Raw genomic sequence first — 72,089 nt, forward strand, 5'->3', positions numbered from 1 at the left:
GAAATGGGCCATTCAGTCTCTCCGCCACCATTCAATGGCTGATCTGTTTGTGTTTCAAGTTCTACATTCCCATCTACTCCCTGATAACCTTTTATTCCCTTGCTTCACAAGAATCTATCCACCTCTGCCTTAAAAATATTTAGTGACCCCCGCCTCCACTGCCTACTGAAGAAGAGAGTGCCAAAGTCGCATGACCCTCTGAGAGAAAATAATTCGCCTCATCTCTGCCCGAAAAAGGTAGGCCTTATTTTTAAAACAATGCCCCCTTTGTTCTGGACTCACCCGCCAGGGGTAACATTGGGAACGATTCTCCATTAGCACAGCAGGCCGGGAGAATCACACATCATCCGATTGGTGGGATTCCCGCGTTCGTGCTGCGTTTGCCTCTCCCAGGCCCAGATTTCCATTGGCATCTGCGCAGTGCCAGAAATTGGCTAGGAGGCGGAGCTAGCATTTAAATAGTGTTTTGCATACTATTTAAATGCTATTAGCGGCCCAGGACTGAATTCTCTGGGCCCACTAGCATTTCCCACCTCGCCAGAGCGTTTCACTCCAGTGGGGATTACTATAGCTCCCCACTTTTGGGGAACTAGCAGGATGACCCGCTGGGGTGAAGGGGGGGGGGCAATTGGGGTCCCCCAGGGAGTGAGGCGGTGTGGGGTGGTGCCACCTGGGTATGGGCACCATGGCAGTGCCAGCCTGTGTCCCCTGGCACTGCCCAAGGGGCAAAGTTCCAATGCCCAGGGGGCACCTTAGCACTGCCCACCGGGCATGGGGCAGTGCCAAGGGGGTGGGGCCTATTGGGGTGGGGCCTCGGGGGTGATTGGTTGGGGTGAGGGGTCCCGCTGTCACTCTGCATTGGGATCCAGTCGTGGCTGCATGGAGGCCAGCGATCAGGGCGTGCTGGGTGGGGTGGGTGGTTAGCCGGGTGGGTCAGTGGGGGGGGCACTGCCGGTGGGGGGGGGGGGGCACTGCTGGGGGGGGTCTGCCTGCGTGGGGTGGGGGTGTTCTGCCTGCTTGGGGGGGTGGGTTCTGCCTGCTTGGGAGAGGGTGGGGGTGATCGTCAGTGCTTGGGGGGGGGGCTGGAGATCGGGGCAGGCCAGATGGGGCGGGGAAGTTTCGGGGCTAGCCCATGAATGGATGGGAGACCGCGATCAGGCCATGGGGGGCTGGAGGGGTAGCGGTGCAGGGGTCCCAGCTGGCCAGCGATTGAGCTGGCCAGCAAAGCAGAGGCTGACACTTCAGGGCCAATGCGTATGCGCAGAGGTCCACTGATTTCAGCCTCTGCATAGGGTAGCCTCTGCAGTGCACAGGCTGTGGGAGATTCTTCTCTGAACTCCCACAGCTTGAATTACTCCAGTTTTACCGCAAAATCAACACTTGGAATTTTTTGGGGAGAATCGTCCCCATCCTTTCTACATCAACCTTTTCAAGACCATTCAGGATCTTATAGACTTCAATCGAGTCACCCCTCACTCTTCTAAACTCCAGTGGAAACAAGCACAGTCTGTCCAACTTTTCCTCATAAAACAACCCACTCATTCCAGATCTCAATCCAGCAAACCTTCTGCGAACCACCTCCAATGCACCCCCTTCCCCTAAATAACAAGCCCAAAACTGAACAGGAGACCATTTGCCTTGTGCAGTATGGATCACCAGGGAACTCTCTCATTTTTTGCCACCTGCCATCAGCCATAATGAAAAGATTTACAAGCTAATGATCAAACTGTTTGGTCACGTGGTGAATGTCCCTTCCATGGCCGACGAGTCCTGAAGCCGGGTTTTTTTCTCTTTATTCATTTGTCGGACATCAGTGTCGCTGGCTGGGCCAGCATTTATTGCCCGTCCCTAGTTGTCCGAGAGTCAACCACATTGCTGTGGCTCTGGCTCCCATGTAGGCCAGACCAGGTAAGGACGGCAGATTTCTTCCCTGAAAAACATTAGTGAACCAGATGGGTTTTTCCGACAATGGTCATCAGTAAATGCTTAATACCAGATGTTTTTAATTGAATTCAAAGATGTCCAGGTTACGTGGATTGGCCATGCTAAATTGACCCAGTGTCAGGGGACTAGCAGGGTAAATATGTAGGGTTATGAGAATAGGGCCTGAGTAGGATTGTGGTCGGTGCAGACTCGATGGGCTGAATGGTCTCTTCCTGCACTTATAGGGATTCTATGAAATTCCACTATCTGCCATGGTGGGATTCAAACCCAGGTCCTCAGAGCATTAGCTGAATTTCTGGATGAATAGTCTAGTGATAATACCACCTCCTCCTATGCTGCTGGAGATACAGGCTGTACCATCGCACCACAAGACCTCCCTTTACTCAATTAATAATTTTAAATCTGGGACCTATAGATTTTTGCTAGTCAGGAGTATTAAAAGATATGGAGGCAAGATGGAATTTAGGATACAGATCAGCCTCATTGAATCTGGGAACAATTGAGGCCGAGAGCTCCCACTCCTAATTCTCTTGCTCCTATGTTGCTATATCATTGAATTAGTGTCCGAAGGAGGTGATTTGGAATAAAGTAAGTGAACTGGGGATGGTTTTCTCCCAGAGAGACATAGCTCAGAAGGAAGGGAACTCGCACTGAGAGGGAAGGGGAAAGAACTGATTTTGAGTTGATGTGATTTGATTTATTATTGTCACATGTATTGGGATACAGTGAAAAGTATTGTTTCTTGCCTGCTATACAGACAAAGCATACCGTTCATCGAGTACATTGGGGAGTAGGAAAGGAGAGTGTGCAGAAAAAGAAGGTGGCACAATGGTTAACACTGCTACCTCACAGCGTCAGGTGCCCAGGTTGGGTCACTGTCTGTGTCGAGTTTGCCTGTTCTCCCCATGTCTGCGTGGGTTTCCTCCGGGTGCTCTGGTTTCCTCCCACAGTCCAAAAGACATGCTGATTAGGTGCATTGGCCATGCTAAATTCTCCCTCAGTGTACCTGAACAGGTGCTAGAGTGTGGCGATTTTCACAGTAACTTCATTGCACTGTTAATGTAAGCCTACTTATGACACTAATAAATAACTTAAAATAAAATAAATAAGATAATGTTACAGTCGCAGCAAGGGTGTAGAGAAAGATCAACTTAATATGTGGTAGGCCCATTCAAATGTCTGATAGCAGCAGGGAAGAAGCTGTTCTTGAGTCAGTTGGTACGTGATCTCAGACTTTTGTATCTTTTTCCCGAAGGAAGAAGGTGAAGGAGAGTATGTCTGGGGTACGTAGGGTCCTTGATTATGCTGCTTTTCTGAGCTGGCAGGAAGTTTAGACAGAGTTAATGGTTGGGTGGCTGGTTTGCGTGATGGACTGGGCTTCATTCACAATCCCTTGTGATTTCTTGTGGTCTTGGTCAGAGCAGGAGCCATGCCAAGCTGTGATACCTGAAGATGCGATGATGAAGGGAGAGCGAGAGTAAGGGAGATGAAGAGGTGTATTGGGCTCTGGAACACAGTTACAGGAATACCCTCAGCAAGTGGGAACATCAGCCATTTGGAAACGCGATGCAGCAAGTCTTGGTTGGAGGAGGAAAGTGGGATTTCCCCCAGTTCTGGGTCATTCTGTTGTTGTTGACAGGAATTCCACGTCTATGGTTCCGGGAGGGATAAAACTGGAGTCGACATGGACACCATACCAAAAAGAAAATCAGATTTCATTTGAAAGTGGCTGTTATTTAGCAGCAAGTATGTAGACAGAGCTTAGCAACTGGGTAACCAAGGGCAACAGGACACTGCTCAGTCCCAGTTTGCTGTCAAGTCCACACTTACTCGTGAGCTGAAGGAGGCCACATCAGTGAAGGTGTCCTGAACTTCTGACGCCACCATCCACCCTGCCCCCCCACACCTCTCAACCCCCCCACTCACCCCCCCGCCCCCCCCCCCCCCCCCCCCCCCCCCGCCCCGCCCACCCGCCCCAACAACTGCCCATCCAACTCCTGGATTTTGAATAAATATCCTGACAGCTTTCGAGCTTACCCTACGCGCTGTTAGACTTGGAGGAGACCTTCAAAGCTGTTTCATATTAACGACTAAAAGCAATCTTACTTTTGTATTACTGTGCAAATAAAATAGGCGAAAGATCGACACCGACTGGTGTTGGGCTGAAGAGAAGAGGTTGTGAGGGATGATCCAAATATTGGGCAAATGTGAGCTCAAAGGATGTTTTACAAGGGACACAGCAAGTTGGAGAGTTGGCTGAGGGAAATTCCAGGATGGCTGAAGACAGAGCTACTGATAGAGTGGCAAAGGGAATGAGTGGAGGGAATGGGGGAATGCACAGGATGACAGGAGTGTGCTTGGAATTGATGATTTCTCAAGAAACAAGAACACGCCGCATAACTCAGCTATAACCCTTGGGGGGAGGGGCATGATGTCATGGGCGGGGGGGCGGGGGGGTCAGAAATGACGGCTGAGCAAGGGCTCCCACAATGTGTAAGTCAGCTACTGTCCATGATACAGCATTGGCGGGCGGCACGATGGCACAGTGGTTAGCACTGCTGCCTCACAGCGCCAGGGACCTGGGCTTGATTCCCGGTTTGAATCACTGTCTGTACAGAGCCTGCACGTTCTCCCGTGTCGAGTAGCCTGGCAAACTCCAGGCTCCCTCGTCGCCATTTGGGTAAATGGGTATTGGGCTGTAAACACAGGAGACTCTCTGATATCTGTGCAAGTCAACACCTTTGGCAGAAAGAGGGGCAATAAATGGTGAAAATAAAATCTAGCAGTGTTACCACATTCATATTCACTGAAAAGCTGCTCCAGAACATTCACTGAAAAGCAATCTTGTTTCAATTATTTATCAAATCCAAATGAAAGCACAAATGGAGGTGTGAGTCTGGAGTTAACATGACAACTTCTACTCAATGGATTTCACCACACACACTAATCAACACTAGACTCTGCTCTGGGTCAGGGTCTCACTTGGCGAGAGTGTGAGGTATGGAAATTGATACAGAAATGTCAAATGGTCATGTTGGAGTTTTATAGTTGGTGAGGCCACAGCTGGAGCACTGTGTGCTGTTCTGGTCACCACATTACAGGAAGGATGTAATTGCACTGGAGAGGGTGCAGAGAAGATTCACTAGGATGCTGCCTGGGATGGAACATTTAAGTTATAAGGAGGGGTTGGGTAGGCTTGGGTTTTTTCCTCTGGAGCAGAGAAGATTGAGGAGTGACCTGATTGAGGTGTTCAAGATTAAGAGGGGCATGGACAGGGTGGATAAGGGGCAGCTGTTCCCTTCACTTGAAGGGTCAGTTACGAGGGGACACAAGATAAAAGTGAGGGGTGGGAGTTTTAGGGGGGATGTGAGGAAAAACCTTTTTACCCAGAGGGTGGTGACGGTCTGGAATGCGCTGCCTGAGAGGGTGGTGGAGGCGGGATGCCTCACATCCTTTAAAAAGTACTTGGATGAGCACTTGGCTCACCATAACATTCAAGATTGTGGGCCAAGTGCTGGCAAGTGGGATTGGATGGGCAGGTCAGGGCCTTTCATAAATCAGTGCAGACTCGGTGGGCCGAAGGGCCTCTTCTGCACTGTAGTATTCTGTGATTCTGTGCTTCTACAAAATTTACGTCACCCACCTACGGCCACCCGCCCCCCCCCCGCACCTCCCCCCCGCCCACCTCCCCCCCCGCGTCCTCCCCCCCTCAACCCCCCCACCCCCTCCCCCACTGTCAGGTGTGTTGACCTCTGCACCCTTTCTATTATAAGTTTTGAAAGTTTATTTATTAGTGTCACAAGTAGGCTTACATTAACACTGCAATGAAGTTACTGTGAAAATCCCCCAGTCGCCACACTCTGGCTCCTGTTCGGGTACACTGAGGGAGAATTTAGCACGGCCAATGCACCCTAGCCAGCACGTCTTTCGGACTGTGAGAGGAAACCGGAGAACCCGGAGGAAACCCACGCAGACACGGGGAGAATGTTCAGACTCCGCACAGTCAGTGACTCAGGCTGGGAATTGAACCTGGGTCCCTGGCGCTGTGAGGCAGCAGAGCTAACCACCGTGCCACCGTGCCGCCCTCCAATGCTGTGCTGACGGAAAGTGGCTGACTTACACTCAGCCTTCATTCCTGCCCCACCCCGGCCCATGACACCATTCCCCTCCCTCCAAGGGTTGTAACTGAGTAATGTGGCATGTTCTTGTTTCCTTTCATGAGTTAAATTGACCCGAGTGTCAGGGGGATTAGCAGGGTAAATATGTGGGGTTACGGGGATTGGGCCTGGGTGGGATTGTGGTCGGTGCAGACTCGATGGGCCGAATGGCCTCCTTCAGCTCTGTAGGGATTCTCTGATTCTAAGTTGGTTTCAGGTGAAATAAACAGTTTATGAGTCAATACAGTTCACAGCTTTCTACAACATAGGTTTTTCGCTTAAATGTGTACAGGGATGTTGGCTCAGATGTGCACGTTGCCCAGGAGGTCAGAGAGAGTTCAGCTATTACAGCTCTAAGAAGCTGACGCCACTCACAGGCTCTACACAGGCACCCACTGACAGGAAAAAGCCCCAGTCACACACCAAAGCTCACAGGCAGAGCAGCAAGATCCAGACGGAAATTGGGTTCACTCTTTACCTCATTTCCCCGTTTAAATTAACATTTCTCATTTTATCTTTGATATTTGTACACGTAAATGTCTATTTAAAAATCGTAAAAGACCGTAAAATCCCGCCCGAGGCCAATGGAGATTTCCATTGGTAGGTGATAGGTTTTAGGGGTCGGAGTTTGTGTGTCTGAGTCTGTGTGTGTGAGATTTTGGGTGGGATCATAGAAATCATCATAGAATCATAGAAACCCTATAGTACAGAAAGAGGCCATTCGGCCCATCGAGTCTGCACTGACCACAATCCCACCCAGGCCCTACCCCCATATCCCTACATATTTACCCACTAATCCCTCTAACCTACGCATCTCAGGACACTAAGGGCAATGTTTTTTTTAGCATGGCCAATCAACCTAACCCGCACAGTGGGAGGAAACCGGAGCACCCGGAGGAAACCCACGCAGACACGAGGAGAATGTGCAAACTCCACACAGACAGTGACCCAAGCCGGGAATCGAACCCGGGACCCTGGAGCTGTGAAGCAGCAGTGCTAACCACTGTGCTACCGTGCCGCCCGTGCCGGGATGTTATGGCCTCACTGCACCTGAGACCAGAAAATCCCACCCAAGGTCAACAGACCTTCCCATTGTCCACCCCTCGCCCACTCTGGTTCCTGCATGCGTGTGTGTGTGTGCGTGTGTGTGTGCGTGTGTGTGTGTGAATCTTTATGAATGAGCCAACAATGAGAGTGTACGAGTGTGTGAAAGTGTGTGTGAGTGTGTGTGATAACCCTGAGACTGGGAATGAGCTGGACACAAAAGCCTATCCATAAAGCTAACCAGGAGAGGAGAAAAATGCAGGCTGAAAGGCAGCCTGCTTCCGACCCGCACTGGCCAGCACAGAGCATACACCAACAGAGGTGAATACAACGCCAGTCTTAATTAAACCCAACTCCTTAGCTCAACCCTGCTCCCCCCCCCCCCCCACCCCCCCGCCCTCCCTCCAGCCCCGTTCCTTGGACCCTCATCTGTCTTTCTACCTCTACGTCCGAAGTGGAAAAACAAAAACAGTTTATTGATCAGTTCTGCTGCTTGGCACCTTTTAAGTGTGATATTTTATTAATTAATGTATTTTTTAAAATTATCAATTTATTGCTTTGGCATTGATTTTTTTTAAATTCATGTTTAATTTTGTTCTTTAGTGGATAGTCAGAAGCTTTCTCCCAGGGTTTAAGAGTCAATTACTAGGGGGCAGAGGTTTAAGGTGTGAGGGGCAAGGTTTAAAGGAGATGTACGAGACAAGTTTTTTACACAGAGGGTGGTGGGTGCCTGGAACTCGCTGCTGGGGGAGGTAGTGGAAGCAGATATGATAGTGACTTTTAAGGGGCTTCTGGACAAATACATGAATAGGATGGGGATAGAGAGATATGGTCCCCGGAAGGGTAGGGGGTTTTAGTTCAGTCGGGCAGCATGGTCGGTGCAGGTTTAGAGGGCTGTTCCTGTGCTGTAATTTTCTTTGTTCTTTGTTCTAATTTTGTGCCAGATCTTATCTTTTCCTAATTTGAGATGTGGCCTTTCACACAGAAAGGTTGGAAAACCCTGAGATAAAAGTTCAGCCAGATTAAAATTCCTTCCACTTAGAATTGTACCAGGAATAACAGACTTCACTTACGTGGAAAAACTAAAGTTGTTTGTTCTCCCCAGAGCAGAGAAGGTTAATGGGAGATTTGATCGAGGTGTTCAAAATCAATGAAGGATGTTAATAGATGATATGAAGAGGAACTGTTTTTTGTGGCAGAAAGGGTGGTAACTGAAGAATATAATTTAACGTAATTGGTGAAAGAACCAGAGGCAAGATAAAGGAAGAAAAAATCTACATATTGTTACAACAGGAACACAATGCCTGAAAGGCATTGGCAGCATCTTCTGGAGTAAAAGGGAATTTGATCAATACTTGAAAAGGAATTCTTTCCAGGAAGGTGGGGAAATAGAATGGATTGAACAGTTCTTTCCCAGAACTGGCACAGGCAAAAATGGCCTGAATGGCCTCCTTCTGTGCCTCCTCATTCCATCATTCCATGTCTCTTTTCATCAGAACTTGCACTCCGTGCGGCCGACGTCATTTTTTTCTCGCCTCAGTTCCATGTCCTCTATGAATAAGACCAACCAGCTTCATGACTGTTCAACATAAGCGATGGTCCATTTTGTCTCCTTAGCAACTGGGCCGAGTCTGCCCACCTTTGTTTCTGGGCCAGTCGTTGAGCATGGAGGGCACAGTTCTCCAAATACCTCTTGAGTTCGGAAGGTGGAATCACACTCGCGTTTCCAGGACAGGTTACGATTGGCATTGTGATTTGAACATTTGATTTGATTTATTATTGTCACATTTATTAACATACAGTGAGAAATATTGTTTCTTGCGCGCTATACAGACAAAACATACCGTTCACAGAGAAGGAAACGAGAGAGTGCAGAATGTAGTGTTACAGCCATAGCTAGGGTGTAGAGAAAGATCAACTTAATGTGGGGTAGGTCCATTCAAAAGTCTGACAGCAGCACGGAAGAAGCTGTTCTTGAGTCGGTTGGTACATGACCTCAGATTTTTGTATCTTTTTCCCGACGGGGGAAAGTGTAAAAGAGTATACCGGGGTGTGTGGAGTCCTTAATTATGCTGGCTGCTTTGCCGAGGCAGCAGGAAGTGTAGACAGAGTCAATGGATGGGAGGCCGGTTTGCATGATGGATTGATGTAGTGTTGGGCAGGGCAGGAGCCACACCAAGCTGTGATACAGCCAGAAAGAATGCTTTCTATGGTGCGTCTGTAAAAGTTGGTGAGATTCATAGCTGACATGCCAAATTTCCTTAGTCTGAATTTCCTTAGTCCTTCGAACATGTCTGATTGGGGATACCTGGCATCACAACACAGGCGCACAAAATAATTCATTATTTTCCTGACATTAATATTCATTTCAGTACTCGTGGTGAAGAAGAGATTGTGCGATGAACTACGAAACATCAGATGGATGATTTAATTGTGCCGTTAGCCGAGAGAAAATGTATCATCAAGAGAAATGAGAGGTGACCTTATTGAGACAAATCGGTGCAATTCTCCCAAAAACATTTTGTGTCGAATTCGTGTAAAAACTGGAGTAAATCACACTGTTTTTTCAGCGGGAGTTTCAAAATGAATCTCCCACACTCTGTGCACTGCTGAATGCTCCAGTGTGAATCAGTCCAAAAATCAGAGGGCAGGGTCTATTCCTGCTGGAGAGGCCGGCAGCATAGCGCTGAGCGGGCCACTGCACATGCGTCGGTCTGTCAGTGCATGCGCAGCACAGTGGCCCCTGTCTGTCAGCCTCCCAATCACTGGCCAACTCGAACGCTGGCCAGCCCTACAACCCCTGCATCACCGGCCATGCGACCTCTCCCACAGCCCGATCACTGGCCCCTTGAACATGCCTGGGCCATTCTCAACAGCAACCCCCCACTGCTCCCCACAGCCCCAATCTCCCAATCTCCCCACCCTGATCCCCCCACTGGCAGTCCTGGAGCCTCCCCCAGCTGGCTGCCACCCCTCCACCCTGATGGCCAGCTCTGATCACTGGCCACCCTCCCTCTGTCACTCAACCCAAAGCACAGTGTGGTAATGGGACCCCCGCGCCCCCACCGATCGCGCCCAGAGGGCCTGTCCCCATCAGGCCCTGCTCTCTATTAAGTCCTGCCCCCTTGGCACCACCCGGTGCCCAGTGGGCAGTGCCAAGATGCCTCTGGGCATTGGCACTTTGGCCCTGGACATTGCCACTTTGGCAGTGCCAGGGAGCCCAGGCTGGCATTGCCAAAGTGGCAATGTCCAGGGGGCACCCCATGACACCCAACCCTCTGGGGGGCCTTGATTGCCCCCTTCACTCCAGTGGGGAACTATACTAAACCCCGCTTGAGTGAATTAGTCCTGGCGCGGGGGGAGAGGCTAGCGGGCCCAGAGATTTCCGTCCGGGGCCCACGAATGACATTTAAATTATATTAAAATAATGGCTTGCATATATTATGCAGCTCAGTGCCGAAGAAGACGGCACCGGAAATCTGGGTGCCAGAGATGTGTGGAGGCCATGGTGCCCAGCTGGGAGCCCGCAAAATGGCCTCCGCTGGAGTCTCCCAGCCCATTGTGCTCAAAAAGCAGCACAGCAGGCTGGAGAATCCAATGGATTCTCAGGGAGTTCGGTAGGGTAGATGCTGAGAGGTTGTTTCCCCCTGTGAGAGAGTCTAAGACCAGGAGGCATAACCTCAGAGTAAGGGGGTCACCTATTGAAGACAAGATGAGGAGGAATTTCTTCTCTCGGAGGGGAGAGAATCTGTGGAATTCTTTATCTTAGAAGATTCTGGAAGCTCTTTTTTATTCATTCATGGGACATGGGTGTCACTGGCTGGCCAGCATTTATTGCCCATCCCTAGTTGCCCTTGAGAAGGTGGTGGTGAGCTGCCTTCTTGAATCGCTGCAGTCCACGTTCTGTGAGTTGACCCACAATGCCGTTAGGAAGGGAATTCCAGGATTTTGACCAAGCGACTGCGAAGGAACGGCCGATATATTTTCAAGTCAGGATGATGAGTGGCTTGGAGGGGAACTTGCAGGTGGTGGTGTTTCCATGTATCTGCTGGCCTTGTCCTTCTAGATGGAAGTGGTCATGGGTTTGGAGGGTGCTATCGAAAGTCCTTTGGTGAATTGATTTATACTTTGTAAAAGTTATATTTGATAGTAATGAGGAGCAGGAAATAAAGGCACTAGAGAACTGGATATAATCTGAAACAGAACATCTTTCAAAAGTTTAACTTAAAGGGGTAAGATAAACAGGAGAGCTCCAAGCCATGGTCTGCTCTTCATGCTCCATGTGGGAGGCTGGGAACATTTCCAGTGTCCTGGGGCCAGCATGTGTACAGGAAGTTGTCTCCACCTGCAGCTCTAGAAGCCCGCGTTTCAGAACTGGAGCGGCAGCTGGGGACAAGGTAGAGCATCCACGATGTGGAGAATATCATGGATAGCACGTATAGAGAGGTGGTCACACCGCAGGCTCAGACTCCACAGGCAGGAAGGGAATGGGTAACCACTAGGCAGAGCAAGAGAGATAGGCAGGCAGTGCAGGAATCTCCTGTGGCTATTCCCCTACTAAACAGATATACCGCTTTGGATACTGTTGAGGAGAATGACCTTTTAGGGGAAAATAGCAGCAGACAAACTCTTTGCTCCACGGTTGATTCTGCTGCAGAGGAGAGGAGAAAGATGTGTGAGAATGCAATAGTTATAGGGGATTCAATTTTAAGGGGAATAGACAGGCGTTTCTGTGGCCGCAAATGAGACTCCAGGATGGCCTGTTATCTCCCTGGTGCTCGGGTCAAGGATGTCTCGGAGCGACTGCAGGACATTCTGAAGGGGGAAGGTGAATAGCCAGTGGTCGCAGTAAACATTGACACAAACGACATAGCTATAAAAGGAGATGAGGTCCTAAAAGTAGAATATAAGGAGCTCGGAAGCAAACTGAAAAGTAGGACCTCAAAGGAAGTGATCTCAGGATAACTACCTGTGCCACCTGATAGTCAGAATAAAAACAGCAGGATGCATAGGGTGAATACGTGGCTGAGAAGATGGTGTGAGGGGAGGGTTTCAGATTCCTAGGGCATTGAGACCAATTCTGGGGGAAGTGGGAGATACACAAACTGCACGGGTTACACCTGGGCAGAACCGGGACTGGTGTCCTTTGGGAATACTTGCTAGAGTGGTTGGGGAGGGTTTAAACTAATATGGCAGGGGGATGGGAACCTTTGCAAGGATTCAGAACAGGGGGAATTAAGGGCAAGAGGAAAAGACAGTAAGGAGAATAAGGAAAGTGAGAGGCAGAAAAATCGAGGGCCAGAGTCAGATAAGGACCGAGTAAAAAATAGTAGGAAAGGGAAAATACATGTTAAAAGTGCCCACCCTAAGGTCTTGTACCTGAATGCTCGGAGCATTCGAAACAAAATGGATGAATTAGTTGCACAGATAGATGTAAAGGGCTATGATGTAGTTGGCATTACGAAGACGTGGCTCCAAGGTGAGCAAGGATGGGAACTAAACATTGAGGGTTATTCAGTGTTTAGGAAGGACAGACAGAAAGGAAAAGGTGGTCGACTTGCATTGTTGATTAAGATGATATTGATACGATATTGAGGAAAGATGTTAACATAGGTGATGTGGAATCTGTATGGGTCAAGTTAAGAAGCAACAAGGGGCAAAAAACATTGGTGGGATGGTATACTGTCGTGTTAATGCTGGGAAAAGCATCAGACAGGAAATCAGAAATGCATGTGTTAAAGGAACATCTGTGATTATGGGCGACTTTAATCTGCATATAGATTGGGAGAGTCAAATTAGTCACAGTGCAATAGAGGAGGAATATCTGGCTTGGTTTTCTGGAAAAATACGTTGAGGAACCAACAAGGGAACAGTCCATATTGGACTGGGTGTTGTGCAATGAGAAAGGATTTGTTGGCGATTTAGTTGTGAGAGAACCTTTGGGGACGAGTAACCATAATATGGTGGAATTCTTTGTCAAGGTGGATTGTGATGTAGTTGATTCTGAGACCAGGGTCCTGAATCTCAGCAAGGGTAACTATGATGGTATGAGGCATGAATTGGCCATGATGGACTGGGAAACATTACTGAAAGGAAAGACAGTGGACAGGCAATGGCAGGCATTTAAAGAGCGAATAGGCGACCTCCAGAAGTTGTTTATTCCTGTTTGGTGTAAGAGTGGTAAGGGAATTGTGGCCAAACCATGGCTTACAAGGGAAATTAGAGATAGTATCAGATTCAAAGAAGAAGCATACAAATTGGCAAGAAAAAGCAATAGTCCTGAGGATTGGGAGCAGTTTAAAATTCAGCAAAGGAGGACCAAGGGATTGATTAAGATGGGAAAAATGGAGTATGAAAGTAAGCTGGCGGGGAACATAAAACTGCTTGCAAAAGTTTCTATAGGTATATAAAGAGAAAAAGATTGACAAAAATGAATGCAGGCCCTTTACAGTCTGCGGTGAACCATCGTTGGTTTCCACCAGGTAGTACTGAGCCAGGGTCTGGCCAGTACTATGAGTCTGTATATATGTTGCTGTTGGGGTTAGGGTTGGGTTGTTCTACTTGTTACTGTTGGGGTTAGGGTTGGGCTGTTCTACCTGTATTATAGTTATTATGGTACATCTCAGTCGGGCTCCGCCTCCTGGGAGAGGTATAAAGGTCACTGCTCTGTCTGGGACCCCTCAGTCTGGGATCGTGTACTATATATGGTAGCTCCATTGTAATAGTAAATAAAAGCCTTTATTTCCTCGAGCATCTCTAGCCTCGTGAGTTATATCGCGCATCAATTTTATTTACTATTAATTGAACTCTCGTCATTGAAAAAAAAAGGAAAATGATACAGAGAGTATGGAGCAAATGTTAAAACCCGAACGTCTTACGCTGGACCCACGTGCGGCGGGCGCCTCTAACACCTTTGACCACTGGTTGAAATGTTTTCAGGATTACCTCGCAGCCTCTGCAGCGGTCACCACAGACGATGACAGACTCTGGGTCCTCCACGCGAGGGTAAGCGACGCTGTATATTTAGCGATCCGTGCGGCCACCGACTACAAAGGGGCCCTCGAGCATCTTAAGAAGCGCTACATTAAACCGCCAAACGAGATGCATGCTCGATATCTTTTAGCCACTCGACGACGGCAGCCCGGCGAAACGACGGAACAGTACGCGTGCGAGCTCCTACAGCTAGCCAGGGGCTGTAACTGCAAAGCAGTGTCGGCAGACCAGAACATGAACGACCTCGCTCAAGATGCGTTTGTGGCGGGAATTGGATCGTCTTATATCCGACTCCGACTGTTGGAGCAAGGTAATCTCGATCTCACTAAGTCCATAGAACTAGCGGATACGCTAGAAACGGCCTCCAAAAGCCTAGCGATGTATCCCGAAGACCACGTGGAGACAGCATGGCAGGAGCAGTCGCAGATCCCACCTCGTCCCTCGGGTCCGAAAAGCTGCGTGATGGCGTGCCCACACTCGGGCCTGACGACGGCAGCAGCTCCAGGCGGCCCGCGGTGTTACTTCTGTGGGGGAGTGAAGCACACTCGGCAGCGATGTCCCGCTAAAGCGGTGTTGTGCTCCGCCTGGGGCAAGAAGGGGCATTATTCGAAGGTATGTCGATCCAAACTTACTTCCAGGAACAGCAGTGCGGCCTGCGACTCCCCGGAGCCGGGTTCCTCGTCGTCGGCATCGTCAAGGGTTTCTTCCACGTGCGAGGCCAGGACGTCGCCATTACAGACGACGGAGTCGCAAGAGACGTGCGACCACCAGGGGTCGCTGATTTTGGCGCCATCGCCCACGTGCGACCTATGGGAGCAGCCATTTTGGTCGGCACTGACCGCGAATGACCAGCAGGGGTCATCATCATCCATCTCAGCTGCCTGCAGTGGCGCTCACGAACCAACGGTGGCGTCGATCATCCTGGACCAGGCAAAGCCTCACAGACTCGACAAGTCCATGATGGACATACAGGTAAACAAACGCACGATTTATTGTCTGTTTGACAGCGGGAGCACGGAGGGCTTTATTCACCCAGACGCTGTGAAGCGGTGTGACCTCCAGATCCAACCTGTCAAGCAGACGATTTCGATGGCATCAAGGTCCCGGTCTGTCACCGTGCTAGGGAGTTGCGTGGTAAATTTAACGGTGCAGGGCACGGTTTACGAGAGCTTCAAGCTCCTGGTGTTACCGCACCTTTGTGCGCCAATACTCCTCGGACTAAATTTCATGGTCCACTTGAAGAGTGTAACCCTACAGTATGGTGGGCCACTCCCTCCACTTTCAGTGGGAGAACAGCAGCCTCCAAATTGCCCAACGCGCTCCACCTATAGCCTCTCGACGCTTAAGATTACCACACCCTCCCTATTCCAGAATCTTGTGCCAGGCTGCAAGCCCATCGCGACTAAGAGTAGGCGTTACAGCGCTGAGGATCGGATCTTCATTCGATCTGAGGTTCAGCGGCTCCTCAAGGAAGGGATCATACAATCTAGCGCTAGTCCTTGGAGAGCGCAGGTCGTGGTGGTCAAGAGTGGGAACAAACCCCGGATGGTCATTGACTATAGTCAGACCATTAATAGATACACGCAGCTGGTCAATCAGATTGTGCAGTACCGGGTGTTCTCCAACATCAACCTAAAGTCTGCCTACCACCAGCTCCCCATTCGCCCAGAGGACCGACAATACACGGCTTTTGAGGCGGATGGTCGCTTCTACCATTTTCTAAGGGTTCCTTTTGGTGTCACCAATGGGGTCTCGGTCTTCCAGCGTGCTATGGACCGAATGGTGGACCATAACGGACTGCGGGCTACCTTCCCGTACCTGGATAACGTCACCATCTGCGGCCATGACCAGCAGGACCACGATAAGATTCTCCTTAAATTCCTCGCCTGAATCTGACCTACAACAGGGAGAAGTGTGTATTTCGCACCCGCCGCCTAGCTATCCTCGGATACGTGGTGGAAAACGGGGTCATCGGCCCTGATCCAGACCGTATGCGTCCCCTCCTCAAACTTCCCCTGCCCACTAGCGCAAAAGCACTGAGAAGATGCTTAGGGTCCTTCTCTGACTACGCACAGTGGGTTCCCAATTACGCGGACAAAGCCCGTCGCTCATCAAGTCTACCTCTTTTCCCCGAGCACCAGAGGCTCGTTTGGCCTTTGAAAAACTAAAAGCCGACATCGCAAAAGCCACGATGCACGCTGTCGATGAGTCCATCCCCTTTCAGGTGGAGAGTGATGCATCTGATTTCACCCTGGCCGCCACACTTAACCAGGCGGGCAGGCCCGTCGCCTTTTTTTCTCGCACCCTCCAAGGCCCCGAAATTCGACATTCAGCGGTGGAAAAGGAGGCCCAGGCCATTGTGGAGGCCGTCCGGCATTGGCGCCATTACTTGGCGGGAAAACGGTTCACCCTGATCACGGACCAGCGGTCCGTGGCGTTCATGTTCAATAACACGTTACGGGGCAAGATCAAGAATGATAAGATCTTGAGGTGGAGAATCGAACTCTCCACCTATAATTACGACATCATGTATCGTCCAGGGAAACTCAACGAGCCCTCGGATGCCCTGTCACGTGGAACATGCGCCAGTATGCAGGAGGACCGTTTGCAGGCTCTCCACAATGACCTCTGCCATCCAGGGGTCACTCAGCTCTACTACTTCGTAAAAGCCCGGAATCTACCCTACTCGGTGGAGGATGTCAGGTCCATAACTAGAAGCTGCCGGGTCTGCGCGGAATGCAAACCGCACTTTTATCGACCTGACAGGGCACAACTCATTAAGGCCACTCGTCCCTTCGAAAGACTGAGTGTGGACTTTAAGGGCCCCCTTCCCTCGACAGATCGGAATGTGTACTTCCTCAACATCATTGATGAGTACTCGAGATTCCCTTTTGTCATTCCCTGCTCTGATACAACCGCTGCCACGGTTATCAAGGCATTTTGTGATCTTTTCACCCTGTTCGGGTACCCCTGCTCCATCCACAGCGATAGGGGCTCATCGTTCATGAGCGATGACTTGAGGCAATACCTGCTCTCATACGGGATTGCCTCTAGTAGAACCACGAGCTACAACCCTAGGGGTAACGGACAGGTGGAACGTGAGAATGCTACAGTCTGGAAGGCTGTCTTACTGGCGTTGATGTCAAAAAGCCTTCCAGTCTCCCGTTGGCAAGAGGTGCTCCCTGATGCGCTCCATTCCATACGCTCACTCCTGTGTACGGCAACCAACGCTACTCCCCATGAGAGGCTGTTTTCATTCCCTCGGAAGTCTTCCTCTGGGACCTCATTACCGTCTTGGTTGACGTACTCAGGACCTGTCCTCCTGCGGCGACATGTTAGGGCCCGCAAGTCCGACCCTTTGGTTGAACAGGTCCATCTCCTCCACGCCAACCCTCAGTATGCCTATGTGGCATACCCTGACGGGCGAGAGGACACGGTCTCGATTCGAGACCTGGCGCCAGCAGGGGACTTGGAAACCCCTGTCGCTCCCATACCTCCTGTTAGAGATCCCCCAACTATTGTTTCCCCTCCTGACACGCCGCGGGCAGCATCGGGACTTAACCCTTTTACTCCCATGTACAGCTTGCCTGAGTCCAGGAGATGGTCGCCACTTCAAGGCGTGTCCGAGCTCAACGGATTGTCATCACCTCGGGGTCAACCGGCCCGTGAGACAGTGGAGGAGCCGTTGGACACCGCCTTGGGGAGAACGCCACCGCGAGTGCCTACTCCGGTGTCATTGCCGGTGTTGAGGAGGTCATAACGACGGTGCGGTCCCCCTGACCGTCTGAACTTATAGACTGATGACCAATTATTCTGTGTTTTTTTTGTACCCCGCCGGCCTTTGTCTTCAAAGGAGGGGTGAATGTGGTGAACCATCGTTGGTTCCCACCAGGTAGTACTGAGCCAGGGTCTGGCCAGTACTATGAGTCTGTATATATGTTGCTGTTGGGGTTAGGTTTGGGTTGTTCTACTTGTTACTGTTGGGGTTAGGGTTGGGCTGTTCTACCTGTATTATAGTTATTGTGGTACATCCCAGTCGGGCTCCGCCTCCTGGGAGAGGTATAAAGGTCACTGCTCTGTCTGGGACCCCTCAGTCTGGGATCGTGTACTTTATATGGTAGCTCCATTGTAATAGTAAATAAAAGCCTTTAGTAGAGAAATGGTTTTGGGGAAATTGATGGGATTGACGATGGATAAATCTCCAGGTCCTGATAATCTTCATCCCAAAGTACTGAAGGAAGTGGCCCTGGAAATAGTAGATCCATTGGTGGTTATTTTCCAAAATTCTTTGAACTCTGGACTGGTTCCTACAGATTGGAGGGTGGCTAATGTAAGCCCGCTATTCAAAAAGGGAGGGAGAGAGAAAACAGGGAACTATAGACCAGTGAGCCTGGCATCAGTCCTGAGGAGTCCATTGTCAAGGATTTCATAACTCAGCATTTGGAAGGCAGTGGTATAATCAGACAAAGTCAGCATGGATTTACAAAAGAGAAATCATGCTTAATGAACGTATTGGAATTCTTTGAGGATGTAACTAGTAGAGTTGATCGAGGAGAGCCAATGGATGTGGTTTATTTAGACTTTCAGAAGGCTTTCGACGAGGTCTAAAATTACAGACTACTATGTAAAGTTAAAGTGCATGGGATTTCAGGTAATGTCTTGAGATGGATAGAAAGCTGGCTAGCAGATAGGATGCAAAGATTTGGCATAAATGGGTCTTTTTCTGGTTGACAGTCAGTGACTACTGGGTTCCGCAGGGATTTTTGCTCGGACCCCAACTGTTCACATTATATACAAATGATTTGGAAGAGAGAATTGAATATATTATATCCGAGTTTGCAGGTGATACAAAGTTGGGTGGGAGGATGAGATCTGAGGAAGATGCAGAGATGCTTCAGTGTGATTGGACAGGCTGAGTGTGTGGGCATCTGCATGGCAGATGCAACATAATGTGGATAAATGTGAGGTTATCCACTTTGGTAGCAATAATAGGAAGACAGATTATTACTTCATTATGAAGGGCTTTGAAATGTGAGTCATGGCACAAATCAATTCCGGCCTCCCGGACTACCTGGATCCACTACAGTTTACCTACCGCCGCAGCAGATCCATAGCAGACACCATTTCCCTGGCCCTGCACTCAACACTGGAACACCTAGATAACAAGGACACCTATGTCAGCCTCCTATTTAGTGACTACAGCTCAGCCTTCAACACTATTATTCCTCTGAAATTCGTCTCCAAACTCCGTGGCCTGAGCCTCGGCTCCTCCCTCTGCGACTGGATCCTGAACTTCCTAGCTCAGAGACCACAATCAGTAAGGATAGGCAACAACGCATCGTCCATGATCATCCTCAACACTGGTGCCCTACAAGGCTGTGTTCTCAGCCCCCTACTATACTCCTTATACACCGATGACTACGTGGCCAAATTCCCCTCCGACTTGAAATAGTCGAGAGCTTCAAGTTTTTAGGTGTCCAGATCACCAACAATCTGTCCTGGTCCGCCCATGCCAACATTAAAGTGAAGAAAGCCCACCAACGTCTCTACTTTCTCAGAAGACTAAGGAAATTTGGCATGTCAGCTACGATTCTCACCAATTTGTACAGATGCACCATTGAAAGCATTCTTTCTGGTTGTATCACAGCTTGGTATGGCTCCTGCTCTGCCCAAGGCCGCAAGAAATTACAAGGGTCGTGAACGAAGCCCAGTCCATCGCTAAAGCCAGCCTCCCACCCATTGACTTCAGCTACACTTCCCATTGCCTCGGAAAAGCAGCCAGCATAATCAGGACATCCCGGACATATCTTCTTCCACCTTCTTCCATCGGGAAAAAGATACAAAAGTCTGAGGACACGTACCAACCGACTCAAGAACAGCTTCTTCCCTGCTGCTGTCAGACTTTTGAATGGACCTACCTTGCATTAAGTTGCTTGTTCTCTACACCCTAGCTATGACTGTAACACTACGTTCTGCATTATTTCCTTTCCTTCTCTATGAACGGTATGCTTTGTCTGTATTGCGCACAAGAAACAATTTTCACTGAATACTAATACATGTGACAATAATAAATCAAATCAAATGAATTAAATACATGAATGTGTGTAAATTGAGAGAGGCGGATACTCAGCGAGACCTTGGTGTCCTTGTGCATTAGGCACTGAAAGAATGCAGGTACAGCAGGCAGTAAAGAAGGCAAATGGAATGTTGGCATTCATAGCGAGAGGATTTGAGTTTAGGGAAAGGGGTGTTTTGCTGCAATTGTAAAGGGCATTGGTGAGGCCACACCTGGAGTATTGTGTGCAGTTTTGGTGTCCTTATCTGAGGAAGGATGTCTTTGCTATAGAGGGAGTACAGTGAAGGTTCACCAGGCTGATTCCTGGGACAGCAGGTCTGTCATATGAGGAGAGACCAAGTCGGTTAGGATTATATTCTCTGGAGCTTAGAAGAGTGAGAGGGGATCTCATAGCAACTTATAACATTCCGACATTCTAGATTCAGAAAGAATATTCCCAATGGTGGGGAGTCCAGAACCAGGGGTCATAGTTTTAGGATAAGGGGTAAACATTTTAGAATTGAGGTGGGGAGAAATTTCTTCACCCAGAGGGTGGTGAATGTGTGGAATTCACTCCCATTGAGGCCAAAACTTTGTGTGATTTCAAGAAGAAATTAAATGTAGCTTTTGGGGCTAAAGGGATCAAGGGATATGGGAGGAAGGGGGAATCAGGATGTTGAATTTAATGATCAGCCATGATCAAACTGATTGGCGGAGCAGGCTTGAAGGGCTGAATGGCCTTCTCCTGCTTCTAGTTTCTATGTTTCTATGTTAAGCACGTTCAAGGCTGAGATGGAGAGTTTTTTAATCAGGAAGGGAATCAAGGGTTATGGGGATAAGTCAGGAAAGTGGAGTTAAAGTTTATATCAGAAGTCTTGATCTCATTGAATGGCGGGGCTGGCTTGATAGGCTGAATGGCCTACTTCTGCTCCTCTGAATTATGGTCGTATGATCAATAATCGGGGTTTAACATAACGATCAGAGAGATGGGTTAAAAGGTTCGACCACAGTTATACGCAAAAGTAACTTTCAATTTCATCCTGCTTACTGGTTAAGATATTTACATTGCAGGTTCTCATAAGCAACTGTAACATGGCTGTGTGAAATAACACACAGGAGTTTGACACAATTTGCAAAGTCATGTTAATTGAAATATCTGTTGCTTCTTTTCCAAAGTTTCGTACTTCTTGCAACACAAAATAATTGGACTGCATTGTCAGTAAAGGGGTTTGACAAACTGAAGTCAATCCCCTATTCTATTGTAATGCTGTCAATGGTGATATATTGTGATAGAAAAATGATTCCTGGATGGCAAAGTATCTGGTTACGTGCTCTGTCCAGGAGAATCCTTTTGAAGCCAGTTGTCAGAAGCATAAAGCCGAATCTTCTGCTCCCACCAGCAACAGGGAATTGTGGTGGGCAGGGGAATTTAATCTGGTGTGAGGTCAAACATAGAAACATAGAAGATAGGAGCAGGAGGAGGCCATTTGGCCCTTCGAGCCTGCTCCACCATTCATCACGATCATGGCTGATCGTCCAACTCAATAGCCTAATCCTGCTTTCTCCCCATAACCTTTGATCCCATTCGCCCCAAGTGCTATATCCAGCCGCCTCTTGAATACATTCAATATTTTGGCATCAACTACTTCCTGTGGTAATGAATTCCACAGGCTCACCACTCTTTGGGTGAAGAAATGTCTCCTCACCTCCGTCCTAAATGGTCTTCCCCGAATCCTCAGACTGTGACCCCTGGTTCTGGACTCCCCCACCATCGGGAACATCCTCCCTGCATCCATCCTGTCTAGTCCTGTTAGAATTTTATAAATCTCTATGAAATTCCCCCCTCATTCGTCTGAACTCCATTGAAAATAATCCTAACCTAGTCAATCACTCCTCATACATCAGTCCCGCCATCCCCGAAATCAGCCTGGTAAACCTTCGCTGCACTCCCTCGAGAGCAAGAACATCCTTCCTCAGAAAAGGAGCCCAAAACTGCACACAATATTCTAGGTGTGGCCTTACCAAGGCCGTGTATAATTGCAGCAACACATCCCTGCTCCTGTACTCGAAACCTCTCGCAATGAAGGCCAACATACCATTTGCCTTCTTTACCGCCTGCTGCACCTGCATGCTTACCTTCAGCGACTGGTGCACAAGGACACCCCGGTCCCGCTGCACACTCCCCTCTTCACTCGTTGCACAGCTCTGAGGTGAGTAGATGCTGCTTTGGCTTTCTTGTGGAGCACTCATAACTTGACTAATATCAGGTGTTGGTAGGACAAGCTGTGTGAAAGGTGGACATGGGAAGCAGGCGGAAAGGGGAAATGGAGGGGGGAGACTGTCTGGTTAATGAAGAACTCTCTGAGGAAGGGGAGGAGGCAGCGAGGGAATGAGAGGGTGCAGTGATGTGGGATGGAGGGAAGGGCCTTGGGGTTGGGTCTGGGGTTGCTGTGGCTGGGTGGATGGGTTAAGTATGGTGGCCTCGCTAATGCAGGCTCCAAGCAATCCTGCTTGGCGGTGGAGCTATCTATAAATGTGTCAATGGCGATGTTGGAAGCACCTCAGGATGATCCACAGTCCAAAGATGTGTGGGTTAAGTGGATTGGCCATGCTAAATTGCACCTTAGTGTCAGAGGGACTAGCAAGGATAAATGCATGGGGTTATAGGTTTAGGGCCTGGGTGGGATTGTGGTAGGTGCAGATGTGATGGGCCCAATGGCCTCCTTCTGTGCTGTAGGGGCTCTATGACCCTCTTCCCACCCTTCTACATCGAACCCCTTCAACACATCCTGCCAGTTCTTTGTCTCACGTGCACAGATCTACCCCAAAAATAAACATCACCATTCTCCTCAACGATTCCCCATGATAAGAGGTTTCACATTCTGGCCACTCTGATTCCCTTCTGAATTCCCTGTCAGATTTATTAGACACTCTCTTATATTTATGGAGCATAGCTGTGGCCTCCTCCACAAGTGGAAACAATTCTTCTACGTTTACCCTGTAAAACTATTCATGATCGTAAAATCCCATCAGAGTCTTTCTGGAGAAAAGAGCCCCAATTACATTTCTAGACAACTTTGGCAAATGAGCAGCCAAATGTAAATTTAGAGTATGCCTCCAGCAAAATCAATTATTCATCAGACTAATATAGAGAAGTGCAAATCTGCATTCCTTGAAGTCTTTTAGTTGGAATCTGGAATTGCATTTAGGAAATGCAAGGTTCAAATAAGATGGGATCTGGGGACCTTCTGGGGAATGCTTAGATTTAACTCAGCAAAGCGAGTAGTCATGGGATAATTGAGATTAGACTAAACGTTGCAAACCTACATCTCCAGGAACAAGCGCCGGACGTTTTCGGACGAGGCATGGTCATTTCCCCATTTGTCTTCTAAACTTTGGTTACCTAGTTACAGGAAGGATGTAAATAAGATTGAAAGAGTGCAGAGAAGGTTCACAAGGATGTTGCCGGGACTTGAGAAGCTGAGTTACAGAGAGAGATTGAATCGGTTGGGACTTTATTCCCTGGAGCGTAGAAGATTGAGGGGAGATTTGGTAGAGGTGTATAAGATTTTGATGGGTATAGATAGAGTGAATGCAAGCAGGCTTTTTCCGCTGAGGCTAGGGGAGAAAAAAACCAGAGGGCATGGGTTAAGGGTGAAAGGAGAAAAGTTTAAAGGGAATATTATGGGGGGGCTTCTTCACGCAGAGAGTGGTGGGAGTGTGGAATGAGCTGCCGGATAAAGTGGTAAATGCGGGGTCACTTTTAACATTTAAGAAAAACTTGGACGGGTTCATGGATGAGAGGGGTGTGGAGGGATATGGTCCAAGTGCAGGTCAGTGGGACTAGGCATAAAATGGTTCGGCACAGACAAGAAGGGCCAAAAGGCCTGTTTCTGAGCTGTAATTTTCTATGGTTCTATGGTTCTAAACCACAAAGATAACTACCGGTGGGCGATGTTTGGTTATTAGGCTGCAGGATGACAAATATCATTATTGTAAACTAACTTTATTAAGAACAGAACATGGACACTGATTGTTAGCCTGCAGCCTGGTTTCATCTTACATTTGCTATCTGACCTCTGACCACCCCTCCCAGAATATGGAGATGCCAGCGTTCTCTGGCAACGCTGGCATCTCCACATCATGGCTACCATCGACACCGCAAACTGCCGGCTCCAAGTGGAGAGGATCTCCAAGAAGATCGTGCATATCGACACCCCTCCCAGGTCAGGTGACCCCATGAAGTACTGAGTGTACCTTATTATATCTAATACTGGAGTCCATGGCCATAATCCCTCTAACGACATGACAAGTTCGTCCTATGACTCTATTGAGGTTATTCTGTAGCAGAGATCTGGGTTGGGATTTTCCAGCCACGCTTGCCCCAAATCTGGAAATCCCCACCTGAGGTCAATGCAACTTTGCATGGTCCACCCTTGCCCGCTAAATAGGTGCAGCAGGTGGTAAAAAAAGTAAAAATGGTATGTTGGCCTTCATTGCCCGAGGTTTCGAGTACAGGAGCAGGGATGTGTTGCTGCAATTATACAGGGCCTTGGTGAGGCCACACCTAGAGTATTGTGTGCAGTTTTGGCCTCCTTTTCTGAGGAAAGATGTTCTTGCTATTGAGGGAATGCAGCGAAGGTTTACCAGCCTGATTCTGGGGATGGTGGGACTGATGTATGAGGAGAATTTGACGAGGTTAGGAATGTTTTTGCTAGAGTTCAGACGAATGAAGGGGGATCTCATAGAGACATAAAATTCTAACGGGACTAAACAGGGTAGATACAGGGAGGATGTTCCCGTTGGAGGGGGAGTCCAGAACCAGGGGTCACAGCCTGAAGATTTGGGGTAGACCATTTAGGACGGATTTGAGAAGACGTTTCTTCACTGAAAGAGTGGTGAGCCTGTGGAATTTGTTACCACAGGAAGTAGTTGATGCCAAAACATTGAATGGATTCAAGAGGCGGCTGGATATAGCACTTGGGGTGAATGGGATCAAAGGTTATGGGGAGAAAGCAGGATTAGGCTATTGAGTTGGACAATCAGCAATGATCGTGATGAATGGCAGAGCAGGCTCGAAGGGCCAAATGGCCTCCTCCTACTCCTATTTTCTATGTTTCTATGTTTCTAAGATTCCCGTGGTGGCAGGATAGGAAAACTCCACCCTTGATTTCTTGCCAGTTGCAGTCATAGCTCGGAAAATCCTATCCGAGGCCAACAGACCTTTCCATGGTCTGCCCCTCCTCCGCTACGATTCCCATGGCGGGTGGAATAGGAAAATTACATGTTGTTTGAACTCAAATCGACATTTGGATCGATTTTGTTCCCAATCAGTGCAGTTCAGTGCTATGATGCCACCTACAGTAATAAAGTGAGTGAGCAAAATGCAGCATCTGCAGCAGAAACCTGCTGTAAAAATGTGGCAGTCGCTGTCATTACTGTGTGGGGAATCAGGTTACGTGGCTGCAAAGATCTGGCACTGCCCACTAGCACCCTGACAGTGCCCCCTGGACCATGCAAAGGTCCGTTGAACTTAGGCGACCTTGGGAAAATCCCATTCGTGGCTGGGAAAGCCCATCCCAGATCTCTGGCAAAGAATGACCTCTTGTGGTGATGTTAGAGTGATTATGGTCATGGACGTCTGCTCACCTATTAAGCTACTGGATTCTCTGGTAATCTATTGAATGTCAATAGCTTGAGAATTTCAAGTATGACAAACACTCTGGACACGATCTTATCGGCCGTTCATACCACACTTCCCGTTGCAGCAAAGTCAGAGAATTTGGTGGCCAGCCAAATCGCCATTCACTGCGGCATGATGGGAAAGTCCCATCGGTATGAACGGTGGTAAGAGTTTGGCCCCTGGCGAGGATTTTCACCGGCGTTTGCCATGGTTGAAAATAGTGACACCGGAGCAAAATCCCGCAGGACCCCGAGAACAAGAATCTTGGCGACGATATCCCATTCACAGATTTTCCCCACATCTCACCGGTGATGCAATGAGGTTCCCACCCAAATGCAGATGTATTAATAGGGCTTCCCTGCTGTCTGCTCCCCCTGCGTTGGGAAGTGCCCCCTCGCTAATGTGAGATCATGTTGACGAGCTTTACAAAATGGGAAACTGTCAAAGGGAGCCCGCCAGGGGTGCAAAGGTCGGTAGAGCTCCCAAGGGGGAGAGGGACATGCCTAGGGCGTGCCCTGTCACTGCCCCAGGCACCTCACCCACCTCTGTCATTCAGCTGCAACTTACCATCACTCACAGCTGCTGTTACCCGTGTTGGGTATAGGCCTGGATCTAGCGATGACCAATCTCCATCTTCCTTCTTCCGACTGCAGTGACCATGTTCTGGTATCATCCTCCCTTTATGATCAGAAAATCATAGAATGCCTACAATGCAGAAAGAGACCATTCGGCCCATTGAGTTGGCACTGACCACAATCCCACCCAGGCCCTATCCCCATAACCCCACATATTTACCTTGCCAATCCCCTGACACTCGGGGCAATTTAGCATGGCCAATCAACCTAACCCGCGCACCTTTGGACTGTGGGAGGAAACCGGAGCACCTGGAGGAAACCCACGCAAACACAGGGAGAACATGCAAACTCCACACAGACAGTCACTTGAGGCTGGAATTGAACCCGGGTCCCTGGCACTGTGAGGCAGCAGTGCTAACCACTGCGCTACTGTGCCACCCGCAATCTCCAATCTCCATCTTCCTTCTTCCAACTGCAGTGGCCATGCTCTGGTATCAGCCTCCCTTTTGCAATGATCCATATCCCAATACCACCAACATATCTCCTGCTGCCATCCTGCTGAACCGTCTGGTTTTTACCATATTTCTACATCATTAGTTTATTCCACACCCTGGTCTGGATGGAACTGGATGGACTCTCCTTTTAGCTTTGATAAAGGTTCATCTGGACTCGAAACGTCAGCTCTTTTCTCTCCTTGCAGATGCTGCCAGACCTGCTGAGATTTTCCAGCGTTTTCTCTTTTGGTTTCAGATTCCAGCATCCGCAGTAATTTGATTTTATCAGTTCTTTATGTTGTTTGCATAACAGAACTCCCTCCCCCAACTCCGCCAACCCCCCAACACCCCTGCAGTGAGGGACGCTGGGCTCTTGAGTTGATGGACATGTGAATGGCCCTTCCCTTCCTGTCAGGGGTTAAGTTGTGTTATTTACTGGCCATTGCACAGGGCCATTTGTTTATGGTAAGAGCTTTCGTAGTTTCTTAATTGAGTTATACAATGGCAGTTACCTTGTACAATTGTTTGTGATAATGTTTTCTTCCAGTCTTTTAATGAGCCATGTTTTTGGCTGGTTGACCCTTCAGCGATGTTGCAATTAACCCCTTCTTGTCTATATAGTTCACCTCTATATCTTGTGTTGGAGTTTTGCTATTTATATTTTATAGTTTGCCCTTGACTTTGGGAATTAATATCTTACGACTTTACAGTTTGGGGATGTCATGTCCCTCAGTCGTAAATTTCCAGGTGTGTCCTATCCACAGAAAGCAGGAAAAATCCAACCTGGCCAATTCCCACATTCCCACCCAATCAGTCTATTCTTGATCACAACAAAAGTGATGGATTATGTCATTGATGATGCTATTGAGTGACCACACACACTCATACTCACACTCTCACATTCTCACACATTCTCACACACTCACACGCACTCACACACATTCACACACATTCTCACACACACCCACTCACTCACTCACACGCACTCACACACACACGCACACACACACACACACACACACACACACACGCACGCACACATTGCCACAGTGGCTAACACTGCTGCCTCACAGCGCCAGGAACCGGGGTTTGCCGCCGGTCTTGGATCACTGTCCGTGTGGAATGTGCACATTGTCCTCGTGTCTGCGTGCGTTTCCTCCAGGTGCTCCGGTTTCCTCCCACAGTCCGAAGGACGTGCTGGTTAGGTACATTGGCCATGCTAAATTCTTCCTCAGCATAAGCGCCGGAGTGTGGTGACTAGGGGATTTTCACAGTAACTTCATTGCAATGTTAGAATCTTAGAAACCCTACAGTGCAGAAAGAGGCCATTCGGCCCATCGAGTCTGCACCGACCACAATCCCACCCAGGCCCTACCCCTATATCCCTACATATTTACCCACTAATCCCTCTAACCTATGCATCCCAGGACAGTAAGGGCAATTTTATCATGGTCAATCAACCTAACCCACACATCTTTGGACTGTGGGAGGAAACCGGAGCACCCGGAGGAAACCCACACAGACACGAGGAGAATGTGTAAACTCCACACAGAAAGTGACCCAAGCCGGGAATCGAACCCAGGTCCCTGGAGCTGTGAAGCAGCAGTGCTAACCACTGTGCTACCGTGTCGCCCACAGTTAATGTAAGCCTACTTGTGACACTGATAAATAAAAGTTTAAAGCATTTAAACTTTAAACTTTAAGAATTGAATTAAACGAGTTTGGCTGGAGTGGTTTTATGTGATCTCCTACTTTCTGTCCAACAATCCCTTTTTGGCTTTCAATGATACCAGAACGGGCTGGTCTGACTTTGCCTTATACCTCCTCAATGAAATAAATTCTGTTCTATATGAATTTTAAGGGGGAAAACTGGCTCAGGGGGCAAGAGTAACAGGCTGCAAGTTTGGGTGATGGGCCGACACTTGAGGTGTTCCTGAAGAGAATCTGAACCTGACGTAAAAGATCAAATTCAATTCTCACTGGAAAAGATTTAATGAAATCCACCAGTTTTTTTTCTGGGATCACATTCTTCAATTCTGCCCAATTTCTCTCCTTTGCTACCTGAAAACACTAAATTCACCTGGGATAATAAGTAGTTTCACAACACCAGATTAAAGTCTGACAGGTTTATTTGGTAGCACGAGCTTTCGGAGCGCTGCTCCTTCATCAGGTGAGTGCCTCAGGGCATCATCTGGGCACCATCAGGGCACTCACCCGATGAAGGAGCAGCGCTCCGAAAGCTCGTGCTACCAACTAAACCTGTTGGACTTTAACCTGGTGTTGTGAGATTACTTACTGTGCCCACCCCAGTCCAACGCCAGCAACTCCACATCATGGCTTCACCTGGGATGTGGGAATAAGTGCCAAGAAAACTACTGATGTACTTTATAGATTCCATTTTATGAATCCACTGTCATATGGTTACTGAAATATAGGAACATAGAAACTAGAAGCAAGAGTAGGCCATTCAGCCCTTTGAGCCTGTTCCGCCATTCATCTTGATCATCAAATGCAATATCCTGATCTCCCCTTCCCCCCCATATCCCTTGATCCCTTTAGCCCCAAGAGCTATATCTAATTTCTTCTTGAAATCAGACAATGTTTTGGCCTCAACTACATTCTGTGATAGTGAACTCCACACATTCACCACCCTCTGGGTGAAGAAATTTCTCCTCACCTCAGTTCTAAAAGGTTTACCCCTCAACTTCAAAGTATGACCCCTAATTCTCGAATCCCCCACCATCGGGAACATTCTTTCCGAATCTACCCTGTCTAACCCTGTTAAAATGTTATAAGTTTCTATGAGATGATATCTTATGATATAAGCACCACTCACTCATAAGGTATTGTGTAAACTTGTTGCTGGGTTGATTTGTTAACTCAAGGCACATGAGAACTTATCTACATGGGTAGAAAGCTTGAAGACAGCAGAGTTACGTGCGTGTGTTCCGCTCACCGGCAAGAGTGAAGCTGAGACTGGATTGCATGACACACCACTCTTCGAGTGATGGCATGCTGCTTTCCCTTAAAGACATATTGCTACACCATCTTCTCACCGAGGAGCGCTATACAGCTGGAGTACATAAAATAATGTTTATTTATTAGTCACAAGTAGGCTTACATTAACACTGCAATGAAGTTACTGTGAAATTTCCCTAGTCGCCACACTCCGGCACCTATTTGGGTACATTGAGGGAGAATTTAGCATGGCCAATGCAGCTAACCAGCACGTCTTTCGGACTGTGGGAGGAAACCGGAGCACCCGGAGGAAACCCACGCAGGCACGGGGAACCTGAGGCTGGAATCGAATCTGGGGCCCTCATGCTGTGATTGACCATGCTAAATTCTCCCTTTGTGTACCTGAACAGGTGCCGGAGTATGGCAACTAGGAGATTTTCACATAATGTCACTGCACTGTTAATATAAGCCGACTTGAGACACAAATAAGTAAACTTAAACTTAACCTGTTTAGCCGTCAAAGATCAAAACATTATTGCAACCAACACTTTTAGCCCACATGAGTCTAAATGATCATGAAGGGTACAGAGACCATTTGTATTTAGAATGATAGAATCCCTTCAGTGCAGAAGGAGGCCATTCGGCCCATCGAGTTTGCACCAATCTCAATCCCAACAAGGTCATATCCCCTTAACCCTGTATTTACCCTGCAAGTCCCTCTGACACTACAGGGGAATTTACCATGGCCAATCCGCCTAACTCGCACATCTTTGGACTGTGGGAGAAAACTGGAGCACCCGGAGGAAACCCACGCAGACACGGGTGGAGCGTACAAACTCCGCACAGAGAGTGACCCAAGCTCGGGAATCGAACCTGGGTCCCTGGCGCTGTGAGGCAGCAGTGTTAACCACTGTGCCGCCGTGCTGCCCAATTTCTTAAGGAATTGAAGTCAGAGGGTGCATTTCAAGGTAGGATTTTGTGAAAAGCAGACAAAGGAATTTCCCATTGCTTTAATGTATTTGAAACTAACATCGCACAGTGCTATTTCACGTGAAACGCCCTCAAGGAGACCAGCGTCCCTTAATTGCACTTCAATATTCATTATTCACAATGTGCAATTTATAGTCAGAGTACAGTGAAGCAAGATTAGCAAGTATTGAACAGAGTGTGTGAAATTGCTGTGGTTAAATGTATAGTTAAATCTCAAAGGGGATCTCAGCGAAAAGGAACTTTCAGCTGTTTAAATTCCAGATGAGGAAAACTCTGCTCTCATTAATTAGAGGCACCAAGAACTTTTCACAGAGCGAGGGGAATTAAATTATTTATGCTTGCTAAAATAATGGAAAAGCGGCTTATTAAAAAACACGAACATAGTGTCAATAGAGTTCCTTGGGTCTCATTCCCTCGCGACATTTTGTGATTCTGTTTCTGGTTATTCCGTCTCGAAAGAGAAACCAATCTGTTTAAACCCACAAATTAATGCATTTTCAAATGAGATTTTAAATTCCATCTCAGGGCGTGCAGCTTCACACGCCAAGGTACTGGGTTGAGGATTCAGGTCAGTTTGATGCACTTACGGTCCCCAGGGAACACCCATTCCCTTCGATACAAGGGCCAGGGGAAAAAAAGGAAGAAATCTGTCGCTCCAGCTCACCTTTACATTGCCTGTCTGAAAGGAGGACTGGTTGAATCATAGAATCCCGACAGTGCAGAAGGAGGCCACTCGGCCCATTGAGTCTGCACCGACCACAATCCCATTCAGGCCCTATCCCCATGCATTTACCCTCGCTAGTCCCCCTGTCACGAGGGTCAATTTAGCATTGCCAATCCGCCTAACCTGCGCATCTTTAGACTGTGGGAGGAAACCGGAGCACCCGGACAAAACCCACTCAGACACGGGGATAATGTACAAACTCCGCACAGTGACCCAAGCCAGGAATCGAACCCGGGTCCCTGGTGCTGTGAGGCAGCAGTGCTAACCACTGTGCCCTAGTGCTGCCCCATAGAATCCCTACAGTGCAAAGGAGGCTATTTGGCCCATCGAGTCTCCACCAGCACTCTGACAGAGCATCTGACCCAGGCCAGCCCCCTGCCCTATCCCCATAACCCCAGACATTTACCCAGCTTATCCCCCCTCAGCATTACATCTTAGGATACTAAGGGGTAATTTAGCTTGGCCAAATTTGGATTGTGGGAGGAAACTGGAGCACCTGGAGGGAACCGACACAGTCACAGGGAGAATGTGCAGACTCCACACAGACAATGACCTGAAGCTGGATCAAAGCTGTGCCCCTGGCGCTGTGAGGCAGCAGTGCTAAACACTGTGCCACCATGCCACCCAAAGGTAATCCCAGGGCCTCATGCTAATCATGCAAGCACAAAGCTCTATATCTAGCATGCATTGAGGACATGAGATGGACCTTCTGCACTTCCACTGTACTTAAATAAATCTCGCATTACCCCAGCCCTTCACCTCACCCACCACACACACACATTCCGGATGTTCACATTATTTTTCGAGTAAAATAGACAGTTGGTAAAACAAACCATTTCCTATCTTGGTCAGTGATGTATATTTGATATCTCAAATCTCTATAAAGATGACACCAGTTTCCACGGCCAGTATTCTCCGGTCTCTCACGCCCCGTTACCACTGCCAGAAAGAACAGAGAACTTGGCACTCAGATAGAAGTGGTCCCGTGATGCCAGTGGGCACTGGGGAATTTTTTCCACTGTGGAGACCAGCGACATACCTCGTCACAGGCAGCATTTTCCGGCCCTTCAGGTTGGCGGGATCCTCCAGACTTGCTGTAGGTGACCTCCTGGTGACCTCATGCCGGAGTCCCTGGCAGTGAAACAGACGTGCCACAGGAAACGCCATGGACTTGTGGTGAGAAGCCAATGGTGAGCCGCCTCTGCCACCAAAAACCAGGCTGCAGGGGTGATGTGCGTTATCACACACGAGGCTTGAGATGCTCAGGAAATAAAGGCTTTTATTTGCGGTTACAACGAAGCTACTAATTATATACACGATCCCAGACTGAGGGGTCCCAGACAGAGCAGAGACCTTTATACCTCTCCCAGGAGGCGGAGCCCGACTGGGATGTACCACAATAACTATAATACAAGGTGTAACAGCCCAACCCGAACCCCAACAGCAACAAGTAGAACAACCAATCCCTAACCCCAACAGCAACATATATACATACTTGTAGTACTGGCCAGACCCTGGCTCAGTACTATCTAGTGGGAACCAACGATGGTTCACCACATTCACCCCTCCTTTGAAGACAAAGGCCGGCGGGGTACAAAAAAAACAGAATAATTTGTCATCATCTATAAGTTCAGACGGTCAGGGGGACCGCACCGTCGTTGTGACCTCCTCAATACCGGCGATGACACCGGAGTAGGCATTCGTGGTGGCGTTCTCCCCAAGGCGATGTCCAACTGTTCTTCCACAGTTTCACGGGCCGGTTGACCCTGAGGTGATGGTAATCCATGGAGTTCCAACACGCCCTGAAGTGGCGACCATCCTCTGGACTCAGGCAAGCTGTACACGGGAGTAAAAGGGTTAAGTAATGGTCCCGATGCTGCCCGCGCCGTGTCCGGAGGGGAAACAAGAGTTATGGGGTTTGTAACAGGGGGTATGGGAGCGACAGGGGTTTCTACGTCCCCTGCTGGCGCCAGGTCTCGGATCGAGACCGTGTCCTCTCGCCCGTCAGGGTATGCCTGAGGGTTGGCGTGGAGGAGATGGACCTGTTCGACCAACGGGTTGGACTTGCGGGCCCTTACAGTGTCGCCGCAGGAGGACAGGTCCTGAGTATGTCAACCAAGACGGTAATGAGGTCCCAGAGGAAGACTTCCGAGGGAATGAAAACAGCCTCTCATGGGGAGTAGCGTTGGTTGCCGTACACAGGAGTGAGCGTATGGAATGGAGCGCATCAGGGAGCACCTCTTGCCAACGGGAGACTGGAAGGCTTTTTGACTTCAACGCCAGTAAGACAGCCTTCCAGACTGTAGCATTCTCACGTTCCACCTGTCCGTTACCCCTAGGGTTGTAGCTCGTGGTTCTACTAGAAGCAATCCCGTATGAGAGCAGGTATTGTCTCAAGTCATCGCTCATGAACGACGAGCCCCTGTCGCTGTGAATGTTGCTGGGGTACCCAAACAGGGTAAAAAGATCACGGAATGCCTTGATAACTGTGGCAGCGGATGTATCAGAGCAGGGAATAACAAAAGGGAATCTAGAGTACTCATCAATGATGTTGAGGAAGTACACATTCCGATCTGTTGAGGGAAGGGGGCCCTTAAAATCGACACTCAGTCTTTCGAAGGGAAGAGTGGCCTTTACTAATTGTGCCCGGTCAGGTCGGTAAAAGTGCGGTTTGCATTCCGCGCATACCCGACAGCTTCTTGTTATGGACCTGACATCCTCCACCGAGTAGGGCAGATTGTGGGCTTTTATAAAGTGGTAGAGCCGAGTGACCCCAGGATGGCATAGGTCATTATGGAGAGCCTGCAAACGGTCCTCCTGAATACTGGCGCATGTTCCACGCGAGAGGGCATCCGAGGGCTCATTGAGTTTCCCTGGACGATACATGATGTCATAGTTATAGGTGGAGAGTTCAATTCTCCACCGCAAGATCTTGCCGTTCTTGATCTTGCCCCTCAGCGTGTTATTAAACATGAACGCCACGGACCGCTGGCGCCAGTGCCTGACGGCCTCCACAATGGCCTGGGCCTCCTTTTCCACCGCTGAATGCCGAATTTCGGGGCCTTGGAGGGTGCGGGAAAAAAAGGCGACGGGCCTGCCCGCCTGGTTAAGTGTGGCGGCCAGGGCGAAATCAGATGCATCGCTCTCCACCTGAAAGGGGATGGACTCATCAACAGCGTGCATCGTAGCTTTCACGATGTCGGTTTTTAGTTTATCAAAGGCCAATCGGGCCTCTGGTGTTCGGGGAAAAGAAGTGGACTTGATGAGCGGACGGGCTTTGTCCGCGTAATTAGGAACCCACTGTGCATAAGAGAAGAAGCCTAAGCATCTTCTCAGTGCTTTTGCACTAGTGGGCAGGGGAAGTTCAAAGAGGGGACGCATACGGTCTGGATCAGGGCCAATGACCCCGTTTTCCATCACATATCCGAGGATGGATAAACGGCGCGTACGAAACACACACTTCTCCCTGTTGTAGGTCAGGTTCAGGCGAGATGCAGTGCGTAGGAAGTTCAGGAGGTTTGTGTCGTGGTCCTGCTGGTCATGGCCGCAGATGGTGATGTTATCCAGGTACGGGAAGGTAGCCCGCAGCCCGTTCTGGTCCACCATTCGGTCCATAGCACGCTGGAAGACCGAGACCCCATTGGTGACACCAAAGGGAACCCTGAGAAAGTGATACAAGCGACCATCCGCCTCAAAAGCCGTGTATTGTCGGTCCTCTGGGCTAATGGGGAGTTGGTGGTAGGCAGACTTGAGGTCTATGGTGGAGAACACCCGGTACTGCGCAATCTGATTGACCATATCAGATATGCGCGGGAGGGGATACGCATCCAGCTGCGTGTATCTATTAATGGTCTGACTATAGTCAATGACCATCTGGGGTTTGTTCCCACTCTTGACCACCACGACCTGCGCTCTCCACGGACTAGCGCTAGGTTGTATGATCCTTTCCTTGAGGAGCCGCTGAACTTCAGATCGAATGAAGATCCGATCCTCAGCGCTGTAACGCCTACTCTTAGTCGCAATGGGCTTGCAGCCTGGCACAAGATTCTGGAACAGGGAGGGTGTGGTAATCTTCAGCGTCGAGAGGCTACAGGCAATTTGGAGGCTGCTGTTCTCCCACTGAAAGCGAAGGGAGTGGCCCACCGTACTGTAGGGTTACACTCCTCAAGTGGACCATGAAGTTTAGTCCGAGAAGTATTGGCGCGCAAAGGTGCGGCAACACCAGGAGCTTGAAAAGCTCGTAAACTGTGCCTTGCACCATTAAAGTTACCACGCAACTCCCTAGCACGGTGACAGAGCGGGACCTTGATGCCATAGAAATTGTCTGTTTGACAGGTTGAATCCGGAGTCCACACCGCTTCACAGCGTCTGGGTGGATAAAACTCTCAGTGCTCCCGCTGTCAAACAGACAATAAATCAAGTGGTCGTTTACCTGAATGTCCATCATAGACTTGTCAAGTCTATGAGGCTTGGCCTGGTCCAGGATGATCGACGCCACCGTTGGTTCATGAGCGCCACTGCAGGCGGCTAAGATTGACGAGGATGACCCCTGCTGGTCGTTCGCGGTCGGTGCCGACCAACATGGCCGCTCCCATAGGTCGCACGTGGGTGATGGCACCAAACTCAGCGACCCCTGGTGGTCACACCTCTCCGACCCCGTCGACCGTAATGGCGTCGTCCTGGCCTCGCACGTGGACGAAACCCTCGACGATGCCGACGACGAAGAACCGGGCTCCGAGGAATCGCAGGCCGCACTGCTGTTCCGAGAAGCAGATTTAGATCAGCACACTTTCGAATAGTGCCCCTTCTTACCGCAGGCGGAGCACAACACAGCTTTAGCGGGACACCATTGCCGAGTATGCTTCGCTCCCCCACAGAAGTAACACCGCGGGCCGCCCGGAGCTGCTGCCGTCGTCTGGCCCGAGTGTGAGCACGCCATCACGCAGCTTTTCGAACCCGATCAGCGACTGCTCCTGCCACGTTGTCTCCACGTGGTCTTCAGGATACAATACTAGGCTTTTGGAGGCCGTCTCCAGCATCTCTGCTAGTTCTATTGCCTGGGTGAGGTCAAGATTACCTTTCTCCAGTAGTTTGAGTCGGATGTAAGATGATCCGACTCCCGCCACAAACGCATCTCGAGCGAGGTCGCTCATATTCTGGTCTGCCGACACTGCTTTGCAGTTACAGCCCCTGGCTAGCTGTAGGAGCTCGTTCGCGTATTCCTCCGTCGTTTCGCCGGACTGCCGTCGTCGAGTGGCTAAGAGGTAACGAGTGTGCATTTCGTTGGGCGGTTTAATATAACGCTTCTTAAGAAGCTCGAGGGCCTTTGTGTAGTTGGTGGCCGCACGGATTGCGAGGTAGACAGTGTCGCTTACCCTCGCATGAAGGACCCGGAGTCTGTCATCATCTGTGGTGACCGCTGCAGAGGCTGCCAGGTAGTCCTCAAAACATTTCAACCAGTGGTCGAAGGTGTTAGAGGCGCCCGCCGCATGTGGATTCAGTGTAAGGCGTTCAGGCTTCAGTATCTGCTCCATACTCTCTATATCGTTTTTTCCGACGAGAGTTTATTTACAGCAAATAAAATTGATGCGCGTGATCACACATGAGGCTTGAGATGCTCAGGAAATAAAGGCTTTTATTTGCTGTTACAACGAAGCTACTAATTATATACACGATCCCAGACTGAGGGGTCCCAGACAGAGCAGAGACCTTTATACCTCTCCCAGGAGACGGAGCCCGACTGGGATGTACCACAATAACTATAATACAAGGTGTAACAGCCCAACCCTAACCCCAACAGCAACAAGTAGAACAACCCATCCCTAACCCCAACAGCAACATATATACATACTTGTAGTACTGGCCAGACCCTGGCTCAGTACTATCTAGTGGGAACCAACGATGGTTCACCACAAGGGGGAGCCGGAATTCCCCTCCCCCCGCTCCCCCCACCATATCTTCTGGTCCCGATCTCATTAATTATGCATCCGGGGGTTTAGTGCCATATTCTGTGACATTATGGCATCGTACCTGAGCACCATATGTAAAAAGTGCCCAACATCACTGACCGACTGTTTAAGAAAGAAGATGAAACTCCTGGAGCACTCTGAGACTGGAAGATGGACTTGCTCGATAACACTAAAGTGTGTTTACTTCCCCGTACCCCTGCACATCGTTTCCATTCAGATAACCATCTAATGCCCTCTTGAATACCTCGATCGAACCTGCCTCTTCCTAGCAGCGCATTCCAGACCCCAACCAGTCGCGGTGTGAAATCACATTCGCCTCTTTTGCAAATCACTTTAAACCTGGTACAGTCTCATTCTTGATCCTTGCTGAGTTGCAGGAGATGTGGTGGAACAAGGTCAGAGGCTGAGGTCAGAATGGGAGTGGGAAGTTGAATTAGTGGCAAGCAAATTAAATCTCAGGGTCAGGCTTGCAGATTGAACGGAGGAGTTTGGCAAAGCAATCACTCATCAATGTTTGGCCTTCCTATTGTAGAGACTGTAGCATAAGTAAGGAATGCTGTGCATTAAATTGAAAATTTTCCCAGTACATTCATTACTTAATGACAGCGGTGTCCTTGTATCACCTTGCGACTGTTCATTTGCACCACTTGCATTGGGCTCGGTTGCACAATCCAGGGACTTAATAGAGGGCAAATGCATCTCTCAGTTAGATTAACCCAATGGTCCATTTGACTTCCCGCACGCCATTTAAAATGAAGCATTGCTGAGTAATGCAAACATCTGCATCTCTCATCAACACCACTCCTCTATGTCTAAGTTAATACTTATCCCACTCCCAGCATCACTAAAGCAGATATTATTATCAAGCAGCTGGTGGTGGGAACTTGATGCAAAGAAACTGGTTGCCACAATACCTATATTGCAAATTGGCTACACTTTAAAAATGTACATTGGATATAAGGTGCATTGTGATGCCCTGAGATCATGAATGGCCCTATGTATTTTTTTAAAAATGATATACAATACATAAGAACATCTTTAGAGCATTTTCAGAGTAATTGAAGAAACTGATTAGCATTGGATGAAAGCAAATTACTGCGGATGCTGGAATCTGAAGCCAAAAGAAACAACGCTGGAAATCTCAGCAGGTCTGGCGGCATCTGTAAGTAAGAAGTCTCACAACACCAGGTTAAAGTCCAACAGGTTTATTTGGTATCACAAGCTTTTGGAGCGCCGGTCCTTCATCAGAACATAGAACAGTACAGCACAGTACAGGCCCTTCGGCCCACGATGTTGTGCCGAACCTTTTCCGAAACCAAGACCAAGCTATCCCACTCCCTATTATTCTGGTGTGCTCCATGTGCCTATCCAATAACCACTTGAAAGTTCCTAAAGTGTCCGACTCCACTATCACAGCAGGCAGTCCATTCCACACCCCAACCACTCTCTGAGTAAAGAACCTACCTCGGACATCCCTCCTACATCTACCATAATGAACCTTATAGTTATGCCCCCTAGTAACAGCTACATCCACCCGAGGAAATAGTCTTTGAACGTCCACTCTATCTATCCCCCTCATCATCTTATAAACCTCTATTAAGTCGCCTCTCAACCTCCTCCGCTCTAAAGAGAAAAGCCCTAGCTCCCTCAACCTTTCCTCATAAGACCTACCCTCCAAACCAGGCAGCATCCTGGTAAATCTCCTTTGCACTCTTTCCAGTGTCTCCACATCCTTCTTGTAGTGAGGTGACCAGAACTGCTCACAATATCCCAAATGTGGTCTCACCAAGGTCCTGTACAGTTGCAGCATAACCCCACGGCTCTTAAACTCAAACCCCCTGTTAATAAAAGCTAACACACTATAGGCCTCCTTCGCGGCTCTATCCACTTGAGTGGCAACCTTCAGAGATCGGTGGATATGAACCCCAAGATCTCTCTCTGTTCCTCCACATTCCTCAGAACCCTACCTTTGACCCTGTAATCTGCATTCAAATTTGTCCTACCAAAATGAATCACCTCACATTTATCAGGGTTAAACTCCATCTGCCATTTTACGGCCCAGCTCTGCATCCTATCAATGTCTCTTTGCAGCCTACAACAGCCCTCCACCCCATCCACTACTCCACCAATCTTGGTGTCATCAGCAAATTTACTGATCCATCCTTCAGCCCCTTCCTCCAAGTCATTGATAAAAATCACAAATAGCAGAGGACCAAGCACCGATCCCTGTGGCACTCCGCTGGTAACTGGTCTCCAGTCTGAAAATTTTCCATCCACCACACCCTCTGTCTTCTATGAGACAGCCAGTTACTTATCCAATACTTATCAGGTGAGTCTTTTTTTTTCACAAAGCATACCATGCATCGGGATGATGTGGAGATGCCGGCGTTGGACTGGAGTGGACACAGTAAGAAGTCGTACAACACCAGGTTAAAGTCCAACAGGTTTATTTGGTTCACTCACCTGATCATCTGTAAGGAGGGGAAAGAGCTGACATTTCGAGTCCAGATGAGTCAACTGTGCCCCGCCGCTGCTGGCCGGATCTGACTTCATAGACCTCCACCCTGCAGGGCCAGGAAGCCTCCAAATTGGACCACCACCCACACCCTGGGGTGCATTTCTCTCTCGGTTCACCAGGTACTGCTGGCCATCACCTTTGTCAAAGCTAAAAGGCATAGAAAGTGGGAGATATTTATACAGTAGGGTGAGGGAATGGAAGAGTCATAGCCACAAAAACAAGGGGCAAAGAATGCTGATGGCAGTCCACAGAGAGAATAAAGGGTCTGAATGGCCAAACGACAGAGAAGTTGAAATCAGAGGGTAAACTGTGACAGATGAAGATGTGGGGGGAGGCGGGAGATGGGTGGGAGAGAGGTAAAATTGAGAAAAAGGGGGAAAGGGGAAGCAAAGGGGGAGAAAAGGTAAGGAAAGGGAGATAAAATAGGGGGAAAGGGGGGGATAGAAAAATAAAGAAAGACAATGAAGAAATAAAAGGTAGAGAACAGTAAAAAATTAAATAAAATGAAAACAAATGGACCACGGTGAGGTAGAGCTAATCATCTGAAGTTGTTGAATTCACTGTTGAGACTGGAAGGTTGTAATGTGCCCAGCCAGAAGATGAGATGCTGTTCCCCCAATTTCCGTGGAGCTGATTACCATTACGTCTGTCAAACCATCGAGAGTAGCAGTGGAAGTGACGATGACGCTGCGGAGAATATTAATTTGATTTCACTTATTATCAGACCCACTGTTCTGGGTTCACAAATGGCTGCCCGCTTACAGAAACTAACATTCACTGGGAGTGGAAGGTGAATCGTCACAGAGTTAAATAATGGCTATTTGGTCTGGTAATTGCAACATGCATCATTTGAAGATTAGGCAGTAATCATTAACATTATTTATGCAAAAGGAGACTTTTAAATCTGTTTGCCTTTTACACAACAAAAGTACTCAATTTGTTTGCAAAGAATGAATCATTAAGCCCTGCAAACCTGGTTTGCCATTTAGCTACATAATGTTCCTCTTGTAACAACTTGGATCCAAGATGTAGATGACAAAACCCTCAACCTGTGTGCCTGCCGGCAAATGAAAGATCATCTTTTCTGATGTTTATTTAAATCAGTATTGAATAATAAATAATATTAAAAATCTGAGATCATGCAACGAGGTAAATTGAATCAGCAAATTTGCTGACGACACAAAGATTGGAGGTGTCGTGGACAGTGAGGAAGGTTTTCAAAGCTTGCAGAGGGATTTGGACCAACTAGAAAAATGGGCTGAAAAATGGCAAATGGAATTTAACGCAGACAAGTGTGAGATATTGCACTTTGTCCTTGGAGGGCAGTAGAGAGTCACCCACATTGCTGTGGCTCTGGAGTCACATGTGGGCCAGGCCAGGTAAGGACGGCAGATTTCCTTCCCTGAAGGACATTAGTGAACCAGTTGGGCTTTTCCAACAATGGTCCCAGATGAGGTGGATGGAGCTGGGATAGAGATTGAACATGATCTCACTGAACGACAGAACAGCTGAAGGACCAGGGCCTGGTCCTGTGCCCATTTGTTTCTTCAGGATTCATCATATCATCAGCACCATGAGGCAATCAATCAATAATGGGGAAAATAATGGACGTGGTGATCAGGAGTTAACTTGAGATGACTTGCATGTTGGTGACTTAGTTCAAAAAGCAACAGCCAACCTAACCCCAGACGGGGAACAATCTGACGGACCAGCTTCCCTGAGGAAGTGATATAACCTAAAAACCACAGGATCACTACAGTGCAGAAAGAGATCATTCGGCCCATCAAGTCTGCATCGACACTTTGAAGAAGTGACCAGAATGGTTGACGAAGGAAGGGCCGTGGATGTTGTCTATATGGACTTTAGTAAAGCGTTTGACAAAGTCCCTCATGGTAGGCTAGTGAAAAAGGTTGGATCTCATGGGATAAAGGGGGAGGTGGCTAGATGGGTGGAGAACTGGCTTGGTCATAGAAGACAGAGGGTGGTAGTGGAAGGGTCTTTTTCCGGCTGGAGGCCTGTGACTAGTGGTGTTCCGTAGGGCTCTGTATTGGGACCTCTGCTGTTTGTGATTTATATAAATGATCTGGAAGAAGGAGTAACTGGGGTGATCAGTAAGTTTGCGGACGACACAAAACTGGCAGCACTTGCAGATAGTGAGGAACATTGTCAGAGGCTACAGAAGGATATAGATAGGCTGGAAATTTGGGCAAGGAAATGGCAGATGGAGTTCAATCCTGATAAATGCGAAGTGATGCATTTTGGTGGGAATAATGTAGGGAGGAGCTACACGATAAATGGAAGAACCATAAAGGGTGTAGAGACGCAGAGGGACCTGGGTGTGCAAGTCCACAGATCCTTGAAGGTGACGTCACAGGTGGAGAAGGTGGTGAAGAAGGCATATGGCATGCTTGCCTTTATAGGACGGGGCATAGAGTATAAAAGTTGGGGTCTGATGTTGCAGATGTATAGAACGTTGGTTCGGCCGCATTTGGAATACTGCGTCCAGTTCTGGTCGCCACACTACCAGAAGGACGTGGAGGCTTTGGAGAGAGTACAGAGGAGGTTTACCAGGATGTTGCCTGGTATGGAGGGGCTTGGTTATGAGGAGAGATTGGGGAAACTGGGGTTGTTCTCCTTGGAAAGACGGAGGATGAGGGGAGACTTAATAGAGGTGTATAAAATTATGAAAGGCATAGATAGGGTGAACGGTGGGAAGCTTTTCCCCGGGTCGGTGGTGACGTTCACGAGGGGTCATAGGTTCAAGGTGAAGGGGGAGAGGTTTAACACAGATATCAGAAGGACATATTTTACACAGAGGGTCGTGGGGGCCTGGAATGTGTTGCCGGGCAAGGTGGTGGAGGCGGACACACTGGGAACGTTTAAGACTTATCTAGACAGCTATATGAACGGAGTGGGAATGGAGGGATACAAAAGAGTGGTCTAGTTTGGACCAGGGAGCGGCGCGGGCTAATTGTTCTTTGTTTCTCGTTTCAAGGCTTCATTCTATGATCATCTTGCTGGTGCCAGTACAGAGCGAGACTGCGGATAGTTGGGAACCTGTCTCGGGGGCAGGGAATTCAGATGGTGTTCGTAAAACAGAAGTGGAAATGAATAGGGTTGGGAAGCATTTTCTGATCAGGGCCACTGTGATCTCCTGGACTCGTTTCGATCGCCACAGGGGGTCGGAGAGGAATTTCCCAGATTTTTTTTTCCCCATATTGGCCCTGGGGTTTTCACTCTGGGTTTTCGCCTCTCCCTGGAGATCACATGGTCTGGAATGGGGGGTGGGGGTGAGTTAATAGGTTGTGATGAACAAAGCATCGTAGCTGTGAGGGACAGCTCGGTGGATAGGATAGTAGGATGTAGATAGGCTGGAAAATTGGGCGGGGATCCTGGATTCAGGATTCAATCCTGGACCGGGGAGCGGCGCGGGCTTGGAGGGCCGAAGGGCCTGTTCCTGTGCTGTATTGTTCTTTGTTCTTTGACTCTCCGAAAGAGCATCCCACTCAGGCCTTTCCCTCCACCCTATCCCCATAACCCTGCACATTTATCATAGCAAATCCACCGAACCTACATATCTTTTAACAATGGGGAGCAATTTAGCATTGCCAAACCATCTAACCTCCAAATCTTTGGTCTGCGGAAGGAAACTGGAGCAACTGGGGGAAACCCACACAGACACGGGGAGAACACGCAAACTCCACACAGTGACCCAAGGCCGGAATCAAACCCAGGTCCCTCATGCTGTGAGGCAGCAGTGCTAACCACTGTGCCATCATGCCAACCTTGGAATCCTCTGTGACATGGGTTCAAAGAGTTTCAAAGAGCTTCGAGAAAATTTTTCACAAAATCCCAAAACAAACACAGAAACTAGAAGCAGAAGTAGGCCATTGGGACCTTTTGAGCCAGCTCCGATACCTAATCTAAGCAGCAGGGAAGAAAATATTTGCATTTATATGGCACCTTTCACAACTTCAGGGCTTCTCAAAGGGCTTTACTGCCGAAAAGGTAATTTTGAAGAACACGATTGTGTGGCTCAAAGTAAACTTGGGAATATCGAGGGAACTGGTGAATGAAGTAACACTGTGGTGGGGGAAAGGGAACCATAGAAACCCTACAGTACAGAAAGAGGCCATTCAGCCCATCGAGTCTGCACGGACCACAATCCCACCCAGGCCCTACCCCCATATCCCCATATATTTTACCCGCTAATCCCTCGAATCTACGCATCCCAGGACACTAAGGGGCACTTTTTTTAGCATGGCCAATCAACCTTACCAGCACATCTTTGGACTGTGGGAGGAATCCGGAGCACCTGGAGGAAACCCACACAGACACAGGGAGAATGTGCAAACTCCACACAGACAGTGACCCAAGCCAGAATTGAACCCAGGTCCCTGGAGCTGTGAAGCAGCAGTGCTAACCGCTGTGCTACCGTGCCGCCCATTGCCCCCCATTGTTAAAGCTCTAAGTGGCACACACAATGGATTATGACTGCAACTCGGCTATTTATATTTACATTAATAGATTGAGAAACTGCTCAAACGTGTCAGAGTTTGGAGATTATCCAACATGGGGTTGTGGGGATTGATCGTTGGAAGGATAGAGAGCCTGGGATGAAATGAATAGAAAATACAAGCAGGTAGACCAGTGACAGTTGAAATTCAACTCAAATTTGTGAAGTATTGTACATGGGAAGTAAAGCAATGACCTTTTGACAGATCCCATCAACAATGAGCTGAAATATTGACTCTCTTCCTCTCTGTACAGCTGCTGTCTGACCTGCTGAGCATTTCCAACATTTTCTCTTTTTATTTCAAATTTCCAGCATCCAAAGTATTTTGCTTTCATGCTACCTTCACTTACATCTTGCTTTGCAAATTGAACAGGGAAGTCTCTTATCTATCAACTGGCAATTTGTCGCAGTTTCTGGTTTTGATAAGATCAAGTCTCTTGAGATGTCACGGAAAACATTTTGACACAAAATTGCTTGTGTAACTGAGTGGCACTTGCACAACATGCTCATTGTTCCACAGGAGCAGGCTGAGGGTAAGGTAGTTTGTTTGTGCATTATATTTATTTATTTCTCAGTTAAATTTGTGTAAAAAATCAGAGGTTTTTTTCCAAAACAGGAAGTAGGCCCAGCAGCAGCCTGGGAAGCTTTTGGAGGGTTTAAAAGCACTGTTGAGCGGGCAGCGTCGTTAGCGGGCAGTGGAGTGAGCAGGGGGCAGAGTGACAGCTGAAGGACTTTGGCTCAAAACGGGCTTCGGCGAGAACAGGCAGAGGCGAGAGTAGGTTTTTTCTTTTTCAGAAAGTTTATTCCTGTTTTTCCCCAGAGTAAAAAAAAGTGCCAGGCAAGATGTTGGAATGCTCCTCTTGCAGGATGTGGGAGATCAGGGAGACCTCCGGTATCCCTGACGACAGCACCTGCAAAAGATGCATTCAGCTGCAGCTGCTAGCAAAGCGTGTGAGGGAACTGGAGAAGGAGCTTGATGACCTCCATCTAATTCGGGAGAATGAGAAGTATATAGACAGTAGCTTTAGGGAGATAGTTACACTTAAGCAGCAGAGCACAGGTAATTGGGTTACTGTAAGGAGAGGAAATGGCAGTGTGAAAGGAGAGGCAGAGCAGGGTTCCCCTGTGGCCATACCCCTCCACAACAGGTATACTGAATTGGATACTGTTGTGGGAGATGCTTTACCTGGGACAAGCTGCGACAGCCGGAACTCTGATACTGAGTCTGGTTCTACAGCGCAAAAGGGTGGGATGAAGAAGAGGAGAGCAGTAGTGATAGGGGACTCAATGGTCAGAGGTACGGACAGGAGGTTCCGTGGTCGGGACAGAGACTCCCGCATGGTTTGTTGCCTCCCAGGTGCCAAGGTCAGCGATGTCTCTGATCGCATGCACAGAATTCTAAAGTGGGAAGGTGATCAGCCAGATGTCGTGGTACACATCGGTACCAATGACGTAGGAAGGAAGAGTGAGGAGGTCCTAAAGAGTGAGTACAAAGAGCTTGGAAGGAAGTTAAAAAGCAGGACCCCGAGGGTAGTAATCTCAGGATTGCTACCTGAGCCACATGCCAGTGAGGGCAGGAGTAGGATGCTTGGGCGGATGAACACGTGGCTGAGGAACTGGTGCAGGGGGCAGGGTTTCCAATTCTTGGATCATTGGGACCTCTTCTGGGGCAGGTGGGACCTGTACAAGAGAGACGGGTTACACCTAAACCACAAGGGGACCAATATACTTGCAGGAGATTTGCTAGTGTTATTGGGGAGCGTTTAAACTAGATTTGCAGGGGGGTGGGAACCAGAGTGCCAGAGCAGATAGCGGAGCAAGGGTAAAAAGACAGGTTAGTTCAAGCAAAATCACAAATGGAAGGGTTGAGTGTGGTGGAAATAATCTTTTGAGGTGTGTCTATTTCAATGCCAGGAGTATTGTGGGGAAGGCAGATGAGCTGAAGGCGTGGATAGACACATGGAAATATGACATTATAGCCATTAGTGAAACTTGGCTACAGGAGGGGCAGGACTAGCAGCTCAATGTTTCAGGGTTCCAATGTTTCAGGCGGGATAGAGGCAGAGGGATAAAAGGTGGGGGGGTGGCATTGTTGGTCAGGGAAAATGTTACAGCGGTACTCAGGCAGGATAGATTAGGGAGCTTGTCTACAGAGGCCCTATGGGTGGAGCTGAGAAACAGGAAAGATATGACCACATTAATGGGCTTGTATTATAGACCACCCAATAATCAGCGAGAATTGGAGGGGTAAATCAGCGGAGAGATAGCTGACAACTGCAAGAAACACAAAGTTGTGATAGTAGGGGATTTTAATTTTCCACATATAGATTGGGACTCGCATACTGTTAAAGGTTTAGATGGGGTAGAGTTTGTAAAATGTGTTCAGGAGAATTTTCTACATCAGTATATAGAGGTGCCAACTAGAGAGGATGCGATATTGGATCTCCGATTGGGAAATGAGTTAGGGCAGGTGATGGATGTGAGTGTGAGGGAATACTTTGGATCCAGTGATCATAATGCCATTAGTTTCAACCTGATCATGGATAAGGATAGATCTGGTCCTCGGGTTGAAGTTCTGAACTGGAAAAAGGTCAAATTTGATGAAATGAGAAGGGATCTGGGAAGTGTGGATTGGCACAGGCTGTTCTCTGGTAAGGATGTAAATGGAAAGTGGGAGGCCTTCAAAGGAGAAATTTTGAGAGTGCAGAGTTTGTAAGTTCCTGTCAGGATTAAAGGCAAAGTAAATAGGAATAAGGAACCTTGGTTCTCGAGGGAGATTCCAACACTGATTAAGAGGAAGAGAGAGTTGTATGAAATGTACAGGCAGCAAGGAACAGATCAGATGCTCAAGGAGTATAAAAAGTGCAAGAAGCTACTTAAGAGGGAAATCAGGAGGGCTAAAAGAAGACATGAGTTTGCTTTGGCAGACAGAGTGAAGGAAAATCCAAAGAGCTTCTATAGGTATGTTAGGAGCAAAAGGATAGTGAGGGATAAAATTGGTCCTCTTGAAGACCAGAGTGGTAGACTGTGTATGGAACCAAAAGAGATGGGGGAGATACTAAATGGTTTTTTTGCATCCGTATTTACTGAGGAAACGGGCATGGAGTCTACGGAAATAGGGCAAACAGGTAGGGAGGTCATGGAACCTTTACAGATTAAAGGGGAGGAGGTACTCGCTGTCTTGAGGCAAATCAGAGTGGATAAATCCCCAGGACCAGACAGGATATTCCCACGGACCTTGAGGGAAGTTAGTGTTGAACTTGCAGGGGCCCTGGCAGACATATTTAAAATGTCAGTATTCACGGGGGAGGTGCCGGATGATTGAAGGGTGGCTCATGTTGTTCCGTTGTTTAAAAAAGGTTCCAAAAGAAATCCGGGAAATTATAGGCCAGTACGTTTGACATCGGTGGTGGGCAAGTTAATGGAAGGTGTGATAAGGGATAGGATCTACAAATATTTGGATAGACAGGGACTTATTAGGGAGAGTCAACATGGCTTTGTGCGTGGTAGGTCATGTTTGACCAATCTATTAGAGTTTTTCGAGGAGGTTACCAGGAAAGCGGATGAAGGGAAGGCGGTGGATGTTGTCTACCTGGATTTCAGCAAGGCCTTTGACAAGGTCCCTCATGGGAGGTTAGTTAGGAAGGTTCAGTCGCTAGGTATACATGGAGAGGTAGTAAAGTGGATAAGACACTGGCTCAATGGAAGAAGCCAGAGAGTGGTTGTGGAGGATTGCTTCTCTGAGTGGAGGCCTGTGACTCGTGGTGTGCCGTAGGGATCGGTGTTGGGTCCATTGTTGTTTGTCATCTATATCAATGATCTGGATGATAATGTGGTAAATTGGATCAGCAGGTTTGCTGATGATACAAAGATTGGAGGTGTAGTGGACAGTGAGGAAGGTTTTCAAAGCTTGCAGAGGGATTTGGACCAACTAGAAAAATGGGCTGAAAAATGGCAAATGGAATTTAACGCAGACAAGTGTGAGATATTGCACATTGGAAGGACAAACCAAAGTAGAACATGCAGGGTAAATGGTAGACTCTGAAGAGTGCAGTTGAACAGAGGGATCTGGGAATACAGGTACAGAATTCCCTAAAAGTGACGTCACAGGTGGATAGGGTTGTAAAGAGTGCCTTTGGTACATTGGCCTTTATAAATCGGAGAATCGAGTATAAAAGTTGGAGTGTTATGGTAAGGTTATATAAGGCATTGGTGAGGCCGAATTTGGAGTATTGTGTACAGTTTTGGTCACCTCGTTACAGGAAGGATGTAAATAAGGTTGAAAGAATGCAGAGAAGGTTCACAAGGATGTTGCTGGGACTTGAGAAGCTGAGTTACAGAGAGAGATTGAATAGGTTGGGACTTTATTCCCTGGAGCGTAGAAGATTGAGGGGAGATTTGATAGAGGTGTATAAGATTTTGATGGGTATAGATAGAATGAATGCAAGCACGCTTTTTCCGCTGAGGCTCGGGGAGAAAAAAACCAGAGGGCATGGGTTAAGGGTGAAAGGAGAAAAGTTTAAAGGGAATATTAGGGGGGGCTTCTTCACGCAGAGAGTGGTGGGAGTGTGGAATGAGCTGCCGGATAAAGTGGTAAATGCGGGGTCACTTTTAACATTTAAGAAAAACTTGGACGGGTTCATGGATGAGAGGGGTGTGGAGGGATATGGTCCAAGTGCAGGTCAGTGGGACTAGGCAAAAAATGGTTCGGCACAGACAAGAAGGGCCAAAGGGCCTGTTTCTGAACTGTAATTTTCTATGGTTCCATGGTTCTATGTGAGTTATGGAAATGTTCCATGTATTGAGATATTGCTTCAGCTCCTTGCAAATTGACCTTTTTTCCCTAATTTAAATTTTTAAGTTTATTTATTAGTGTCACGAGTAGGCTTACATTAACACCGCAATAAGGTTATTGTGAGAATTCCCTCGGCGCCATACTCCGACGCTTGTTCGGATACACTGAGTGAGAATTTAGATTTGATTTTGATTTGATTTGATTTATTATTGTCACATGTCTTAACATACAGTGAAAAGTATTGTTACTTCGCTCTATACAGACAAAGCTATACAGAGAAGAAAGGAGAAAGTGCAGAATGTAGTGTTACAGTCATAGCTAGGGTGTAGAGAAAGATCAACTTAATGCAAGGTAAGTCCATTCAAAAGTCTGACAGCAGCAGGGAAGAAGCTGTTCTTGAGTCAGTTGGTACGTGACCTCAGACTTTTGTAGCTTTTTCTCGACGGAAGAAGGTGGAAGAGAGAATGTCTGGGGTGCGTGGGGTCCTTAATTATGCTTTTCCGAGGCAGCGGGAAGTGTAGACAGAGTCAATGGATGGAGGCTGGTTTACATGATGGATTGGGCTACATTCACGACCTTTTATAGTTTCTTGTGGTCTTGGGCAGAGCAGGAGCCATACCAAGCTGTGATACAACCAGAAAGAATGCTTTCTATGGTGCATCTGTAGAAGTTGGGGGATCATAGCTGATATACCAAATTTCATTCGTCTTCTGAGAAAGTCGAGGCATTGGTGGGCTTTCTTAACTATAGTGTCGGCATGGGGGGACCAGGACAGGTTGTTGGTGATCTGGACACCTAAAAACTTGAAGCTCTTGACCCTTTCTACTTCGTCCCCATTGATGTAGACAGGGACATGTTCTCCTTTACGCTTCCTGAAGTCGATGATAATCTTTCATTTTGTTGACATTGAGGGAGAGATTATTGTCATCGCACCAGTTCACCAGATTCTCTATCTCATTCCTGTACTCTGTCTCATTGTTGTTTGAGATCCAACCCACTACGGTGGTGTCGTCAGCAAACTTGAAAATCGAGTTTGAGGGGAATTTGGCCACGTAGTCATAGATGTTTAAGGAGTATAGTAGGGTGCTGAGAACACAGCCTTGTGGGGCACCAGTGTTGAGGATGATTGTGGAGGAGGTGTTGTTGCCTATCCTTACTAATTGTGGTCTGTGAGGAAATCAGAGCACCCGGAGGAAACCCACACAGACATGGGGAGAATGTACAGACTCCGCACAGACAGTGACCCAAGTTGAGAATCGAACCCAGGCCCCTGGCACTGTGAGGCAGCAGTGCTAGCCACTGTGTCACCGTGTCGTTTTCCAATTCTAGCAAAGTTTTGCTATTGTGGATGGGAAATCCTCTCTGTGATCTCAGCAATGCCCTGAACAACTGCAGTAAAACCTCCCGACTTATATATTCCATTCCCCTTGCAATAAACAACAACACCCCATTTGTCTTCCTAATCGCTTGCATACTAACCTTTTGTGATTCATGTACCAGGACACCTAAATTCCTCTGCACTAGGGAATTCCACAATCACTCTCCGTTTAAATAGTACCCTGCTTTGCTGTCCTTCCGACCAAGTTCATATTTTCCCACATCAAAATCCTTCTGCCAATTTTTTGCCCAATCACTCAGTCTGTCTACATCCCTTGGCAAAGTCTCGACCTCCTCTTGACAACATACTTTCCAAACTATCTTGATGTCATCGGCAAATTTAGCTATTATACATTTGGTCCCTTCATCCAAGACATTGACATAGATTGCAAATACATATCAACCTGGGGCAATTTATAACGCAGTATTTTATACAAGACAGGTATGATTCATGGCACAATTCCCGTCACAGTTTGATTTACAACATGGGTATTGGCCACGACTGAATATTATGAATAACAAATCTATGGTTCAGAATACAGCAGGATTCATAACACAGGTACAGTGCATGGCATGCTATGGTTCACAGCACAGTATGGTGCTGTGACATTAGTTTCTAACACAGTATGGTTCACGATGCAAGTCTATCTCACAAGAGGCAGGTGATTGATGACATTGTGTGGGTTAGATCACAGGTACCATTCATGTTTAATGGCCCAGGTAAGTTTCACAAAACAGTTTATGAGACTGATATGGTTCCGAACACAGTACATTTGAGGACATAGCTACAGTTCCAAAGTTGCACCAAGTAACCATTTCTCATACGGTGGCACAGTGGTTAGCACTGCTGCTTCACAGCACCAGGGACCAAGGTTCTAGTCCTGGCTTGGGTCACTGTCTGTGTGGAGCCTGCACGTTCGCCCCATGTCTGTGTGGGCTTCCTCCAGGTGCTCCAGTTTCTTCCCACAATCCAAAGATGTTAGTTGGGCTAGTTGGTTTGGCCATGCTAAATAGCACTTTGTGTCGGGGGGACGAGCTAGGATAAATAAATGGGGTTACGGGGATAGGGCCTGGGTGGGATTGTGGTCGGTGCAGACTCAATGGGAATGGCCTCTTTCTGCACTGTCGGGTTTCTATTAAACGTAGTTGATGAATAATCGTGGACATCACAAAGAAGCCTGATTTGTTCTCAAAAAAGTGGATTACCTTCTTTCCGATTCCAGCATCCGCAGTAATTGGTTTGTACCTTCTAAGCATTACTGGTTAGTGATTGATAGAGTGATATTTTGGTTGATCTTTTTCTCTCTCGAGCTCAAGCACACTGAGAGAAGCCACACACTGCCTACAGCCACCCTGGATTAGATCAGTTAACATAATATAGGGATCGAGGCTGGATTCTGCAGATCCTAATGGTTTGATGCCTCACTGAGCAATTTCATTTGGTGACAAGGAGCAGTCTATTTTTTAAAGGCCCGACTTTGTTAAGTATTTGAAGAAAATCAAGCTTTAGTGATGTTTGCAATTTCAGGACATCCCAAAGTGCTTGACAGCCATATAGCTGCTGTTGCAATGCAGTAACTCTGGCAGACGGCAAGCAGACTGCAATCTCCAACAGACAGCATTGTAATAATGACTGGATGATCTGTTTTCAGTGATGTTGGTGTGATCATAACATGACGGAATTTTGTGTTCAGACTGAGAGGGTAAAACTTAGGTCTTAAGAAAAATAAGATCTTAAGGTTGAGATGGAGTACAGGAAAGAGGTAGAGAGTCTGGTGAACGAGTGCAACGACAATAATCTCTCCCTCAATGTCAACAAAATGAAAGAGATAGTCATCGGCTTCAGGAAGCATAGTGGAGAACATGCCTCCGTCTACAGTAATAGAACATAGAACATAGAACATTACAGCGCAGAACAGGCCCTTCGGCCCACGATGTTGCACCGACCAGTTAAAAAAAAAAAAACTGTGACCCTCCAACCTAAACCAATTTCTTTTCGTCCATGAACCTATCTACGGATCTCTTAAACGCCCCCAAACTAGGCGCATTTACAACTGATGCTGGCAGGGCATTCCAATCCCTCACCACCCTCTGGGTAAAGAACCTACCCCTGACATCGGTTCTATAACTACCCCCCCTCAATTTAAAGCCATTCCCCCTCGTGCTGGATTTCTCCATCAGAGGAAAAAGGCTATCACTATCCACCCTATCTAAACCTCTAATCATCTTATATGTTTCAATAAGATCCCCTCTTAGCCGCCGCCTTTCCAGCGAAAACAATCCCAAATCCCTCAGCCTCTCCTCATAGGATCTCCCCTCCATACCAGGCAACATCCTGGTAAACCTCCTCTGCACCCTCTCCAAAGCCTCCACATCCTTCCTGTAATGTGGGGACCAGAACTGCACACAGTACTCCAAGTGCGGCCGCACCAGAGTTGTGGACAGTTGCAACATAACGCTACGACTCCTAAATTCAATCCCCCTACCAATAAACGCCAAGACACCATATGCCTTCTTAACAACCTTATCTACTTGATTCCCAACTTTCAGGGATCTATGCACACATACACCTAGATCCCTCTGCTCCTCCACACTATTCAAAGTCCTCCCGTTAGCCCTATACTCAACACATCTGTTATTCCTACCAAAGTGAATTACCTCACACTTCTCCGCATTAAACTCCATCCGCCACCTCTCGGCCCAACTTTGCAACCTGTCTAAGTCTTCCTGCAAACTACGACACCCTTCCTCACTGTCTACCACACCACCGACTTTGGTGTCATCAGCAAATTTGCTAATCCACCCAACTATACCCTCATCCAGATCATTAATAAATATTACAAACAGCAGTGGCCCCAAAACAGATCCCTGAGGTACACCACTTGTAACCGCACTCCATGATGAATATTTACTATCAACCACCACCCTCTGTTTCCTATCCGCTAGCCAATTCCTGATCCAATTTCCTAGATCACCCCCAATCCCATACATCTGCATTTTCTGCAGAAGCCTACCATGGTGAACCTTATCAAACGCCTTACTAAAATCCATATATACCACGTCCACTGCCTTGCCCCCATCCACCTCCTTGGTCACTTTCTCAAAAAACTCAATAAGGTTAGTAAGGCACGACCTACCTGCCACAAAACCATGCTGACTATCACCTATCAATTCATTACTCTCCAAATAACTATAAATCCTATCCCTTATAATTTTTTCCAACATCTTGCCGACAACAGAAGTGAGACTCACCGGTCTATAATTCCCGGGGAAGTCTCTGTTCCCCTTCTTAAACAATGGGACAACATTCGCTAACCTCCAATCTTCTGGTACTATACCAGAGGCCAACGACGACCTGAAGATCAGAGCCAGAGGCTCTGCAATCACTTCTCTTGCCTCCCAGAGAATCCTTGGATAAATCCCATCCGGACCAGGGGATTTATCTATTTTCAGACCCTCCAGAATATCCTGCACATCCTCCTTATCAACTGTAATACTGTCTATTCTACTCCCCTGCAACCCAGTGTCCTCCTCAGCTATATTCATGTCCCCTTGCGTGAACACCGAAGAGAAATATTGGTTCAATGCTTCACCAATCTCCTCCGGTTCCACACATAACTTCCCTCTGCCATCTATAACTGGCCCTAAACTTGCCCTAACCAACCTTCTGTTCTTGACATACCTATAGAACGCCTTAGGATTCTCTTTAACCCTATCCGCCAAAGTCTTCTCATGTCCCCTTTTAGCCCTTCTAAGCTCGCTCTTCAACTCCCTCTTAGCCAATCTAAAGCTTTCTAGTGCACTACCCGAGTGCTCACGTCTCATCCGAACATAAGCCTCCTTTTTCTTTTTAACCAACAAAGAAACTTTTTTGGTGCACCACGGTTCCCTAGCCCTACCAATTCCTCCTTGCCTGACAGGGACATACCTATCACAGACTCGCAGTAGCTGCTCCTTGAAAAAACTCCACATGTCGGACGTTCCCAGTCCCTGTAATCTCCTAGTCCAACCTATGTTTCCTAATTCTCTCCTAATAGCCTCATAATTACCCTTCCCCCAGCTAAAACCACTGGCCCGAGGTTCATGCCTATCCCTTTCCATCACTAAGGTGAACGTAACCGAATTGTGGTCACTATCACCAAAATGCACACCAACTTCCAAGTCTAGCACCTGGTCTGGCTCATTTCCCAGCACCAGATCCAATATAGCCTCACCTCTAGTTGGCCTGTCTACATACTGAGTCAAAAAACCTTCCTGCACGCTTTGAACAAAAACTGACCCCTCTAACGAGCTAGAGCTATAACAATTCCAGTCAATATTAGTCAAGTTAAAATCCCCCATAACAATTGCCCTATTACTTTCACTCCTAAGCAGGATTGACTCCGCAATCCTTTCCTCAACCTCTCTAGAACTTTTAGGAGGTCTATAAAAGACTCCCAACAGGGTGACCTCTCCTCTCCTATTTCTAATCTCCGCCCATACTACCTCAACAGATAAGTCCTCATCAAACCTCCTCTCTGACACTGTGATACAATCTCTGACCAATAATGCTACCCCTCCCCCTCTTCTACCTCCTTCCCTACTTCGACTAAAACATTTGAACCCCGGGACCTGCAGCATCCATTCCTGCCCCTGCTCTATCCATGTCTCTGAAATAGCCACAACATCGAAGTCCCAGGTACTGATCCACGCTGCAAGTTCACCCACTTTATTGCGAATACTCCTGGCATTGAAGTATACACATTTCAAACCCTGCTCCACCCCACCTCTGCAATGCCGTGCATTGCAGTCCCCATCCATGCATCCCTCACTTTCAGCCCCACTACTCAGGATCCCTCCCCCCCCCCCGAATCAGTTTAAACCTCCCTGCATGGCCTTAGCAAATTTACCCCCCAGGATATTGGTCCCCTTCTGATTAAGGTGTAGACCATCCTTCTCATAGAGGTCACACCTTCCCCAGTACGAGCCCCAATTGCTTAAGTACCTGAACCCCTCCCTCCTGCACCATCCCCTCAGCCATGAATTCAAACCTTCCCTCTCCCTATTCCTCTCTAAACTATCCCGTGGTACAGGCAAGAGTCCAGAGATAACCACTCTGTCAGTCTTGGCCTTTAGTTTCCACCCCAACTCCATAAATCCCTGCCTAATATCCCCTTCCCCTATCCTCCCTATGTCGTGTGTCCCCACATGTACAATAACTTGTGGTTTATCTCCCTCCCCCCTAAGAGTCCTGAATACCCTGTCAGACACATCCCGGACCCCAGCCCCTGGTAGGCAACACACCAACCCTGAGTCCCTACCTTTAGTTCCGACCCTCCTATCTGTCCCCTTAATTGTGGAGTCCCCAATCACAAGGCCCAGTCTTTTACAGCCCCTAACCACCTGAGCTTTCTCACTCGGCTCACCCCCAGAGATCTGCTCTCTATGCTCAATGGGGACAAAGAAGAAATGGTTGAGAGCTTCAGGTTTCTAGATGTCCAGATCACCAACCACCTGTCCTGGTCCCCCCATGCCGACACTATGGTTAAGAAAGCTCACCAACGCCTCTACTTTCTCAGAAGACTGAGGAAATTTGGCATGTCAGCTACGACTCTCACCAACTTTTACAGATGCACCATAGAAAGCATTCTTTCTGGTTGTATCACAACTTGGTATGGCTCCTGCTCTGCCCAAGGCCGCAAGAAACTACAAAGGGCCATGAATGAAGCCCAGTCCATCACGCAAACCAGCCTCCCATCCATTGACTCTGTCTACACTTCCCGCTGCCTCGGAAAAGCAGCCAGCATGATCAAAGACCCCACGCATCCCAGGCATTCTCTCTTCCACCTTCTTCCGTCGGGAAAAAGATACAAAAGTCTGAGGTCATGGACCAACCGACTCAAGAACAGCTTCTTCCCTGCTGCCGTCAGACTTTTGAATGGACTTACTTTAAGTTGATCTTTCTCTACACTCTAGCTATGACTGTAACACTACATTCTGCACTCTCTCGTTTCCTTCTCTATGAATGGTATGCTTTGTCTGGATAGCGCGCAAGAAACAATACTTTTCACTGTCTGCCAATACATGTGACAATAATAAATCAAATCAAAAGATGATGAGAAGGAGGACCCTCTGAATTTGACATGGAGGAGAAAGAAGATCATCTTTGGGGACCAGCCGAGGAGTAACCCCTTAGACATGGCTGTTTGTTTTGTTCAGTCATGAGATGTGGGCATTACTGGCTAGGCCAGCATTTATTGCTTCTCCCTAATTACCTTTGACAAGGTGGTGGTGAGCTGCCTTCCTGAACCACTGCAGTCCATGTGGTGTAGCTACACTCATTGTGCTGCTCGGGACTCCCTCCCACTGAGAGGCGAAAGTCTCGAGCTCAGCAAGGTTAGTCGAGTTAGTGTTATGACTATGAGGCGGGTTTCATTCCCTCATGATGATGGCTTGCTGAATTTCCTTCTGCACACTCCTGTTACAGGAACCCATAATGGGCCCAAGAGTTGAAGCGAGCTAACTGCACGGCAGTTAAAGTATTTTATTAGATGTGTTCCAAAATAGATTCCACAATGCTGGAATATCCTGTATTCCTATCCTTAGGTGCACTGGCCATGCTAAATTCTCCCTCAGTGTCCCCAAACAGGCACCAGAGTGTGGCGACTCGGGGATTTTCACAGTAACTTCATTGCAGTGTTAATGTAAGTCTATTTGTGACATTAATAATAAATAAAATAAACTCCATAGCATATCTGGGAGAGGCAATGGCCTAATGATATTATTGCTAGACTATTAATCCAGATTCTCAACTAATGTTCTGGGGACCCGGGTTCAAATTCCCCCATGGCAGTTGGTGGAATTTGAATTCAATAAAAAATATCTGGAGTTAAGAATCTACTGATGACCATGAAACCACTGTCAATTGTCGGAGAAACCCATCTGGTTCATGAATCTCCTTTAGGGAAGGAAATCTACCGTCCTTACCCGGTCTGGCCTATATGTGACTCCAGAGCCACAGCAATGTGGTTGACTCTCAACTGCCCTCGGGTAACTAGGGATGGGCAATAAATTCTGGCCCAGCCAGCGATGCCCGTAATCCACAAATGAATCAAAACGAGAATAAATATCTGTCGAATCAGGCCCTACATCCCTCTTTGAGGTATTCTGAAGCAGCCATTACCCAGTTCCTGGGAACCAATGAAACATTAAAAACAGTGCACGGTAGGTTCGATTCTGACTCTGGGTCACACTGGAAAATGAACGACGGTGAGCTACCAGGATATTTGACACCTCTTTCAATTTTTTTATTCCCATGGACTTTAATCAGCTTGCATTGAAAGGTGCAAGAGCCTCCTTGTTTAGCAAGCTCACATTATTCCATAGCAACATCTGATATGGATTTGCACAAAGTAATTGATAAGGAGTGTGTGGAGATTACGCAATGTGCGGATAAAACGCCATGCCAGTGGGTAATGTCTGGAGAATGTATAAATTCTGGTTGGAGAGGAGGCTGCTTAACAGGTGGAAAGGTTTGTACACCTGAATGTGTTCATGGCAGAGAATGGGAACTGCGAAAAAGACATCACTCTGAGGATAGGACTCACCGCTGCTGCCTTTGGAGGTGTAGGCAGGCTGTAGGAGGCTAAAGATATCTTTGGTAAAAACAAAGGTATGGATTTAAAATGTGTAATTTTGTTTGTGTTGTCTTCCTTCGTTCTCCTCGGATCAAAATCTAGCTCTGTGTTGCTACGAAATTTAGCGTATTATTTTTTTTTGTTCTGCCCACCCATCTCCTGGGCTCCGTAAATCATTCTGTAACCTCTGGACATATTGACAAAGAATGTTCAGATTAGTGTAACAGGACTGTGTTAACAACTCGCATTGTGCTTGGAGAGCTTTGATGAAAAGACGTGCGAGTCCCTGAGACAAACCTATTTTAAACAGAATAGAATCACTTAGTCCTTCCATATGGGACAATACAGTTCAGATTGGGTTGGCCACTATTCAAGATCTCGTTTTAAAGCAGGCATTCATGAATCACATGGATTGAGGCAAAATACATATTCTTGCCAACAAGAAGATATAGTTGCACGATCATTTTTTAACCTTTATATTCACCAGTGGAACCTCTTGAGACATTTTTCCTTCTGCTTTCTGTACATATTTTTTCAGACTATTTCAGCAGAATAAAAACAGTTTGGATGAATAAATTTGAAAAAGAATAGGTCGTTTGAAAATATGATAGCACAACAGCAATATAAAACTGGTCTTAAAGATGCCTAGGGTGATAGGAGTGCAGGAATGGGACAGGCCATTCAGCCCTAAGAGTCTGTTCTACCATTAGTTTAGATCATGACAGATCTTACTCTATCGACCCGCCTTCTTTCTGTAACCCTTGGTGATCTTGACTCACAAAAATCTATCAATCCCTGTTTAGAAATTTATAATCCAATCCCAGATTTAGCAGCATTTTGGAGGAGTGTGTCTGAGATTTTCACTATTCTTTGTGAGAATGAGTGCTTACTGGTTGCACCGTTGTGCAGCCTAATAACTTTAAGGTTTGGCCTCTTTGTTCTGGATTCCCCAAACCAGAGGGAATTGTCTCTCTCCGTCCATTCTGTTTGACCTTTAGTCATGGTTCAGTTTGTAGCATGCGCAATTCAGAATCACAAGGTTCCACGTTCAAGTCTCACTCTAGGGCTTGAACATCTAGGTTGCCTCTCCAGTGTGATATGGGATAGCCTCACAGTCGGAGATGCCATCTATCAGATGAACCATTTGACCATGACTCCAGCTGCCCGCTTGGATGGTTGTAAGAGATCTCATGGCACTCTTTTGAAGAAGAACAGGGGACTTTTTCCTGGGCTGGAATTCTCTGGCCGTTCACGCCCTGCCAGCGAGCATGGAGAACCCGCGCTCAGCCAAATCTCCATTCACAGAAGCAGGACTGGAGAATCCCATTGGCGTGAACGGCCAGAGAATCCCACCCCTGGTGTGCTGGCCAATGTCTATCCTTCAATGAACAACACAAAATCTGGTCATTAACTGGGATTGGGTGCCTGTGGTTACCCCTTCGGAGGGAGATGGGCATGCCTGGGCAGTATCCTGGCATTGCCACTGGGGCTGCCCAATGGCACTGCCCTCCAGGGTCTCTTTTTGTTATCGGAGATCAGGGAGCCCTTTCTGAAAACAGGATTCCTAACATTCCCAGCTTTCTCCGCTTTCTCCACCGTCCCCCCCACCCGCTCCCCCCCGCCCCGCCATCATGACAACGAGGGCCACACCTGGATTATCTGAAGAGAAGTGTTGGTTGTGCAGCTGGCGAAGGCAGCAGCCTATACAAATTGATAACATTCCACCTGTTATTACATCGCTGTTTGCGGAAGGTTACAGAATATAAATTAGTTGCCATGTTTCCTACATTATAACACTGCTTACACTTCAAAGGGACTTCAAAGTTGACTCTAAAGCATTTTGAGATGTCCATTGATCATAAAACGCTATATAGAATCATAGAATTCTACAAGTGCAGAAGGAGGTCATTCGGCCCATCAAGTCTGCACCAACCACAACCACCCAGGCCCTATCGCCACAACCCCATGCATTTACCCCAGCTAGTCCCCCTGACACTAAGGGATAATTTAGCATGGCGAATCCACCTAACCCGCACATCTTTGGACAGTGGGAGGAAACCGGAGCACCCGGAGGAAACCCACGCAGACACAGGGAGAACATGCAAACTCCATGCAGACAGTGACCCAAACCGGGAATCGAACCTGGATCCCTGGCGCTGTGAGGCAGCAGTGCTGACCACTGTGCCACCCTTATAATGCAAGCCATGGAACAACTGACAACTGTCAACCCACGGGAAGCAATTGACTTCAATGGGTTACCAGGACGACAGTTGATCCAGCAGAAAGCACTCTTCCGTTGGAGGCAATAAAATTAAACCAAATTTTCTCCAACTTATAAATCAAAGAAAAAATGTTTAATAAAGAAACCATCATTACTCCCAACACTTGAGGCCTCACCCTGAGCCATTCTAAACTGCCACAAACCCCAGCAACTTCTTATTTATACTGAGTCAGCTGACCACCTGATGCACATCAATTTAGACACGAGGCTCGAGGCTTCAGTAAATGAAGGCTTTTATTTACTATTAATGAAGCTATCAGAACTTATGTACACTATCCCAGACTGAAGGGGTCCCGGCCAGAGCAGGGACTCTTATACCTCTCCCAGGAGGCGGAGCCCGACTGGGATGTGCCACAACAGTAACAAACACAGGTGTAACAACCCCACCCTAACCCAACAGCAACAAATAGTACAATCCAACAGTAACATATGTACATCCTTGTAGTACTGGCCAGCCCCAGGCTCAGTACTATCCAGTGGGAACCACCGATGGTTCACCACATTCACCCCTCCTTTGAGAACAAAGGCCGGCGGGGTACGAAAACAGAATAAAGTGTCAGCAGTCTATAAGTTCAGATGGTCAGGGGGACCGCACCGTCGTTGTGACCTCCTCAATACCGGCGGTGACACCGGAGTAGGCACTTGTGGTGGCGTTCTCCCCAAAACGGCGTCCAGCTGTTCTTCCATGGACTCACAGGCCGGTTGACCCTGAGGAGACGGTAGTGCAGGGGATCCTGACACGCCCTGCGGTGGCGACCATCTTCGGGGTTCAGGCAAGCTGTGCATGGGAGTAAAATTGTTAAGCAATGGTCCCGATGCTGCCCGCGCCGTGTCCGGGGAAGAAATGAGAGATAATGGATTTGTTACTGGGGGTATGGGAGCGACAGGGGTTGCTACGTCCCCTGCAGGCGCCAGATCTCGGATCGAGACCGTGTCCTCTCGCCCGTCAGGATATGCCACATAGGCATACTGAGGGTTGGCGTGGAGGAGGTGGACCTGTTCGACCAAGGGGTCGGACTTGCGGGCCCTTACATGTCGCCGCAGGAGGACGGGTCCTGGGTACGTCAACCAAGCTGGTAAAGATATCCCCGAGGAAGACTTCCGAGGGAATGAGAACATCCTCTCGTGGGGAGTAGCATTGGTTGCCGTACACAGGAGGGAGCGAATAGAGTGAAGCGCATCAGGGAGGACCTCCTGCCAACGGGAGACTGGAAGACCTTTGGATTTCAAAGCCAATAGGACAGCCTTCCAGACTGTAGCATTCTCTCGTTCCACCTGTCCGTTACCCCTAGGGTTGTAACTCGTGGTCCTACTAGAGGCAATCCCGTATGAGAGCAGGAATTGCCTCAAGTCATCGCTCATGAACGACGAGCCCCTGTCGCTATGGATATAGCTGGGGTACCCGAACAGGGTAAAAAGATCACGGAATGCCTTGATCACTGTGGCAGCAGATGTATCCGAACAGGAGACAACAAACGGGAACCGGGAGTACTCATCGATGATGTTTAGAAAGTACACGTTCCGATCTGTTGAGGGAAGGGGGCCCTTAAAATCAACACTCAGCCTCTCGAAGGGACGAGTGGCCTTGACCAAATGTGCTCGGTCAGGTCGGTAAAAGTGCGGTTTGCATTCAGCGCAAATCCGACAGCTCCTTGTTACCGACCTGACGTCCTCCACCGAGTAAGGCAGGTTGCGGGCTTTTACAAAGTGGTAGAGCCGAGTGACCCCAGGATGGCACAGATCATGATGGAGGGCGTTCAAACGATCCTCCTTAATACTAGCGCATGTTCCACGTGAGAGGGCATCCGAGGGCTCATTGAGTTTCCCTGGACGATACATGATATCGTAGTTATAGGTGGAGAGTTCAATTCTCCACCGCAAGATCTTGTCATTCTTGATCTTGCCCCTCTGTGTGTTGTTAAACATGAACGCCACGGACCGTTGGTCCGTGATCAGGTTGAACCGTTTTCCCGCCAAGTAATGGCACCAGTGTCTGACGGCCTCCACAATGGCCTGGGCCTCCTTTTCCACCGCTGAATGCCGAATTTCGGGGCCTTGGAGGGTGCGGGAAAAAAAGGCGACGGGCCTGCCCGCCTGGTTAAGTGTGGCGGCCAGGGCGAAATCAGATGCATCGCTTTCCACCTGAAAGGGGATGGATTCGTCTACCGCGTGCATCGTGGCTTTCGCGATGTCGTCTTTCAATTTCTTGAAGGCCAATTGGGTCTCTGGCGTGAGGGGAAATGTCGTGGACTTAATAAGCGGATGGGCTTTGTCTGCGTAGTTGGGGACCCACTGCGCATAATAGGAGAAGAAGCCTAGGCACCTTCTCAGTGCTTTTGCGCTTGCGGGCAAGGGAAGTTCAGCAAGGGGGCGCATATGGTCTGGATCAGGGCCAATGACCCCGTTTTCCACCACGTATTCCAGGATGGCTAAACGGCGCGTACGGAACACACACTTCTCCCTGTTGTAGGTCAAGTTCAGGCGAGATGCAGTGCGTAAGAAGTTTTGGAGGTTTGTGTCATGGTCCTGCTGATCATGGCCGCAGATGGTGACATTATCTAGGTACGGGAAGGTAGCCCGCAGCCTGTTCTGGTCCACCATTCGGTCCATAGCACGCTGGAAGACCGAGACCCCATTGGTGACACCAAAGGGAACCCTAAGAAAATGATACAAGCGACCATCCGCCTCAAAAGCCGTGTATTGTCGGTCCTCTGGGCGAATGGGGAGTTGGTGGTAGGCGGACTTGAGGTCTATGGTGGAGAACACCCGGTACTGCGCAATCTGATTGACCATATCAGATATGCGCGGGAGAGGATACGCATCCAGCTGCGTATATCGGTTAATGGTCTGACTGTAATTAATGACCATCCGGGGTTTATTCCCGCTCTTGACCACAACAACCTGTGCCCTCCACGGACTAACACTGGGCTGTATGATCCCTTCTTTGAGGAGTCGCTGAACCTCAGATCTAATGAAGATCCGATCCTCAGTGCTGTAATGCCGACTTTTAGTAGCGATGGGCTTGCAGCCTGGTACCAGATTCTGAAATAAGGAGGGTGTGGTGATCTTTAACGTAGAGAGGTTGCAGGCGGGGCGCATTGGGCAATTTGGAGACTGCAGCTGTTCTCCCACTGCCAGCGAAGGGAGTGGCCCACCGTACTGTAGGATTACACTCCTCAAGTGGACCATGAAGTTTAGTCCGAGAAGAATTGGTGCGCAAAGATACGGCAACACAAGGAGCTTGAAGCGCTCGTAAACTGTGCCTTGTACTTTCAAGGTTACCACGCAACTCCCTAGCACGGCAACAGACCGGGACCTTGATGCCATAGAGATTGTCTGTTTGGCAGGTTGAATCTGGAGTCTACATCTCTTCACAGTGTCAGGGTGGATAAAGCTCTCAGTGCTCCCACTGTCAAACAGACAATAAAGCACATGATTGTTTACCTGGATATCCATCATTGAACGATCGAGCCTATGAGGCTTAGCCTGGTCCAGGATGATTGACGCCACCGTTGGTTCATGAACGCCACTGCAGGCAGCTGAAATCGATGCTGAGGACCCCTGCTGGTCGCTCGTGGTCATTGTCGACAAACATGGCCGCCCCCATGAATCGCACGTGGGTGAGGGCGCCAAACTCAGCGACCCCTGGTGGTCATACTCCTCCGACTCCGTCGACCGTAATGGCGTCGTCCTGGACTCGCACGTGGACGAACCCCGCGACGACTTTGACGACGATGGTGATGATCCAAGCTCCGAAGAATCGCAGGCCGCACTGCCGTTCCTGGGTTTCGATCTGCACACCTTTGCATAATGCCCTTTTTTACCGCATGCGGTGCAGATTACCGCTTTAGCGGGACACTTTTGTTGGGTATGTTTTGCTCCTCCACAGAAATAGCACCGCGGGCCGCATGGGGCTGCAGCCGTCGTCTGGCCCAAATGGGAGCACGCCATAACACAGCACTTCGAGCCCGAGGGGCGAGGAGGGATTTGCGACTGCTCCTGCCACGTTGTCTCCACGTGGTCCTCTGGATATAAGACTAAGCTCTTTGAAGCCGACTCGAGCATTTCAGCTAATTCGATGGCCTGGGTAAGATTGAGATTACCCTTTTCTAGCAGTTTGAGACGGATGTATGATGACCCGACCCCGGCCACAAACGCATCTCGGGCGAGGTCGTACATGCTCTGCTCAGCCGACACAGCTTTGCAGTCACAGCCCCTGGCTAGCTGTAAGAGCTCATTGGCATAGTCCTCCATCGTTTCGCACGACTGCCGACGTCGTGTGGCGAGGAGGTAACGAGCGTGTATCTCGTTAGGTGGTTTTGTATAGCGCTTCTTTAGAAGCTCGAGGGCCTTGGGGTAATTAGTGGCCGCACGGATCGCGAGGTAGACTGTGTCGCTTACCCTCGCATGGAGGACCCGGAGTCTGTCATCACCTGTAGTGACCGCTGCGGAGGCTGCTAGGTAATCTTCGAAACACTTCAGCCAGTCGGCGAAGGTGTTAGAAGCGCCCACCGCACGTGGATCTAGCGTCAGACGTTGTGGCTTGAGAATTTGCTCCATACTCTCCTTTCTTTTTTTCCTTCCGTCAAGAGTTTAATAATAGTAAATAAAATTGATGCACATCAATTTAGACACGAGGCTCGAGGCTTCAGTAAATGAAGGCTTTTATTTACTATTAATGAAGCTATCAGAACTTATGTACACTATCCCAGACTGAAGGGGTCCCGGCCAGAGCAGGGACTCTTATACCTCTCCCAGGAGGCGGAGCCCGACTGGGATGTGCCACAACAGTAACAAACACAGGTGTAACAACCCCACCCTAACCCCAACAGCAACAATAGCACAATCCAACAGTAACATATGTACATCCTTGTAGTACTGGCCAGCCCCTGGCTCAGTACTATCCAGTGGGAACCAACGATGGTTCACCACACCACCACATCATTTTGTCATTGGTTACATAGTTTACTGGGTCAGCTGACCCTTACAGCATGTTCCCATTGGTCACATGGCAACAGATCCAATGTTATCATTGGTTACATTCTAACAGATTCCCCCTTTTCCTTTTTTTTTCAAAATAATTTAAGACAACCATCCTCCAATATTCTGAACAGCTTTCCAGTGCCTGCACCCCTTTTAGTAAAACAGTCAGATAATTGTAGATTTTCCCTGCTTTCCAGCATTTGCTTAATGCTGGCCAAATCAATTCTCAGTCGCTTTTCTTTATTTTATATTCATTTGTGGGACATGGGCATTGCTGTCTGGCCAGCATTTATGGTCCATCCGTAGTTGCCCTTGTTCAAAGGGTAGTTAAGAGTCAACCACATTGCTGTGGCTCTGGACCAGGCCAGTTAAGGATGGCAGATTTCCTTCCCTAAAGGGCATTAGTGAACCAGATGGATTTTTCCAACAATTAACAATGGTTTCATGGTCATCAGTACATTCTTAATTCCAGATACTTTTTATTGAATTCAAATTCCACCAACTCCCTTTGCGGGATTCGAACCCAGGTCCCCAGAACATTTGCTGATTTTCTGGATTGATAGTCCATCACCTAGGCCATCACCTAGTTGGTATTATCAACTTTCTGTTAAGCAAACATTGTCCCATAGAGACCGATTGTCCACATAACACCCCATTGGCACTTTCTTTCCTGATGTTGCCATAAAAAAAATAACTGTTAATGTGTCAGACAAATATGTCTCCATATCCAATGCCTCCACTAATGCTAGGGTTTCAGCTGCCAGTATACTTTTGACTAACCCTTTTATTTTAATTGCTTCCCAGACCAAGGGGCAACATTTTCTTTTCCTTCTTTCCCTATCAAGAATATTATGAATCCGGCACTGCTTGAATGTCCATCTGGTAGATTGGCATGTGAAGCATCTCTAAACACAACTAACTTCATGTCTCCCAGTTCTCCTAGTGCTGGGAATTTAATTACACATTCCTCTAATTTTAGCTTTTTCAAAGTTCTATTTTCCTGCAAGATCTCTCTGACTAAGGTGTGCTTCAACATATTACTTAGCTCTAGGACATTATAGCTCCCATCTGGTCTTGTCTGTGTGCATAGCCAATTTAGCTGTCCTACTATACTCCTCAACAATTCTGTTCTTTTCTGTTGGCCGGTTCCTCTTTTTCCCTCGACCTCTCTCTGGTGTTGGAAAAGGGTAGTCATGATGTGGAGATGCCGGCGTTGGACTGGGGTGAACACAGTAAGAAGTCTCACAACACCAGGTTAAAGTCCAACCAGACGTTGGACTTTAACCTGGTGTTGTGAGACTTCTTTCTGTGTTGGAAAAGAGAACAATGTTATTTAGATATCCCTGTTGACTCATCGTTACCCCAGATTTACTTTGTTGGATATCAAGACCAAGATATCAAAAAGCACCAGCTGCTTAACTTCCTACTTTAAATTCTGTCTTTAGCTTCTCAATTATCCTTTTCTCAAACTCGTCTGTGCCACCCCATAAGAAACCATCAACATGAATCACGAAAATTCCAGCTAATTTTCCTTTAGCCTTCCAGTAAAACATTGCTGGATCTGCTTTTAACTGGACACAGCCAGTCTTCAGCAATACAGAAGGTACAGAGAAATACCAAACCCTTGATGCATCACTTAATCCATATGCACATTTGTTCTTGTCCCTGTGTATTACCTGCTTCTTTGGGCGGCCTAAAAAAAAAACTTTTCTTTGAAATGTTTTGCCCTGCCGAAATCTGCTTTGATAGCTATTGATTTACACATCCAATTATTAGATGCAAGAACAACGAAAAACATTTTCAGTGTCATGTTCCCTGCTGTGGACCCTAATGTCCCTCCCCTCCAAGTGTTCCTCATACCCACGGGCGACTAACCTGGCTTTTGCTTCACAAGTCCCATCTTGCAAAACTTTCTCTGTGCAAACCCACCGATGGGATAATGGAGGCTGCCCTTCATCTGGTACCTTGGTATACACTCCAAACTCTCCCCAACTGTCCAACTCCTTGTTCTCTTATCTCCATGAGCTCCATTTTGTTGGCAGCTACGAACACTTCCCTATCACTTCCCTATCATGGGGACTTCTACTCCTATTCCTGCCATCAGTTTGATCCCTAACCTTCCTCATTAAACTCCGACTGTTGTGTCTGTTTCTGTCAGGGCTGTTACTCTCAGACCGCTGTTCTCTGTTGACACAACTTCAGTCAGAGATTCGTGATTTTTTCCTGGGTTCACGAAAGCTCACTGTCTCTCACCCTCAGGACTTAGATCTCGCTTTTCTTGCTTCCATCTTTCCACCCAATTTCCCAATCTATAGCTTTGGCTTCTTGCACTCGCTCTTGGATGTTGAGCCAATGTTTATACTTTCTTGAGGCTTTTCCTGCTTTCCCAATTATACTGGCCTCCCTTCACTCACTTGACCCTTCGGGAATGTATGATACCACTGTGCCCACTTTGGGTAGCTGAACATTTGAAATAACAGTTTCATCCCCTGCTTCATTGTTACTTTGTTGATCATCAGATTCCCTCTCATCTCTGGCTGTCGGATCCTCATAATAGCTCAAGGTATGTGTATGTGAGGTACAAGGTGCCTCCTGCACTTCTACAGCCTGCTTAGATGCTCCAAATTCATTACTAATTCCGACTACTCTCGAAGAGTGGACTTGCACTGTCTGGTTAACGTGTTATAGTATAGCTATCTTGTCATCTGTCCCTATCACTTTCCCAGCTCCTTTCCACTCTTTTGTAGTTGACCGTATCCCCTTCTTTGAAGGATACCCTGATGGTCTTATGCAATACCTTAGGGCTCGTCTTATCCGTTCTGAAAGCTCAACCTTAATGAAGGCCTTTCTCCCTGCATGCATAGCGTTTAAGTGTGCAGAAGACATGGAGCTAATGCTTGTCCCTTCTAATGCTGGAGGAGCATCTGTTAATACTGACGGCAACTTTGGATTCCTCCCGTATACCAACTGGTATGGACTATAGCAGCCCCCCTCCACCCCCGACCATTTGTAACAAATTTTTTCGCGAGCATGCTAATGCAACCTGCAGTTTACAGCCTGGTTGATCCGCCAAAATTTTATGCAACATGTCATCTATAACTGCATGATTCCTTTCACAGAGGCCATTGCTGAATGGGCTCTCTGCTGCGGTGTGCATTATTACAATATTTAAATTTTTGCACATATCTTGAAATTCATCATTTGCGAATTCATCCCCCATTGTTCGTCAAAAATTTAGACGGTGCCCCCAACCCTGTTCCAAGCCAATGGGTCATAATTTTATCTATCATGGTCTTTTTATCTTTGCTATAAATTATTGTAGATATACTAAACCATGTCCATGAAGTGCAATAGATAGATGCCTTTGTCCTTATTCCATATCTTTAGATCCATTGTCACGACATCATTGAAATTTCGTGCCAGTGGTAGACTCACGACTGGATGCATGGGTGACCTAATATATTTTAAGCAAATTTCATACTGAGCTGATGTTTGTTCTATGAGATCATTATATCCGTCGTCCAGCACACCTGCATCCTGCAGCAGTGCTCTCAGTCTCTGTGGTGCTGGATGACCAAACTGTTTGTGGAATTTCAGAATAATATTTTTGTCCATCATGCTGTTGTCTATTAGTGACACTAATACGTCAAGAATGGTTTGGTCCGATAATTTTGGTTTGCTTCAGGGAAGACAATAATGGCCAGATCTTCTAAAGTGTAGGTTCACAGTTTCATCCTGTTACAAATCGATGGTCATCTGAGTTTTCTTCATCACAGACCTGCTGAATAACAAAGGGATATTACCGGAACCTACATCTGTACTTATGAATAAACTGATTCCCGCAATCCGACAGGGAAGTATCACCCCTTTGGAAGATGTTAAAGCGTTGTCCTCTCCAAATTTAAAGCAGGAAGAACTGTCATGTTTTTCACTTTCTTTCAGTCTTTATGATCAAGAGATCCTAAATAACAATTTAGCCAATCTTGGCTGCAGACAGAGGGCATGCATCCACTATCTAAAACAGCACAGTTGAAGGAGTCTATCATCAGGACGCTCATTATAGGACTCACATTTCTGCCATCAAAACAAAGCCTTCCTGGTTCTTGTCCTCATCGCTGTCGGTTTCTATTGTATTCTGTATCCCATGGAGTTTCAAAGACACAGCTTCTTCCTTTTGGGCAGTTTACTATGTAGTGGTATGGGGGGAATTGCATTGGAAACAGCGATTCACAATCCCTTCAGCATTTCTTCAATCTAAATGTCTTTTAACAGTTTCCCCTGTGCGTCTTCTTTCCCCATTATCAAATCGGTTATTGGCGTAACTGTCACTGTTTAAGGGCCTTCATGTACCATTTGGTCTGGCACGTGGCTGAGTTACCATTGACCCCTCCATTCTGGGCGCTATGGCATTCCGGTCTGTATTGAACAAGATGGTGGGGAACGATTGTTTCCCAAAAAACTTTTCTTAATGATGCTGTCATTTGATCAAAGAGGGTCTCTGTTCCCCTTAATTGTATTCCAGTCATTACTAAAAGAGCATCCATTTGGGACAGACATGCACAGTCCAACAACTTAAAGGCCAATACTGCATCTGAAATCTCCAAATTAAATTTCATTAGCCTGTTACAACCCCTATCAAAAATGATGATATACTCTTCCATGGACAGGGTAATCTTGTCTCCTAATCCTGTCAAACATCACCCATCCATCCTAATTCTCCAAGAACTTGTCTTTTTGGTGAAACTTATCTAAGTATTGTAGCAGGTGCTGTAGCCCTTTTCTCTATTTAGGGCATCTGCCGTCCAATCGGAAAATACTTTGCTCCTTATCTTGCCCCGAATCGGAAGTGACAAAATGAATGCCATGCCTTGCTTTCTTTTCGGTATTGCGATGACAAGGGTCCACATTTCTACCTCTGCCTTCCATTGCCGATATAGTTCAGTATCTGAAATCCCCTCGGTTACCTTCTACCTTCTGCCATTGGTGGTAGCACACCTTCAAAAACAAACACCAAGTCACGATGCGTTTTCCTCTGCTACCACTGTTAATCCAGCAGAAGGCACTCTTCAGTTGTAGGCAATAAAATGAAACAAAACTTACTCCAACTGATAAATCATAGAAAAGAGGTTTAATAAAGAAAACATCATTACTCCAACACTTGAGGCCTCACCCTGGACCATTCCAAGCAATCACAAACCCCAGCAGCTTCTTATTTATACTGAGTCAGCTGGTCAGCACATCATTTTGTCATTGGTTACATAGTTGACTGGGTCAGCTGACCCTTACAGCATGTTACCATTGGTCACACTACAACACGTCCAATGTTATCTGTAGTAGGGCAAAACTCAGGGAGTGTGGGCTGCAACAGGAGAGGAATGTATGGAAAGGATTATGATGTGGAGATGCCGGCGTTGGACTGGGGTAAACACAGTAAGAAGTTTAACAACACCAGGTTAAAGTACCAAATAAACCTGTTGGACTTTAACCTGGTGTTGTTAAACTTCTTACTGTGGAAAGGATTAAACAGACAGCATTGTAATATCCACACTCACTGCAGGCAGACAGGACAAAATACAAATAACTACATCTCAGACTGCACTAAAACAGTCACACTCCAGGTAATATCGCTCCAAGGTCACAACAACTATATGAGAATTGATATCACTTATCAAGGCCTCCAAAGTGGAACCATTGTGCCTCTGGAAAAGTAATTAAATATCAGAGAGATGGGACAATTAACACCCCATCAAAATTAGTTTGACAAACACAATGCTATGATATTGTAAATAGGTAGACAGGAGATGTCCAGAGAATAATTAAAGTTAAAGCACACAGGACAATGGATCCACATAATGTGATCAAAAACAGAACTGTAACCAATTCAAAGTAATAATCTTGATGACCGAATCAAAATGTAGCACTTGGTAATGTAGAAAGTATAAGACTATGTAAGAACCGATGATTAGCAGAGCAGCTTAGAAGTAAGCTGTCGTTACAGCCATGAGTTCTGCTCTCTCTCATTCATGTTGAATAAAGCCATTTTTGTTGAAGTTCTACACAGTCTCGAAAGTCTCAGTTCATTCATTCCCATTATCATTGGTTGCAGTCTAACAATGAGCACTCAGGTTCTGCGTGGACCAGCTGGCGGGGGTATTTGTAGACATCTTCAACCACTCTTTACACAAATCTGAGGTCCCTACCTGTTTTAAGAAGATGACCATCATCCTGGTACCAAAGAAAAGCCAGGCAGCGTGCCTTAATGACTGTCATCCAGTAGCTCTGACATCCATCATTATGAAGTGCTTCGAAAGTTTAGTCATGGCACAATTCCCAGACTGCCTGGATCCACTACAGTTCGCCTATCACTGCAACAAGTCCACAGCAGACACCATCTCCCTGGCCCTGCACTCAACCCTG

This window comes from Mustelus asterias, chromosome 3, assembly GCF_964213995.1.
Source record: "Mustelus asterias chromosome 3, sMusAst1.hap1.1, whole genome shotgun sequence".
Lineage (NCBI taxonomy): Eukaryota > Metazoa > Chordata > Chondrichthyes > Carcharhiniformes > Triakidae > Mustelus > Mustelus asterias.